This window comes from Pecten maximus, unplaced genomic scaffold, assembly GCF_902652985.1.
Source record: "Pecten maximus unplaced genomic scaffold, xPecMax1.1, whole genome shotgun sequence".
NCBI classification, from domain to species: Eukaryota; Metazoa; Mollusca; class Bivalvia; order Pectinida; family Pectinidae; genus Pecten; species Pecten maximus.
Genome location: NW_022979343.1, coordinates 95,827 through 157,358, shown reverse-complemented (window position 1 = coordinate 157,358; position 61,532 = coordinate 95,827). Strand labels below are relative to the sequence as shown.

General features: G+C 36.1%; 3 protein-coding genes across 3 annotated transcripts; 1 reads left to right on the top strand and 2 right to left on the bottom strand.

The window, feature by feature from the left end:
* Positions 1-6,066: 6,066 nt before the first annotated feature.
* Positions 6,067-8,439, top strand: LOC117318509 (cyclic AMP-dependent transcription factor ATF-4-like). Its single transcript, XM_033873488.1, has 3 exons — positions 6,067-6,475; positions 7,029-7,346; positions 7,494-8,439. Exons 2-3 carry the CDS (start codon positions 7,142-7,144, stop codon positions 8,327-8,329), a joined length of 1,041 nt encoding a protein of 346 aa, XP_033729379.1. The 5' UTR covers positions 6,067-6,475; positions 7,029-7,141; the 3' UTR covers positions 8,330-8,439.
* Positions 8,440-16,088: 7,649 nt separating this feature from the next.
* LOC117318508 lies at positions 16,089-19,401 on the bottom strand. Its single transcript, XM_033873486.1, has 2 exons — positions 19,268-19,401; positions 16,089-18,185 (listed from the first exon to the last, which is right to left on the bottom strand). The coding sequence occupies exon 2, from the start codon at positions 18,132-18,134 to the stop codon at positions 17,250-17,252; it is 885 nt and encodes a 294-aa protein (XP_033729377.1). The 5' UTR covers positions 18,135-18,185; positions 19,268-19,401; the 3' UTR covers positions 16,089-17,249.
* A 7,659-nt stretch (positions 19,402-27,060) lies between these two features.
* On the bottom strand, positions 27,061-32,722 carry LOC117318511. The gene is made up of 4 exons (XM_033873490.1): positions 32,678-32,722; positions 30,806-30,890; positions 29,238-29,325; positions 27,061-28,613 (listed from the first exon to the last, which is right to left on the bottom strand). The coding sequence occupies exon 4, from the start codon at positions 28,541-28,543 to the stop codon at positions 27,134-27,136; it is 1,410 nt and encodes a 469-aa protein (XP_033729381.1). The 5' UTR covers positions 28,544-28,613; positions 29,238-29,325; positions 30,806-30,890; positions 32,678-32,722; the 3' UTR covers positions 27,061-27,133.
* Between the last annotated feature and the right edge of the window lie 28,810 nt (positions 32,723-61,532).

Here is a 61,532-nt window from a genome sequence, read left to right as displayed (position 1 = left end):
TCCCAAGATGGACGCATGACCTCTGGCCTTTTGAAACAGTGTAAGATAACTTTATTATTCCAATGCCCCCACTAGGGATCGAACCAATGACCTCTGGCTTGCTAATTTCCAATTAAGTAAGAGAAAATTTCTCTCTAGCCAAGTGGAATTTTGTGGCTAGAATTTACTAGAGCTACATTTTAAGCTAATGAGAAATTAATTTCTCTAGGTGAACAGTATACAAAATGTATTGTGGCTAGTATTTACCAGGGTTACAACAGCAAAACAAATCATCTTTGATATTCTTTTGACGTTAACATTTATCAATCACTATTCACTTGTAGACCTTCTTATACATTTTAACCTACAACTCTTCACTGTTGAGAATAGATTAATGTAAAGTACATGTGAATGTTAATTGGAGGACAAATTTCTCCATCTATGTTGCATTTTAAAATGTTTCAAAATATACATTCTATTTTCTTCTGTACAGGACAGTATTTAGGGAAATTTGTTTCTCATAGTTGAGTGACTTCCTTCCCATTGGATATGTACTGTATGTCTGCATGTAAACTCCAAGACAATATGGTTTCTTTTTTTATTTTTACAGTATCCGAGCTGTTCTGAACCTGCACTGAACTATACCAACTCGGGACGGGACAACACAGCATTGTTGAGATACAAAATCCATCGATGACTAGTGACAACAGCTTGTGATGGTTATAGTTTCCCTTGTACAAAAATGAACATTAATTATGATTTCTGTGAAAGTGCTAATTAATACAATCATTTATAAATCATGAATAATTATTCCAGTATATCTATATGGTGGAATTGGTATTTGATAATTATTTTTAGTTAATAATTTTCTGGTTGTACATGTATGTCATGGAGAAAAAATTCTTCTTCAATGATTAGGGGCTCGCCTTCATACAGAAAATTGTACAATATATATCACCTAGTATATCACCTATTAAAAAGGTTTTTGTTCTACTGACCACATAGCTGACCATTGGTCAGTCTGACAGCAAGTAGAGCTTTAACCTCTTTGATTTTCATGCCGTTGTGTAACATGTACAGTATTATAAGAAAATTTACAAAATACTTGGTTGAGAATTTTTTTTAATTAAGGCTATAAGCCGATCCGTACCCAGAAATGTTTGGTTTCAGGTTGCAAACATGGTACCCATTGATGTTCTAAATTCTTACACTATGAATATCAGATATATATGTGTACTGAAAACCATAATTAACCATTTGACCAATGTAAATATAATGTACCTGTATATATGCATTGATAAGACTAAAGTGTTGGATGTATTGATAATCGAGTGATTTGTCAAATGCTTTCATAACATTAAATTTGACAGGTAACATTCCCACTGTAGGTATGTGCTTGAAAACTAATGACATTTTGGATTTCACCGACACAAGAATTTATAATGGGGGTTGTCATTGCTAATTAAATTAAACAGCCTGCGTGAAGTTTGCAAAGCAAGTAATGGAAGTTTATCACAATGGATTATTCATGTACATGTAGTATTATTATCAGTTATAGTAAACCATCGTTTCCATCACTTTGGCATGTATTTTTCAAAATAGATTAGAATATTGAAATTTATGCATTTATAAAAGTTTTGCATTTTGAGTTTTATTGGTGGGACAATAAAACACATGCTTGATCCAAGATGAAAATTGCTCTGTCGCCTACATGTATTAAGAGCTTATTTTTTAGCGACTGTGTCACTTTCGCCTGGGGCCGAGGATGAGTAAAACTGTGAAGCATTTAATATTTAATCTGATATATTACAGCACAAAAAGTTAAAAGGGCATTATTACACTTTTTGGAGTCAAGCTGTGTCAGATTTTTTTTTTTTTTTATCTTATATTTTACATGGACAAGGGGTATGAAATGTATGATCTTTGTAACGAAGTTCAGGTCTAAATTGTATTATTTAAGTACAAAACAAAACCCACTGCTGTGTTCATTATTTAAACAACATCTTTTAAATATTAGGTTCATTACCATGCATGCTTAGGTGAAAGTGCTACTTTGTATGTTTGTATATAAATGACCTTGCCAAATATTTAAGAAGGTCAAAGGGGTCAAAGATATTAAAATCTTTTGAATGACTTCTAAATAACCAAGAGGCCCAGAATCATGAATTTTAGACCGGTAGCTTGTTTAACTGAATCCACATCAACAACTAAATCAATTTCAAAAATGTATCATAAGATGGTAAGAAAATCCTCTCAGTCCCTGTAGACATTAGAATAGGTGAACAATACAGGCCCATTGGGCTATTGTTAACACGATTTAAAATCTTGGAAAAAGAAATATTCTTTACAGAACCCTAACAGAGGGGACCCTTTATTACTTGTGTGGCCTAACCAACAGGACATATTTTGTTCCTCTTAATTAAGTTAATTATATAACAATGGAACTTAACCTATGTTGTTTTTGATTATATTTCTTTTATTTAACCACAGAGTGGTGTTGTACTCTAAGTCAGCTGATGGTGGGTGTGATTTGACCTAATTTACAGATAATTTTAAGATAAATTGTGGCTATTTTGATTAAGTTATGGTGCTATCATGTATGTGTAGCTGAACACGACTATACCTATACAATGTATTGTTGTATAGGTAAGTTTGCCATATACTTTAAATTACAATACCATCATGACACCATACAATGTAATAATATTTGAAACATTATTGATGTGATTGTATTTTGTTTTTTTGTAAAACAATAAAAAAAATGATGAAAAATGATTATTTCTGTTGTTAGATCTTTGCTTTAACACAAGGAACATGGATTTAAGGTTTTAATTCGAAAGTTTATATCTATTATCACTTAGTCACTTTGTCCATGGCTGTCGTCATTATCAACGATGATTTTCAAATCATAAAACTTCAAAAGTGCTTCCTGGCTCAAATTTTCCTTATGGGGATTTTCATACCTAGATCAAAAATCAAGATCAATGTTACTTCAAATAGAAAATTGATCTCTACACAACATAATTAATTTTCTTGAATCATCCTAAGGTAATTTTACTGTGCCATGCAGTATTATTTAGTTCCCAGGGGATGAGATATCTGCAGTTTTTCATCCATCGACTTCCAGTCGAAAGAACAAAAAAAAATAAAAAATATTTGAATAATATAAAAATGTAAAATTGACGGAAAATATATGCATGTAAATGAAAAAGATACATCAAAAATATAAAATTGATGGAAAATACCTTCAGTAAACTGAAGTGTATAATAATTGCTCTATCCTGTGAACGGTTTCATATTCCTTGCCCTCAGCACAATATGACAATGTACTCGTTCACTAAACGATATGTTTATTTTAAAATCACTAGGTCATACACGCCCAGCTTGTCGGTGGTGATTTTCTACAACATGAAAAAGAAATGTGAAGATCAACAACAGATTCTATGGATATATTCTATATAAACATTTATGTATAATTACCCGGGTATACAAATAATGTCAAAGTGATGTGTGTAGGGTGCCATTTTCGGGCTTTACAACAAAGGTCAAAAGGTCAAATTTGTTAGACTAAAACAGCACATGAGCATATCTAGTCTTACATTAAAAAATATCCAGAAATACCTATATATATTGATATTTTTGATATAAGACTAGACATACCGTTGTGTGTTGTAGGCAACTCGGTGGGGGGTTACGTTTTAAGACGAAGGTCACAATGAAGTCAACGGTTAAATTTAATGCCATACTGACTGCAGTATATATATGTGTTATCTGAACTGTTGGGAATATTTTCTCCGGCCCGTTCCCCAAGCGTCGATATCAATGTGAAAATTATGTTGAGTAAAATCACAAACAAATTAATTGTTCAGTGTTCGCACGAAATATTTCATGTCTGTAGCGGGAATATTGCACAACTTAAATTATGTATCTCGTGAATCTATACTAGTTGGTAGATGTACGGACAGTATGGACAGTGCATTTAGTTAAAGTTTTTTAGTCAACTGAAATGAAGCAAGACAGATGTTTATAGTAAGTTACTGTTAAGATCGATATACATGTGCGTTTGCCATTTTCTCTGCATTTTAAGTTAATTGTTATATTCGATCACGTGTGCTAGAGTCGAGATCAAGTTTATATACCTGCATAAACGCATTAGCCCGAGTTTCCTCTGGCCCTGACACCATGTCTGGTACAAGACAGACATGGTGTTTGGGCAAGAGGAAACTCGGGCTAAAACGCATTAGAACTCAGATGACAGTAAGTTATAAAGACATCTAGGCCTGTATGTTGTTTTCATTCTTTTTTTTCTTTCATTCTTTTTTTTCTTCCTTTTATCCTATATTTGTGTTTAGAAATAATGAAATATCCTTCTAATGAAGTTTAATCGCGGGGTATCATATATAATCCTCCATACACACCTTTTTACTTTCAATCTTATTAACACGGGCAGCAGATGGGAATGCTGTGGGATTATTCTCGCTATAAGTTTCTTTTTGTGTGGCACAGCTGGTGTGATTTCTTATTGATAACATATACTACATAAATACCCACGTCACCGAGCATACAGCCCAGTATATCACCATATAAGGTTATATGGTTATATATATATATATATATATACACCGCCCACGTGTACCATACATTGTATCGCTATACACAATGCATTAATTGTCTAACTAATTTACCGTTTATTTGTTATTTAAATCATGTTGTGACAATGTCTGATGTATTTTCTCTCTTCATTATATTTTGTGAAGAGCATTAGAAACAAAATTAAGCTAATAGTTGCTATACCTGTCAAAGTTTGTTTCGTATATACCATCTAACTTCACGCGCAGTGAACGTATTACTGTCACCGTTCCGTACGTGTTCCAATTAAATTTAACCGTAAATTCAGATAGAGAATTTCTGTAAGGCTATTTGATTGTTCATAAATATCCGAGTAAACCAACATGAAGAACAATTCAACAAGTAAATTACATTGTATTAATCTTGGACCTAATTAACCGTATGTATCTAGGCAGATATATAGATACAGAGAAGAGTACATATACATCTCATTATATGTTATCATTTTATAAAACGAGTCAGGCACCTATGATTGAAAGTTGAACATGCATAAGCATCAGGAAACAACAAAATTCGGTAAAAATGACTCCCCCGGTGTTTGTATATAATGGTCACCGGGGTCAATCTTGCCGAGTCATTTTAACCGAATTTTAAATCTAGACCCCCCCCCCCCCCCCCCCCCCCTAAAAAAAGATGTCTATAGCAAATATTCGCCCTACCGAGCGTGGTCCATTCTATAATCGTCTTATAAATGATTACAACGTGTGTTATACAAGTCAATCATACTCTTAATCTTTAAACAGACCTTGTATATCAAAATCACAGGGCGAGAATGGACCAGGGACAAATACGCCCGCTCGTGATTATAAACGTCTATATAAGATTTATTTTTAGAGCTAGGCCTATATTGTCTATGCGTTCCATTCATGTTTATTGGCCTATGTAGGCCATAACAAGTCCGTTACTCTGGTTAACCATTTACTAACTCTTTATTTATGTTCATCGACTGTATGAACATTACATTTGTGATAGATCGGATGTCGTCCCAGCCCAGTTAGAAGCCACAAAGGTCACAAACTTTTGTAATGAAAATTTACATGTTTTATAAATAGACGGTCGCGACACGTGGTCGTAGTACTAGAATTTAACCCCTTCCAGTTTGAGCAGGATACTGTGACGTCAGAGAAGTACGGAAGCCTTGAGCGAGCTGATGCTAACTAACAACGACGCAAATCACTATGAAACAGAGACAGATTTTGCTCGAAGGAAAATTTAACTGATTTCGAGCATTTCATTATTCTTTTGACGTTACATAGTAAACTTCCACAGTATCTTTGTAGAATAAGTTAGCTAGAACAGAGACCTATATACTATATAGGTCTCTGGCTAGAATGCCGAAAATATGTGGCTGGTTCGTGCATGGCTTTCGTATGATAATGACGTGATACCTCTAATAATAAACGGGAGGTGTGTGTATTTTAACCAATCAGAATGCGTCCTGTCTGGCATATTGCCAGAAATTTTCTGATGCAATCCAGCACTTTTTTCATTATATCCTTCCGCAGATTAATGTAGTATCATCGTATAAAGAATATATCATTAATTTTACTAAAGTGGTAGTCAGTAACATTTATTTAATTTCAATACATTGTTTCAATCTGCGAATTTAAGTCAAAATATAGCAACTTTATTTAACAGTTTAATAATTACGCAAAACCGCGGAGTGATATCACCTTCAACCTTGTCGATATTCCACAAGCACCTTGCCGTAGATACCATTCTCAATGATACGTCTCAGAAAGTAACACGAAGTTTCCTTACCAGATATTTCTGGCGTGAAAGTTATCAAAATGGCTGCCTAGTATTAGAGTGCAACCCCACCGTGTCAAAGCACTTTGCTTTGCACCAAGTTTACAATCATCATGGCGTAAGTATTTCATATTTATTCGTGAGAAAAAGGAACATTTATTTCGTTGTTCAGTGAAAAATATGGCGCCATATTGGCATGTTTTTTCGATAGGCCCGCTGACCAGGAAATGGAAGTTTATCTGGCTTTTAAATTATTTCAATAAATGGATGTTTTCGGTAAATTTAAAGTGTATCTTATAATATATTTGTAACGTATTGAAAAAAGTATTTTATGTGTCACTAGACGTTGACGTAGGAAGTCAGTTAAAGGGGGGGGGGGGGGGGGGGGGGGGGGGGGGGGGCAAGGGGGCAAGATGTTTATACTTTCTACCTCAAGTTAGATTTTGAAAGGCGATATAATCATCATAATCCTTCGGTTAAGGGGAGGATAGTTGTGCTATATTCATAACTTATGTGTTATGGGGGGGGGGGGGGGTATTTCATATTTGATTAATTTAACGACTGAATCTTATAATTATTAACAGGTGAATTTTGTTATATTTAGAATATACAATATTTATATATTATTCCTTTCGCATTTTACAATAAATTATATTTTTTTGCTTTTCCAGGTCCCTCAACGTTTCTTCTCTGCTTGCCCTGGCAATAGCCACAGGATTCCTCGCACCTACAGAAAACATTAGATTATCATTCCCTTCATCAATTTCCTTAGAAGATTCTTCTGATGACCGATATGGAGTTGTTCGACATGGAATTGCTTCGCTCCGAATTTCTGACGAGCGACCTGGCTGGGTCGTTCCCTCAGAGTTTGGGCGATGATGATATATATGGGTTGGGAACTCTGTTCCCAGGTGACACCCAGAGCCCGGCCAAGGGTCTCCAGCCAACTTCTGGTGTGCTTGACGAGTTTCTAGCACCAAGCCCAGAAGGTATGTATTATTCAAATATACATAATCACTATTTCCTGTCCTGACAAATTCCTAAATACTTCTGAAATTGAAATTTGTTTTTTTTCGCGAGGAAATATTTGTTGAAAACAGCTGGTTTTGATTGTTGTTCATTTCATGTATTTTCAGATCCCCTTGGTGAACAATGGATGGAGAATTCTGCCTTCGATCTGGAGCAGGCTTTTGGTCTGACGGACCTTGGAGATGTGCTTACTACTGCACCGGCCGCAGAACCAGCCCCTGTGGAAAGCCCATCATCTCCAAAACCAAAAAACTCGGGCATCCTGCACGAGTTATTAGTTCAGCCAATGCCTCTTTTGGCTCCAGCAATCGAATCGGAACAAAAACCGACCATCGATATTGACTTGCTAGATTGTGTCACTGAAGTGAAAGACTGCGATGTTGCAGAAGGCATTTTGTCATTACTGGATCAAAACGAAAGAGTGCAAGTTGAACATGTGCAACCGGAAACATCTTCGATTGAATCTGTAGACTCAATAATTGAACAGTTCATTACATCACCGTTGTCGGTTGATGAGGTTGAAAACTTCTTGTCTGGTTCAGAACCAGCAAGTCCAGAACCAGAAAGTGTTGAACAAGGTGATGATCCAGACTATGTTCCCGGTCATAGTGATGACATAATAAGCCCTCCTAAGTCAAAGTCTAGTAGCAGCAAGGCAAAGAAAGCATCCACGTCGAGAATTAGGGCAGAACCATATGAAATTCCCACTGAAGGACTATCAAAAAAAGAACGAAAGAAGATTCAAAATAGAAATGCCGCTATTCGATATCGTGAGAAAAAGCGCGGTGAAAAAGTAAATGTAAAAACCGAGGAAGAGGTGTTATTCGAAACCAACAAAAACCTACATGACAAAGTTGACAGTATTTCTCGTGAAATCAAGTACATGAAGGATTTAATGACGGAAGTGTTCAAGGCAAAGGGACTCAAGATTTCATTTAAATAGTCGGAAGGGAATGGGGGTGGTTATTTATTATCATCAATATCATCATTTGTCTGACTGGCCAGTCAGATACACTAAATTTGTTGTGAATAAAAATTTGATGTTAATTGAAATGAATCTTTGTAATTTATTTAATGTATTGTTTTCAGCAAGAAGGTGCTCTGCAAACCTGTACCAACTGATATGGAAACCATCATTTATAAATCCTTTCTAATTCAGATAAGAAGGAATTAAACATGATCAATCTTGTGTGAACAAAATATTCGATCCAATTAGTCGGGTTCCTGTAAAAATAAGATATCTTCCAAATTGGAACTGGTTTTGGCAAACATTTTCGAACAAAAGAAAGTAACCACATCAAATTGCCTTTTGTCTACATGTCATTTTGACTTTTGAAAGCTGATTTATTGAGCAGCTATGGAATTTTTATAATGGTAGATTAACTTAACGGACCTGGATCAATGGTAAACATGTTTGGTCCAATAATTATCTTACTATTGTCGACTATATATATATAGAGGATACTTTTGGAGGATATGCATGTGATTAAATATATTGATTTAGAAATATATGAATAAACAAATGGACTCTGAACATTCTGCACTTCATACAGGCCTCGGACAACAATTTTGCTTCGGGGTCGTTTTACACATGAAGTACACGTGGAAAATTCAAGACCGTTACTAAATACTTTTTCATGCTGTTGCAGATATGTGGACAATTTTAACATAGACTTAAAGCGCAATATTAAATCTAGTGATAGAATTTAGTTTTTACATCATTTCCATGTTTATTTGTTTGCAGGACACGTAAGAGCTATGAGTAGTAATATTTGAGAATATTCCGGATTTTCCTACAATTTAGTAGGCTGGTAATATATAACATATAAATAGAAATATCTTTCTTAAATGCAGGTCATGGGGTACTTTCCAGCTCATTGTAAGTTCAGCTTGAATAGTTCTCACTTCTACAACGTGATATGAAAGCCAGATTTTTTGTCGACTTCTGATCATGAAATGTTATTGAACGGCACGGCGAGTATCGCCAGTGTGGGAAGGGAGGTAACTCTAATTGAATTGTGGAACCGTCTGTCTATCGTTTCTCCGTCAGCATATCTTTAAATTAGCAGTGGACGAATAGAATCAGATTATTCTCAATCTGACTGTCCTCCCTTACAAATTTGAAGTTTAATATCAATTTTATTTTATCTATTCAATTCATACATATACAATCATAATTTGAATGGGATTCGGAAACAAGTATAATACTTATATTAATCCGTTTCCTTTTATGACACATTAAGTAAACGACAGCAAGTGGGATAATACATACATGTAAGTGAGCAATGTAATACTTAAATAAATTGGGAAATTAGGAAAGAGGAGAGATGAAAAGACCAGAAGAAAAAGATTAGAGAGGAATTTTATGCCATAATATGACATGAGATATACAACCTGCTGTAACAGCTGTGAACTGGACAAAAAATATAAAAATAAAAACAATCATTCAAATCTTTTAGAAATAATCATAAATTCTTGAACGCTGGAAAAAAAAAGATTTTCATCATACGTGAGTTCATCATCACCGGAGAGTAGTATTTCAGTTGATAAAGGATAGTTTAGAGCACTAAAACAACATAAGTGAAACTGCGCGGAAAGTGGACAACGTAATAGAAAATGTTCGTTGGTCTCGTCTTCTTGATTCTTGTCTCCTGTTTGAACTCGATTGCATTGTTTGAACTGTTTGACAACTTTATTTTCAATATAATACAGATATTGTAAATATCAAATAATATGTTTACCTGATAGAATATGTTATTACTATGCCAGTAATAAAACAAATGACTAAGATATTGTAAATATTGCAACTATCCTTTTTAGCATGACATGTCTTTTTTTCTTCTTCTTTTTTCGGGGGGGGGGGGGGGGGGGGGGGTATTAGTGATTACTTCCGAAAATTATGCTGTTTCAGATAAAAAAAAAATACAGATGTTTGTCTTGTTTGAAAGGGACACCACAAATCTTTGTAATTTGTTCAGAATTGCTAAGTTTTCATTAATTGCTAGTGTGAGCTTTGATAACATTATTGGCATGGATTTTATAGAATTGCATGGATTATGATCTATCAGAGTTTCTTCCCTTCATTTGGCTCGGTCATATTGTATATTTATCCTCGTCGCAATTGAAACGTTTGTCCCCAGGAGACGTTAAAAGAGAGATAGGAATTTGCGCCTTAAACATTTGTCTTACTACCTCAAGTGTTATCCTCCAGGAGTTTAACACCATTATAATATGATATTCATATTCTTTAGACAAACCAAATTGTCTACGTAGGTATAGTAGGCCTAGTGCCGGTTTGTATTCGGGTACATTCTAACAAAACATCGTCCGACCAATTATATCCGGCTATTATTATTATTCGACCGGTTATTTTCATTAATTTCTCCATGTGTAAAGTTACTTCGTTGTACGAGTTGCTTCCCTTACGCTACCAGCTGTTCTGAACACTTTAAAACCCGTTGCATGCAGCCGTTTTTCGTGGCACAATGGTAAGAAGAACAACAAATAAAATACAAAGATACAACCGCACACATTCAAATGCAATTATCTATCATTTCTAAAATAATTACTATTTACAAAAGCGTGATTGACGTATACGTTTACAAGAGTTCGCGGGAATATTTGACACATAGATTTTGTTTTGTTTTGTTTTTGTTTAACGTCCTATTTACAGCCAGGGTCATTTAAGGACGTGTCAGGTTTTGGAGGTGGAGGAAAGCCGGAGTACCCGGAGAAAAACCACCGGCCAACGATCAGTACCTGGCAACTGCCCCACGTAGGTTTCGAACTCGCAACCCAGTGGTGGAGGGCTAGTGATAAAGTGTCGGGACACCTTAACTACTCGACCACCGCGGCCCGTTTACACATAAAAACACGAGCGATATACCCGGATGACATAATCTATAAGTTTCTAACAACATGGTATTTTTGTTTTATCATATTCAACAACCACCAGAGATGATTTCTAAAGTATGTAGTTTTCAACGTATTATAAAAACATCATTGACTAATGTTTTCTAGTATAAACACTGACATAGCATAACGTTTTGCATACATGTAGTTATAATAACAATTCATTGCTTGTAAATAAATTCAGTCAAACCTATATTTACGATAGCTACTCCATCTAAGATCAATGTGTTTATTACTTCAGGAACTTCATCGTTTGTGATGCAGAGTGACTCTTTATATTTTATGAGCGAATCCGATTTTGAGTACTGATATATATATACTTTGTTAACTAGTAGGTACATTGAAGTAATTGTCAAAACAAAGTGAAATTTAAGTAAATGATGGAAATAAACACAAACTTGTGAAGTGTGTCCTTATGTTAGATTTTTGGTATAACATAATCTGACGAGTACACAGCTGACTTCACTCAGCTGGGCGAGTGGACGGGATGTATTGATGTAAGTCTTTCTTACTTCTTATTATAGTTTTGGATGAATCCACGGTACGTTTCAGGAAAATTCTACCATCATTTGTCCAGAAAGAATCTATTTCACCTCTCATCTTTTATGATTCCCTGGCGAAAAGTGGTCAGATCCTCTGTAATATAATTTTTTTCTGGGCTCGTTTTTAGGGCCTTTTTGGAGCGGAATACGGAATTTTTTATCTTCCAATTCCGAAAACGGCAGATAATCTTATATTTTCCGTTGTAAGGCTTACCAATGATATGTGATCTGCATATGTCATCTTCGGAAATGTCGACAGATATTTGAGAACATATAGATACTATTTTCTGATCAGTGTTATGAATCTCACCGGAAGCTAACTTGACATTATGGAATCGCAGTGATTTACGTCTACCGTATTGCTGTTGTTCTTCGTCACAAATTTCCAGTTGTTCAACTTTTTTCTCGAGAAAGTTACATCTATTTGTGAGTTCACTGTTAGATTTTTTTAGATTTTGGAGGTGCACACTCTGATCGTTTATCCTATCTGTTAATTCATTTATGTTGTGGTGAAGTGGTTTAATCAATTCCCCCATCATTTCCGTAACCACTGCAGTCATCATCACTTTAAAATGTGGAACCATAGCTTCCACCCAAACTGGGGCAATTGCTGCCGCAAAAGCAGAGACGGTATTTTGTATCAAAGAATTGAAGTCAACAACCTTGCCTTTTCCTACATCTAATTTCAAAGATGGCGTCATCTCCGTATATTCCACATCACCCATAGAATTTCTTCTTCTGTGGGTCGGTTGGGACGGGACACTGGGACTAGGGGTACTAGCACAGGTTTTCCGTTTGTTGTCGACAACGGGAGTACCTGCAGGCTGGTTTTTGTCTTCCTCCATTTTTTTGCTCGTCCCGTACGATATCAGAACAAAGGAATGGCGCTACTCACAATTTTCTAAACAAGGGAATGTACCTCAAAAAACCACTCATTGGCTTTCTAAAAGTTCATCCGTAATAACTTGCAGCATTAGAAGCAATATATATGAAAGTTCATCGTAATCTAGCGCCGTACAAACATGATTTGCCAAAACTTTTTACCACTGAGGTACTAACAGTGTAACTGCCACGGTCGCCATCTTGTATTCTCGTATCTTGTATTATGGTTAAGATCATCGTTAAACAGACCAAAGAAAAAGTCGGAATGGTCTTGGCAATGGCCGACACAGAATGATAAGGTTAGAATGATATATTAGTTAAATTAGTCAAATAGATTTAGTCATCCTCAAAACAACTCTGTGGCTAACAAATATAGCGCATCGAAAGTTAGAGGATACTAATGAACATACGGGTCTTTTCCATAGCCGTGTAGATAACCAATGACAGAGGATACTAATGAACATACGGGTCTTTTCCATAGCTGTGTAGATAACCAATGACAGGGGATACAATGAACAGACGGGTCTTTTCCATAGCCGTGTAGATAACCAATGACAGAGGATACTAATAAACATACGGGTCTTTTCCATAGCTGTGTAGATAACCAATGACAGATGATACTAATGAACATACGGGTATTTTCCATAGCTGTGTAGCTGACCAATGACAGGGGATACAATTAACATATGGGTCTTTTCCATAGCCGTGTAGATAACCAATGACAGAGGATACTAATGAACATACGGGTCTTTTCTATAGCTGTGTAGATAACCAATGACAGATGATACTAATGAACAGACGGGTCTTTTCCATAGCTGTGTAGATAACCAATGGCAGGGGAGACAATGAACATACGGGTCTTTTCCATAGCTGTGTAGATAACCAATGACAGATGATACTAATGAACATACGGGTATTTTCCATAGCTGTGTAGATAACCAATGACAGAGGATACTAATGAACATACGGGTCTTTTCCATAGCTGTGTAGATAACCAATGACAGATGATACTAATGAACATACGGGTCTTTTCCATAGCTGTGTAGATAACCAATGACAGGGGATACAATGAACAGACGGGTCTTTTCCATAGCCATGTAGATAACCAATGACAGAGGATACTAATGAACATACGGGTCTTTTCCATAGCTGTGTAGATAACCAATGACAGACGATACTAATGAACATACGGGTATTTTCCATAGCTGTGTAGCTGACCAATGACAGAGGATACAATGAACATACGGGTCTTTTCCATAGCTGTGTAGATAACCAATGACAGATGATACTAATGAACATACGGGTCTTTTCCATAGTTGTGTAGCTGACCAATGACAGATGATACTAATGAACATACGGGTCTTTTCCATAGTTGTGTAAATAACCAATGACAGATGATACTAATGAACATACGGGTCTTTTCAATAGCTGTGTAGCTGAGCAATGCCGAATATTAGAAGACGGAGTATTTGAATATATACAAATGTTGTATACCATAAAATAACTGACAACGCTTTTAATGCTAGAGTTGCCTCGTCTGTCCCAACTTTTCCATTGTTGTGGCGTTGACAGTTGTGTTTTTAATGATTTGTTCTATTTGTGATTTTTTTAATGAAAGAAGTTATTATACACGTGTTTTGTTTATACATGTATTATACGACCACATATTAATGATCTGATTGGACGTACCATGCAGTATTTTTGGATTCCCAGATGGTGACAATCTTCTTTTTGTCCTTATAGCAATCGATTCGACCTTCAAATATTTCCCGTGTCTCTTTTATGTAATTGTATAGCCTAAAGTGGTTATTTCCGCTTAAATTCTTTTAATACATGAATTAAGTGGTGTTGTTAACGTTCTTGAAAGCAAATGCAATCGTCTGTACTTGTCCTATTTATATTGATAGAGATCACCAACACGTCTTCACAGGTCATGCATGCACTGACCTCCTAGATCTACATAAAGTCTTTGCAAGGCATGGTTGTACAAGTCACGTTTAGTCTGATAAATCTACACATCGTGTTTACAAGCCATGCTTTTACTGATAGATCTGTACAACGTCTGCATTAGTCATGTTTTTGCTGATACAAGTCATGTTTATGGTGATATATCTACACAAGGTCGGTACACGTCTGGGACTTAAAACGATGACAACTAAAGACGAAAAAACAAGCGCAAAGCTCAACGGCTCAATGTAAATTGGAAATAGGAAAAATAGAGGTTACACAATGAGTGGCTGTTGTATATGGTATTTTCTTTCACTCGAGTTAGTTATTTTTCAAAAGTTACAAAAAACGAGCTTTAGTGAGTGTTATTGTAACTTTTGAAAAATAACTAAGGAGAGTGAAAGAAATACCATATAAATCAAACACGAGTTTGTGTGACCTGTTTCTACCACATTAGAAAAGCTATTCTGAGAATGACATGACCTATTTTGTGTCAACGTGTGTTCTTTTCACAATATCAGGTGTAGTGTAAGGATATGACCTAATTTGAAATGCCGCTAATTAATATGCAAAACTGACAAATTCGGAAATGTACGGAATTATTACAATTTATTATAAATCATAACAAAAAGGAAGTCGGTTATCATTTTAGGCCATCGTGAAGCGGCCTTCGAGTGTAAGCCAATCTAATTGCATTGAACCACGTGATTTGAAAATAGTTCCGGTCAAAGGTTACCGTGTAAACCAAACAAAACGCATTCAACAGTTGTAATGATTATTCCATGGCTTGGGAGGTAAATAAGTTTTTCTTTCGATATACTTTCTTTCGAATTGTCATGTCAAAATATTTATCGGTGAAAATATTCAAAAGTTGAAATGATACAAATTTTGACTTTGACCTCTACGACCCTGTGAACTTGAAAGTTCATCATTTGACCTGTATGTTAACAAATAAAAGCCGAGCCGGTTCAATTTTCCCCGTTAGAAAAAAAATAAGATAAATTGAAATAACACAAAGCAACAATAAACAATGAAGCAATTTTATTAAAAAAAAAACGGTGAATGAAAATATTTACAAATGATCGGTATAAAACAGGATAGGTAAGGTCATGCATTACATATTTTACATTTCATTGACAGGCTAGTAGTTATTATGCCCTATAAAGTAATGTAACAGGAGAGGAGAAAATGTAGCGGCCAGACCGGGGTTCGAACCCGGGACCTCCGAACACTAGCTGGATGCTCTACCAATTGAGCTACCTGGTCACCGATGATCGACCCAGTCCAGTCCCGCTACACACCTCCCTCCTTTTTTCCAAGTCTTCGCCCTCGAAGACACACGAGACCCTAATACCACCACCGTGGGTATTTTAGTTGGGCGCCAATTTTGTAACAGGAGAGGAGAAAATGTAGCGGCCAGACCGGGGTTCGAACCCGGGACCTCCGAACACTAGCCGGATGCTCTACCAATTGAGCTACCTGGTCACCGATGATCGACGCAGTCCAGTCCCGCTACAGTAATAAGCAATTGCAGCAAGTCAAAAATTCAGATAAACTTTTGTATCTTAAACTTATTTTTATCCATCACTTTATTTATTTACATTTCATATTTTATTATATTTTCAGTCTAGAATAGTGATTGGATGATTTTCTGTTCAATTGAAAACGATATATCAAAATCTAACTACTCTACATTTGTTGCGAAGAGAGGGCATGTCATCGTGTGATTTTATTAATACCATTATGGCCACAAATTCAACGTATAAACCCATACCATTTTAGAGAGATGTCTTTTGTCAGAGAAACAAAAAAGAAAGAGTGTTGACTTTCGCATTTGAAGTACATTTGGGTTTCCGTGATGGTTTCCAATGATCACGTGAATGAATCAACCAATCAATGCATGCACAAGCCTGATTGGATTTCTTTTTCTAAAAAGCATTTTCCATATTCATCCTTTTTAATTGAGTTATATCTATGTTTAATTCAACTGTCTCTATCTATGTAATAATTATATATATCTGTATCCAAAATAAAGACATATGTATATAAACAACAGTTATATCTCTTATTCAAATAGTGACACCCCAAATTGAAATACAGATATCTGTATTTTGTCAATAAATTTAATAGAAATAGATTTTTTTCAAATACATATATCTGAATCAAATCGGTAAACACCGAAATGATTTTCCATAAAAAATAAGCCGAAGTATTGGAATTGCAAGCACGGGAAAAAGCATACACACTTGAGTATATTTCCCCCATATATTGCATATAAGCTACGACCTTATGAAATTTAAACTTATGATAGTTTTGTGCCGTTAATAGTTTTTTTAATTATCATAAGACAATTTTCTAAAAATTTACAAAACAACAATATCCTTTTTACACCTTGCACGGTATCTCGTTCAAACACATAATACCACTTTTGTTTCTGACTTGTGAATGACTTTGTTGTGAAGAAATGGAATATCAGTTCATGTAATCAGTATATTAAGAATATCATATGTTTATGAGTACAATATGAAAAATGGTGTAAAAAGTTAATTTGCATAGTAAACTCATTCAATGCTGAGTTTTTCATTTACTGTAATACTTGAAGAGTTTGATTTCACGAGTAGATGTTTTAACCTCTAAACCAGACCACAACACATCACCCTCCTGCATACCTACTGGTCCCTGAAAGTCTTTGTTTGTGTGAAGTGTTTTTATGTACTTCCCTGCTCCACTTATCAGTTCTATTGTTCTCCTGCCATTGTCAGCAATAACAATATTACCCTTACTGTCATATACAAGTGTCCAGGGACTAAAATCGCCTGGTGTGACCGACTTCTGTACCTGTATCCCCTCTCCCCGGTAGTGGAACAGTGGCTGGAGTGTAGGACTATATACGATGACGTGACGGCTGTCTGAGATACTCACTACAGCTATGTTTCCTGTAACATCACATTCTAAGATGGACCGCACATAACCCGCTTTTGACTTTTCCACAATGGTTGTACGCAACACCCGGCCGTCTGTTGAATACATTGCAATCTCGTACCCTTCCTGTTTACACTCTCTACCAATCGGTTTACCCTGTGTACCCACAAGTACCCGACCCTCCCTGGTCACACACAGACTGCGTGCCCAACCCTCTGTAGTGAATCTTGTGACTGGTGAAAATGATGAAGATAATTCACAGATAGTCCTCTCAGCCCTACAGCAGAACCACAGACGACCTGTTGTGGGGTCCAGACTGATGTCCTCGACTGGACTCTCGTGGTGAATCGTCTGTATGACCTCACCTTTCTTGTTGATTAGCTTCACTATGTAGGTGTCCCAGCAACACAGCCATGCATTTCCATCAGATGTAGGGCAGATTGATGTGAAGAAGTCTCGGTATGGTATCGAGGATTTGACCTTAGGACGGTCACGAAGTTTGTATCGTACTGCTCCACCAGTTGCCGATTCTTGTTTGGCCATATCTGTGTAAGGTATCAGTTGTTTGGCGGAGTTACAGATCCTCTTGAATATCTATGTAACAAAGAAATAAAATAACTGTTGAAAAAGTACATTACAATTGGTAAGTTGTATATAAGATTTATAAAAATGCGTTGTTCAAACAGAGCAGAACCACTTCTACATACATCAGAGCAAAATTATCTACATTGTAACTCCCTATCCTATCATATATGAAAAGAAGGGAGTGTTTGTTTCTCTCTCGGCTCTAAATAAGCCTGTGGACAGGTAACTTATATTTGAAATGAATATCAACGTGTTTCCATTCCATCAAGGTATCGTAAACAAGAATTATCTTTAAAAAAGATAAACGGCATAGTTTTAATGCTGGTGGTTATAATGTAAAACTGCTGTTGAAATAAATCAACGAACTAATTAATATATGCGTTTCAGCACGGATGACAAAATTATATCAGTTTGAATCATTTTTGGTGATAATAAGACTGCATTTAAATCAGGAATATGATTTTATTAATGTGTCATTTGAATAGATACATCAAATTATTCAGCTTGCATTCAATCTTAATTTTGTTTCGTTTTTAACTGCATATCTGCATTTTGCATTTACCGCTACATTGACAAATCACACATGTCATCTTGACCAGTAACACCACCTTTCGCGTCATATCCAACAAAAATTCCAACAGGCTGGCAGTCCTATATACTGACTAAAAGCTTACTGTAACTGATCTCTAAGGATAATGCTATATATGGCGGCGACTAGAATGACGTTTAACTGATACAGCTAATTTAGGTATACTACAATACACTAGTAGAGTCGCGGACAACGTAATCTGAAAAGAAACTCTGAGATGATGGTTCGATCCATTTTGGTGATTTTTGTCTTGAGAAACTGAGACCAAGGACCATCCTATGCAATTATGGTTATACCGATGCGCAAAGACATTATGCTATTAGTGATTTGAATATGAAGCCCTCCCAATGTGGTTCAGTGAGGTAGCCAATAACTACTACAGGGATATTTCCAAATTGCTCCATTCTGTTTTATCGAAATTTTAACATATTGATATGTGAACCCTAGGAACTTTTTTCTGTTTGAAAATCGTTATAAACTCAATCATAATACTTGTACTCACAGCAAGGTCCGAATTGGATGTCTTCCAAACAGGCTTGTGAATTTCTTTATCTTCTTGGCGTGCCGCTTAAGAACCGATGCGCCTATGCCTTCTGAACAACTTTTTACGCTGTGCGCGAATCATGTAGAGTCGACCGTTATAAAGAACTGCGACAAGGCCCCTTCGTCCGTTATGCATGACGTCTCTGTCCAATCAAATGAACGCGATGCAGTCACATGGTTACTTTAGTACAATGTTACTGTGAAGCAGTTTAGTGTTTATTTCCTGAGAAAATATTACACAACAAAATTGGGACATCTTTATGTAAACGAATGTCTGCGGTTTGAATTAGTAAATTGAAACCTTTAATTACTTTAAAGGGTACACAATTGAATCCCCTACTAAACATACTCATGTATATAACCTTATAACCTTTAAATACTTCCCTGTGTCTCTTTGATGTAGTTGTATGCTCTCAAGTGATTAATTCCGCTTAAATTATTTCAACTCCTGACTTAAGTGGTGTTGTTAACGTTATTGAAAGCTAACACCATTAATGCAGAGTGAATTTAACATGCAACCTCACATAACTTTGCCATTTTTTAAGAACAGGTATATTCCCACTACATTCTTCACCATACCATAAACAAATGCATAGACATCGCATTTCTGAAGTAAACAAATTTTTATGCTAGTTTATCGTTACACTATTGAGTATACATTATACAGATCTACACAACATTACAAGTCATGTTTATACTGCTAGATCTACACAACGTCTATTGAACGCCAGAGCTGTCTTAGGTGATCAATATGATTATATTCGGTGGTTATGTCTTTGTATGATTGACTTTAAACATATTTATTATACAAAATAGGCACAAAGGATTTGGCACAAGTTATGACAACTTATGAAGCCATCTCCTATCAACAAAACATTTTACACAAATTGATGACATAGACATTTACAAAGTCAAAGTTTAAATAAGTCAATTTTACATAATTATGCAAATAGTGATATAAAGATAGACTTGCATGTTTAAAATCTCTTGCTGCATTTGATGAAAGCCTACACATGGTCGAACACATAATTATTTACATCCAAAGCCAAGTCTTCGTTACCAAAATGTAACAAATTAAGATTATTTGGTATATTCAAAAAACTTAAAGCATTAAACATATCAGAACGGGCAGTGGAAAATATTGACACTCGAAAAGGAAATGGTATGCATTTTCACAAAAATGCCCACAGTATGTACATGGAAGAAATCAATTTAAGGGAGCTATAACGGTGTCTTAGCCTAGCATGTATATTGTTTAATTTTCTTTCCCCATAACTATAGAAGCAGGGCTGAGTTTTTAGAACATTTTGGGAGAGAGCTAATTTAAAAGATGATAGAGGTAGGGATTTGATAACATCATCTAAAGAGTTCCAGTTACTTAATGTAGAAGGTAAGAAATATTTATGTGTTGCAGAGAGTCGATTATTTGGAATCCTGAAGTTTTTCTTATTTCTTAAAATCATATTAATTGTTATCACCTACTTGGTAATAAATTCGATAGATAGCTTGAAGTCAAATTACTGTTCATTCTGTATAGCAACTGCAGTTTTCTTCTGACCCTTCTATCAGAAAGGAGTTCGAGTCCTGATTCAATATATACGGATTCATCTTTCGCATAAGAAGGTAAACCAGTTATAATTCTCGCTGCTTCCCGCTGAGCCCGCTCTAACTTTTCTGAATCTTTGTATGATGTAGATATACCATTATATGCGATGCTTTTTACTTTATATACGGTGGTTATGTCTTTATATTCGGTAAATACATCCTTATATTCGGTAGATACCTCATTATATGCGGTAGACATTCGGTAGATATGTCTTTATATGTGGTAGATATGTCTTTATATTCGGTAGATATGTCCTTATATTCGGTAGTAATGTCCTTATATTCGGTAGTTATGTCCTTATATTATGTAGATATGTCCTTATATGCAGTGCGTTTCCCTTTATATTCGGTAGTTAAATGAAACTTTATATTCAGTGCAAACTGTCTTATATGCGGTGCAAACTTCCTTAAATGCTGTGCAAACTTCTTTATACTACGTCCAAACGTCTGTATGATGATGACCAAACCCAGAACTTTTTGAGCGGATGAATCCTACAACGACACCCAACAGAGAGCGTCAAAGCAACCCAGACTCCGGTTTCCTCCGTCAGTAAGACCCCTCGTGCGCTTCCATCCGGGCCAGCATGCGTTATAAATATAACTTGTTGTAAAATAGATAACGTTTACATTTAAATTGAGTTTCCTATTAAGTATTACCACGTATCTCAAACGATTATTCTTTCCATTTGTAATACACACTTATCAAAAACACAGGAAACAGCTGAACACTTGACCCCTTGTTCTGAGAAATTGAGAGAACGACCAATTTGGTGATGATAGCACAAATATAGTAGGTTCTTGAGTTTATATAAGTAGCGTTTGTCTACGTACAACGTAGTACAGACAGTACACTTGATATTTACTTAAATGAAATGTATTCCATCTATATGTATATAAAACAAAAAAGATGAAGGACAATTACAAATCCTGCCTTCACCGGATCTTGAATGTAGGATCTATGGCGCCAATTGTATAGCCATACATATCCCTGGCTGATACCACTACATTAAGTTGCCATTCCTCTAAAATAGTGTATACCGCAGTGATAAACAGTCTGATACCCGGAAATGACCATAAATTATTACATGGTAAAACAGGCCAGATATATCATGAATATTCATTAGATGTGTTTGAACCAAAAGTTAAAACAGGAATTTTCAATCGTGATATACATAACTCAGAGACACTAAGGATGGAGGGTGTCTACTGTATTAGGAACAATCAACCAATGGACAAATTAGATGTTTGAAACATCCCCTGTGTATAGAAAGTTGAGCCAAGGATAAAATATCTGGCAGTTACTGATTGGCCAGTATGTTATGAAGTTACAAAATAGATATGTAGCCTGACACATGTAGGTAACTATCCATAAAAAATGTTGGTATAAATTTCGTAAGTCCGATTGATTTTTCCCCAAAAGTTCAGGTCATAATAATTAACAGTTAAACATTTCACACCTTTGAGAATTTCTACTGCGAAATTCATCCATTTTCAAAATGGCGACCCTGAAAAAAATTTGAGCTGAAGGCACCAACCTTTTTTGATTAAGTGTTATATGAGACCCTACACTTTTGTTATAAACCATAATTTTGCCATATTGAATTCAAGAAAATGTACTCCAAAACGTCAACCCTAAAGGCTATGGAAAACAATTGGTTGGTTGGTCCCTATAGGTGCTACAACAAGATTCTAACATACACACCATCATTAATAATAAGTTGTATTATCTTATATTGCCCCAGTACAAATGCTAACAAATTGTAATAGCCACTAGAAATTGAATAAAATTGTCGCAATACTAAATCAAATTATTATGAGAGTCTTAGCACACAGATCTGTTTGTGTTCTTGTTATTACAATCCATTTATAGACAATTTGATCTGAAAGTGGTTTTTGTTTTCTTATATTTGTTATATTTATATTTATATTTTGATAATTGGATATGAAGGAAAACCCCTCAATATTAATTTTGACAACTGTGTTATGTTTTCCAGCCTCGGGTTGGGGTTCAGAAAGATTGGGTTGGTAAACATATATCCCCTAGACCGATGTCATTTAAATATAAAATCTTTGATAGGATTGTACCTAGTACACAGGGAGAACGTTTTGATTTTTTTTACACATCGTGTTGTTTCCATATCGGGTTGTAAGTATGACAGGTAGCGTTGGTAGATTTTGGCATACGGAAGATACACTAGCTGACATTATAGCCGAAATTGATAACCCTATGATCACAGTTAAGCACAGGAAGTCCTCTTCTTGCCTCTACGCAGCAAATTCCCCTTTCCTTTTCCCATTCTGACGTTGTTGGTCACCAACCAAGGGAGGAAGGAAATATATTTTCCCCGACCCGGTTAGGTATATATGTATAGGCATGTGGTCGACGGTGAATGTCTTAATATTCCCTCTGTTAAGCGGAGCAGTCTTCATAAGGTGGCTCTTTCTAGGGGTACTTAGGCGCCATATTTGTCGACTCTGGGACCAGGCCTACGTTTGAAATTCCATTGGCTCTGTTTCTGTGCCATCAACTTGGCTTGGTATTGTGTTTTCATAAACTATTGCAGGTATAGGAAAAAGTCATAATTGTTTCGGTTGAAATCTTATCTTCAAAAAAAAGAGAAAAAAAAGTTTTGATAATGATGATGATGATGTGATGATGTGATGATGACCTGATAATGTATGTATATGCTTGATGATGATAGTGGTTTTGTATCCCTTTGTGAAATAATTATTAATTAGTGCACGTAACTGAATGCATAGCTTGGAAATGGTGATGTATAAGTGTGGATGGATGCTGCAGCTGCTGCTGCTGCTGCTGATGATGATATATGTGATGTGATTATAATGATTTCATGTGCGAGTGTAAATATATATTGAAAAAGAAAAAAAAAGAAAAAAAAAAGAAAGAAAGTTTTACATGAACGTTTTACCTCCTGAATCATATACAATATGTTTGAAACGAAAATAGAATTTAATTGAATTGTCTCCAGTAATAGCTACTGTATTTCACTTGTGTGGATAATATTGCGCAGCACAAGCGCTAAATATTAAATATATAAAATATATTAGCTATTACTGAAGACAAAGTAAGATATTCTGTTTATTACATTTGTTTCAACGAAAAACCTCCCCTGTATGCTGACTGTACAGTGACATACATTGATAGAAATATCCTCTTTGTCTCTATTTTCAGGGACACCGATTGTGCGTTTACGATGGCACTACCATTGTGACGTCATAATGTCCCAGTGTAGATTCATTACCAATCTTTTTAGCTACCTTCTTGTCACAGGGGACTAAAATGCATATAACGAAAAAAAAAGTCAGTATTATTTTATTACAAGCGAAGGTTACAAGAAAAAGAAATCGTTATTATGAAATTAAAAGGCCTTATAACGAGAAAGTATTTCTTCAGCTTCCGTATAATGGTAACCGCTTACGGCGAAATTAAAATCACGTCAAACCAAATTGCCTCTCTTGTGCAAGCCCAACATGAGGAATAAAATTGTAAGAATAGTTATAGTTTTAGGGACCTTTTGCTGACAGATTGAAGCATTGAAGTAGACTTACTTAAGTCCGTTCTCAAGAGGATGATAGAATGACAACAGCGAAGGTTCGACGTTCCTTGACGGATATCTTTTTATATACATTACATTATACTTCATATAAGTTTTGGTTAAAGTGGACAGATTAGGGGTAGATAGTGGAGCCCTGTAGGACACTGCTGAGAATTTACAAACTTTTGAAAGTCACCTTGAAGCATTTCGTTTACAGTTATAAACAGATGCATTAATTACATGCCTGTTTGAGTCATTGTTTGAAAATAGGCAACACTTGATTTTTGTTCAAACCTCACAGATGGTGTCAATATCAATGTCTTTGTTAAGATCATATCTTCACATCAACCGAGATGTATTTTATCAAAAGGTTATAATCCATACTCCTTCAATTCACACTGAATTTTCAGTAAAATAATTGAACGGATATACAACAACATTTTAGTATCAATTCAGTAACTTTTATTTAAAAAAAACAACAAACTTAATCAAATAGTATCAAATATAAATATATTTGTAGCCAGTTATATATATTTATATCTGGCATTTGTTATTGTGTTACATAGTAACAAGGGTCAGGGTTGAGTGATCAACAGGTAAATTCCCGCGCATCTTAATGCGTCACACTTTGGAATGCAAAGTATGTGAGGGATTTGTCCTGATTGGTCGTTTCAGTGAGCAGGTGAGTGTGTGCGCATGCCTAATAAGAACACCTGTCAGTACCCTGCACAAGTACACTTTCCATATCATTCCAGACACGGCACTCAGGCGTACAGCATGATCGTACAATTTATCCGTGCATTGTAAGTCCTATGATTGCTATCTGTTAATATAATGAAAATTTTGTACATATATTCGTTTTAAATATTAATGTCATGCTATGTCCATCGTCACCGTTCATGTTATTCATGTCGTGTTTGTACATTTGTAGGCCTTCTGATTAAGCCCTAAACTACATCTAAGTCGTCCAAATCAGGCTACATATGAGTTATTATAAAAGACACATGTTTATTAGATTTTTATTACATATCTAATTCAAGGTTCATGAGATATCCTGTGTGTTTTATGATATTTTTTCTATCTCTAACGACATATTCTATATGATATATAAAATGCTTTATATATGATATACAAAATGTCTTATGTGTTTATTACATATCTAATTTTAAATGTTTATGATATATCTTATATGATATGAGATAGCTCATATGATATATAAGATATCTCATAAAAGATATGATATGCCAAAATATGAATATATATATTATTAATTTCATAAGCTATCTCAATTGACTTTTTGATAGAATAACTTACATAAAGTATAGGATATATCATAAAAGATATAACATCTTTTATGATATTAAAGATATCTCATTTTATTGTCTTTATGTCTTTTATGAGAAATATTACAAAACGAATAAGATATCTTATGAAAAGTACATCATATATCTAATAAAACAAGAAATATCAGATATCTTATGGATTAAATAGGAATCTTATATACCATATACAATTTTTAATATAAGATATCTTTCCATACACGTGAATTAATACTCTTTCTGTGCAAATCAAATTAAAAGATTGGTTAATAACACTTATCATGATTTATGGTCTTGATGTTTTATCAAATGTGGAAGAATAACGGCAACACATTCAAATGTCAATCGCATGCCTTATGTATCTTGCACATGTACGAGGGCTGATTGATAGGGTGTGCTTCTGATCAGTTGCTAGAAGTCTCGGTACCCATCGGATCGAAAGCTTTCTTATTGCAAGATCCTCGGTCAGAATGGAATGTACTCTTTCCTATGAAATGCCAACTGAACTGGCTATAACAACTCTTTTGGCTCGTCTGTCGGTCATTACAATGTCATGGACTTTATTGGCCATTTCTTGGGTGCAACATTAAGAGGCCCTCTAGGACGGTGGTCATCCTCAAGGCCCTGTCGGCCGCGCTTAAATTCCGCCACCAACCTTTTCACTGTAGCATATGAAGGGGTATCTTTCCCTAGTGTTGCTACCATATCATTATGGATATCCTTAGACTTGAACCTTTTTCTATGTAAATATTGACTCACTGCACTTTCATCGATTTTGTCGATTTTGCAAAAACCGCTTGTCTTGTTTAAACTAGCCAAATGAGACCAGTCCTTGGGTACACGGCCCTATATAGTCAGAGTATAGTAGGACATAAAAAGAACATCCTTGAGTACCTTGAGAACATATAAATCGGCCCTCGCTGATAATACAAATGATATAAAAATACAAAGTCCGCTAATTTATACTAAGTTACTCACTCATTATAATACTTCAGAAGTTTGAGTCCCCACTTTCCTGTATCTGCTTTTAATTCTATGCGTGACCACAACACACCACCCTTCTGTATACCTACTACTCCCTGTCCTCTTTTGTTTGTGTGAAGTGTTTTTATGTACTTCCCTGCTCCACTTATCAGTTCTATTGTGTTCCTTGTCCAGTCAGCAATAACAATATTACCCTTACTGTCATATACAACTGTGTTGGGATCAAACTGGTCTGGTGTGACCGACTTCTGTACATGCATCATCTCCCCACGGGCCTGTATCCCCTCCCCCCGGTAGTGGATCAGGGGCTGAAGAGTTGCGTTGTACACAATTATATGTTTACCACTCACTACGGCTATGTTACCTGTAACACCACATTGTGTAATGGACTGTACTGACCCCTCCACAATGGCTGTATGTAACACCTGGCCGTCTTCTGTGTACATCACTACCTTGTACCCCTGTGTACCCCCTGTACCAACCACTACCCGAGTAAACCGACCCCCCGTTGTCAAACACAGACTGACTGGGTAATCCTTTGTAATGAACCTTGTGACGGGGGGTAGAAGATGTAGGTACATCACAAATACTCCTCTTATCCCTACAACAGAACCACAGACGACCTGTGGTGGGGTCCAGACCGATGTTATCGATGTTACTGTTGTGTTGTATTGTTTGTATGACCTGACCTTTGTTGTTGATGAGCATAACCGTGTTGGTGTTGAAGTCACACAGCCATGCACGTCCATCATATGTAGGACACATCGCTGTGATGCTATCCGGGTATGAGAACAGGGACATGACGGTTGGACGGTCACGAAATTTGTACTGGTCTGCTCCAGTAGACGCTTGACCATTCCCTTTTGACTGTTTTGGTCGGATAATTGGACTTTTTTCGGAGTGACAAGTTACTGATTCTGCCCTGGGGTGGCAAGGAGGAATGTTCATGTTCGCCACGGCATGCCTCAGGAGACTTTGTCTGTCCTTACCGGGAACAATCGCTGTCAGGTCTATGTTAGATGTTGGTGCGATGTCGGAATCCGTTTCAGCTGGACTTTGGTCAGAGTGACCGATGTTTGCTGATCTTTCCTGGAGATGGCTAATTGGAATGTTCATATTTCCCATGGCTTGTTTCAAGTGACTGTATCGTTCTTGACCCGGAGCAAACGCTGTGATGTCTATGTTAGGTGTCGGTGGGATGTCTGAATCCATTTCTCGGATTTCTGATACCGAGTCGTACACGAGTACAGCACTTCCTGTCTGGAGAGTCGGTTTGTACTCTAATGAGAGTTCCCTCAAAGTATCCAGCCTCTCCTCAAGGTTTGTGATGTGTGTCTGAATTAAGTCGGTGTCCGTGACCTCAATTTCGTCACAAAGAGATAAATAATCCTTTGTAATTTTATCTGAGAGTAACTTGCATTCCTTATTATTATCGATGATGTTTTCGCGAAGTGTTTGGTATAGAGGTTTACATGAAGATAATTTTGTTCGAGATGATACAATTTCCTGGTTCAGTTTCGGAATTTTTACGTTGTCTGTCTCATTGATAAAGTTCCTAATAATATTTTGGTTTCGTGGTTTGATTTTAGACATTTCAATAAAACTGTCTATATGTGACTTATGAGCTGTTATTGAGCATGTTACACAAATGAGAGCGTTGCAATCCTGGCACAGAACAACAACGTCATTGTTTTTGTGATCTTTACATTTTGCATCTCCTTTAACTCGGACGGGTAACTGTGACCGGGCAATAGATTTTCGTGAAGCCATTAGATAAATTTGAGGATATTAGATTAGTAAGGATGGGAAGGCGGCGGCTGTGGCATATCCTCTGGTGTGTCTGTATAACAAAGGAATGATATTAATCATATACATTGTATTAGATAAGTTAGAAAAGGAATCATAAAAGCCTCAAAAATTGTCTGTAGAGAGCAGGAATTTAACTCATATTATGATACCAAAGTAAGCATAACCTATATAAAAACAATTACAATTTGACTGCTTTAAGAGAGGGCATGCAATGGTAAGCGTTCGGACATCACCACATATGACAAGTCGTACATAACAATAGTAAGGTTGACGTACAAGAGAGTCATTGTGTCATACGTAAAGTGTTATATTTTGTACGTAAATGGTTCTAAAATTCAAAGATTAATGCTAAGCTTTAAACCTACCTTTTATATTGCTCTGATACCCTGCTGTACTAACTTGAGCATCAACACGGAATGTCCTATATGCAGTTGTGGTAGTTTTATTGCATTTTACCGTACATGATTTGAATCTGATGGTCTATCGTATTGTTTAGTCAGTGAGGTAGCCACCATCTACGACATTGATGCCCGTTTTTAAAATAACCTTGTCTAAAACAACAACAAAAAAACAAATAAACAAAAACAAAAACAAAACAAAACAAAACAAAAAAGCTAACAAAAAAAACCCCAACAAATTTTGAAGCTATACTCACACACTAGGTCTATTGAATTCTTTTCCAAGAAGAGTGCTCAGTTTCCGAGAATGATGTCATCAAACAGACAGGGGCTCGCATATACTACCTGGTCGATATGAAAGAAGAATAATAAACCAAATTTCTGCGTTAACATGACAACACATAGTCATTAGAACATGAATCAATCATTGTTATACTAAATGAAATCGTTAATCTACAAATAACATGGGTCTTTGACAGCTAGTTACAGCCCCGATATGTTTTCTGTGTTTGATATGGTAACCCGTCGGTCATCTAATTTTACCGGTCAGATTCAAAATTTAATGAGCAGCATATCTGGTCTGAGAATGTTCAAGAAATTGCGATAACAACCTTTAAGCGTCGCAAATCAAGGCGGCTACCTGTCAGCCATTTTGCATTCCCGAACTCAAAATTATTTGAACACAACAAGGAACTAAGGGAAACAATGAAATCTGAGCTTCAATATAAACTGATTTTGTTAGGGTGTCATATATCAACTTCTATCACCCATTCACGAATAGCAGACGACAATTCTATTGAGCAAGAAGAGTCGTTCCCTCCCTTAGTTCTCTGCTTTCCACCAGGGCTGCGCCCCGCTCACAAAGGGTCGGTACTTGGTAACCGCATTAATTTGTTTTTTTGTTAGTTTCATATCCGGTGACATAAAAGTATGTATTGCTTATTTAAAACTCGGAAAAACCTGATACACACGAAGGGATTAATTTAGATATACTCTTTGCTTCAGCGGAAGTACCCATTTCCTTGATGACATAACATGTGCAATGAAGGTGCGCACACGGTCGATTAGGAATTCCACTTACAATGGTAACTCGCTTCTGGTTCCTTCATTAGCGACGCACTGGGGCAATTGCGGTGAGCAATAGTCTATTTAGACCGACAGTTTTTTGTCGATTTGACTGGTTTTTGTAGGTGTTAACTGATATTAAGGTTTCGATCGTAAACAGCGAAAGTGGAAGGGTGTGAAAAAAAGACATGGAATATGACCTTTTAGGATTTGATACGACCGTAGTCAGTTTTGTTTTCATATTGACCAAAAGCCTGGTGTATGCCTTAAAGGCCAAAATGTAGATTACTTTAATTGTTCGTTTGATACATCAAATTTTAAAGAATGACGATGTACCAACACAAACAGCACATGTATGACGATAAGGGGGCGAACAAAAACAGATGTATGATGATAAGGGTCGAACAAAAACATATGTATGACGATAAGGGTCGAACAAAAACAGATGTATTACGATAAGGGTCGAACGAAACATATGCATGACGATAAGGATCGAACAAAACATATGTTTGACGATAACTTAAGCATGTGTTATTTAAACTCAATCACAATGTTTGGCAACTTTCCCATTTTCTATATTATCAAATCAAGCATTATATTGATAAAAACATTGTCAAATAACTGAAAATAAAGTCGACCGGGAATTGACGCAGCCTCCATCAAGCTATTTTAGTAGCTACAGGAACAGCGAGAAAATATCATCATTATTTAACTATATTATTGATATTATAATTGATTGATTTTAAAATTAAGTACTTACGGAAGTGGTCAGAGTCAGAGATGTCCCTTACCAACTGACTGTGCAATGTTCTAAGTATGACAGCGTCTTTTCAGCTGGTGGTCTCCTGGCAAAGTAAGTGAAAACTAGCAGGTACAAGGTGGCTTATATGTATGTACTTCAATGTGGATTCCTTGTAACTATCCAAAGAAAAAAACAAACGAGAATGTCCTATCTAGGGGGGTAAATTATTCCACAATGACAGTCTCTTTCCATACATGCATTGGGATTAGACGTTTTCTTCAAATAAAGCGTAAAATGTCTCTTCACGTGCATGCATTATTGATTTTCAATTCAATACGTGTGAACAAAGCGAAATGCTTTGTGAAACATTGTTTAGTTTAGTTTTCGTTTCTCCGCAACAAAGCTGACATGCTTGTTCATATCTTATTGATGTACACATGCCTCTAGCAGAATATATCTCATGGTTACTGATCAAATGAAACATACACTAGAACCGTGACATTGTAAGAGTCCGGCTGATAATGTAAGTGACGAATACTATTGGCAACCATTGAAGTTAAAATTGTTCTGTCTGTAGCTGTCCAAGATAAGAGATATTTGTTTTCTTATTATATAACGGTAGCCTAATTGACCTATATATCAATCATAATCAATTTGCAACTAGCCAATAGAAATGGAGGCTGGGTGATCGGCGGCTCAATGGTAACACACTTGCCTTTCAACAAGGACGTGAAAAGGTTGGGCTCACCTGCCTGGCCGTTTGGTTTTTTTTTTTTTTTTTTTTCTAGGAAATCCGGTTTCATATCGCATAAAGACGCATCGCGCGATTTAATCCGGGCCACAAGAGCAACGGAAACAAATAAATGAAATTAACACTTTAGAATGGACGCCTACTTACTGGGACCATTTTTTTTAAACGCGATGTAACTGACCAATACAATGATAGTATATTGAGATCAGAACGGCGATGTAACTGACCAATACAACACAACACAAAATTTATAGACTCCAACTCGTTACTAGCTAGACTAACTAACAAACAAAACTGGATTGCTGAATAGGAACTTTCATCGAAAATCTAAAGCGAGATACATTATTACAGTCACGTAATACAGAACATATACTAGATGATAACTTGTGCTTTGGTAAGTATAAAAATGATGTGTTCCAACCAGTTAAAAAACTAAAGGAATATGCAATACAAAAAATCATGCAGCCATATACTAAACCAAAAGCAGAAGAGAAATGGGAAAATTACTTACAACAAGAAATTTCTTGGGATCAAGTTTGGAAACAACTAAAGCAATTACCAATATCACTAAAAATGAAAGAATTTCAATGGAAGTGCTTGCACAGGATTATATATACAGAATATAAACTACAATTAATGAACCGTTCAGATGGAAAATGTCACCTATGCAACAATGAAATAGAAACACTAACCCACCTTTTTTATCACTGCACGTTCACTAAACAACTAATCCAACTCGTTAAGTGCAATATTATCGACAAAATTCACGATATCAGAATATTACTAAATGAAGAAAAGGTGATAACCGGTGAATTGAACGAAAAAGAAAGTGAGATTCACAGAATAACAAACTTAATAATTATCTGTGTCAAATTGACAATATGGAAAGTACGAAATATAATAAAATACCAACACAAACAAATGTCTGCTAATTCTGCTTTTCATATTCTAAACAACATAATCCAGAGCGAATTACAGACCCATGGTAGAAACCTGAAACCTATTTTTAGATTACTCGCGAACAATATTTAACATACGTTATAGGCCTCCAGGAAATATACAAGTCTAGATTTGATAAGTTAGAGCAAGTTTATATTACATAGTATCGGTACAATGACGATAATTAACTCAAAACTTACTTCATGTCCAATTTAATACACAGCCACATGTCGGTAATCGTAACCGGAAGTTACTTTACAAATATTGGGTACTACTAATTACTCCGGCGAGACTATCTACTCCGACAACACGATAAAAGAACCAAAACACACATACACACTCTCACCGATCAATCTAACGTAGCTAAACAAACAGTAATGCCATTAATGATAATAATATTAATAAAAGACTAACGTAATAATGCCATTTAAATATATATTTATTTATATACTGTGTGTATTTATATATTATTATGTATTAAGTAATACGTTATGTAATGTTGTGAATTCACAAGTGATCATAATTGGTGTGAAAATTAGAGCGGTGTCGAAAGTAAAGGGGATTGAAAGTTGTGATATATTTGGTGAATATGCTCAACACGTATGTTTATTGTATACTTGTGTAGGTACATTTGTATGATGTATGTATGTATGCATGTATTGTGTATGTATGTGTGATATGGGTCAATCAAGTGCGATTACAAGTTGTGAGTCAGTCATGGTAAGTGATTGAACTATCCAACTATCATGAAGTGTATGTATATATGTATGTACATGTATGGTATGTGTGTGTGGTATGTATGTGTGGTATGTATGTAATTATGTATTTGTGGTATGGGTCAATCAAGTGCGATTACAGGTTGTGGGTCAGTAATGGTAAGTGTGCATTTCCACGCTTACTCACAGCTGGTGATCATGATTGAAGTATCGAAATATCATACGGTGTATGTGTGTATGTATGTATGCATATATATGCGAAATCAATGTGCGAGATGCAATCAAGTGAGTGACGTAATAATTAAATATGCATATATGGTGAGTGAAATTATTTAGGAAGTAATGAATCCAGGACATTTACCCTGGCAGTGGGTACATATGTAATGTATTATGTAACGACGGTGTACATATATGTGTGTATTAATGTGTGTAATACATTGAATGAAAATAAGGAATGAAATGTTTAAATGAATGTAAGGTGATGAATGAGAGCCCTCTTGCATGAGGACACATTTGTCGGGATACTGAATCCAGGGCCTTAACCCTGGGAGCAGTCCAAATTGTTAAATGTTCTGGGGCATTAAAATTTCTTGTAAAAAAATAAATAAAAAGTAACTGACCCATAGAATGATTGGTTACTGAGATCAGAATGACGATGTAACTGACCAATAGAATGATAGGTTACTGAGATCAGAATGACGATGTAACTGACCAATAGAATGATAGGTTACTGTGATCAGAATGGCGATGTAACTGACCAATAGAATAAGTAGTTACTGAAATCAGAATGGCGGTGTATCTGACCAATAGAATGATATGTCACTGAGATCAGAATGGCGGTGTATCTGACCATAGAATGATAGGTTACTGGGATCAGAATGGCGATGTAACTGACCAATAGAATGAGGGGTTACTGAGATCAGAATGACCAAGTAACTGACCAATAAAATGATAGGTTACTGAGATTAGAATGGCGATGTAACTGATCAATAGAATGAGAGGTTAAGCCAATAATATAGGAGGTTACTTAGATCATAATGGTATTGCAACTGACAAATATAACAAAATGTTACCGAAGTCAGAGTAGGAACCCGACCCAAGAAAATAATAGAATGATATAATTCTTAAATGTCACTGGAGTTAAGAGCATGTAAAGGGTGGAATTGTGTTTCGTCCAAAAACATGGCCATGTACACTAACAAAAGTGCTCCACTAATTTCTTTTAATATCTAGCAGAACATAGAATGGTATTGTCCAACCTAACATGATGTGATAAAATGTGATAATTGATCACTTCCGCAGCAGACGACATCTTTAAAATGTCATCATTTTTGCCGAAATGTGCGTCTATGTTACCCTTAGTTATGGATAAAGAACGAACTCAACATATTGCTTTATCAGACTCTAGATACAATCGTTTTTTTCTAGAAGAAGGACACAAACGAGGGAGGAAAATTATTTTTAAAACTGTAGTGTGCAAGGGTGGTTCCACCAAGAACTTTGATTTGATTAAAAATAGTGATCAAGACAGTTGAATATTTAAAATGAGAAGAATCGAGCAGACGTTTTTGCAAGTAACTTGACGCATGATTGTGATAAAATCTTAACAAACTGAAAAAGATAAGTTTAAAAAAACCGCAATGTCAGCGATTAAACAGACAACAGCGGCGCATTTGAGTGAGATTTTAAATAAAGACTTCAAATGCAAATATCATGGTGTGGGGCTGAATAGGCATCAGTGGTATCACCAAAGTAAATATTGTACAATTGTACTTAGAAGCAAAACTATTGATTAACATATCATAGACATGAAACCCTTCAAAAAGAGCTTAAACCTGCATTATGTAAGACAGGACCAATGAAGGTAAATGTTTAAACAAGGAACACAGAGATGGTAACACAGGGGGAGGGGGTCATTTTCAGCAAAAAGCGATCATACCTCAACTCAGATTGGTTTAAAAATGATTATGTTCGAAAAAAAGGTATACGCAATAAATAGCTCAGACCTAATATAATCGAAAACAAATTGAGCAACTTTATAATTTCCTACTGATAACGTGATACACTATCAATGACGTGATCATGTGATGCCGCGTGCAAAAACATTTGTGATATTGTGATATCCGGTAGCGTTCTTACATTGCAACGTGCATTCATTTTTACTACCAATGTAGGCAAGGACTGCTTGCCAGAACAGTATTTTGTTGTATATAACAGTCAATGTGTATTTCCTTTATCAACCAAGGAAGGTCTGTTTGTTAGTGCAGTAGTAAGTTGTATATTATATCGACAGAGCATATCCACTTCAACTACCAATTAAGTTAAAGACTGGTTGTTAGCAGGATGGTTTGTTGTATATAACTACCGAAGTAGTCGAGGTAGTTAAGGACTGACTGTTAGGGGAGTGGTTTGTTGTATATAACTACCGAAGTAGTCGAGGTAGTTAAGGACTGACTGTTAGGGGAGTGGTTTGTTGTATATAACTACCGAAGTAGTCGAGGTAGTTAAGGACTGACTGTTAGGGGAGTGGTTTGTTGTATATAACTACCGAAGTAGTCGAGGTAGTTAAGGACTGACTGTTAGGGGAGTGGTTTGTTGTATATAACTACCGAAGTAGTCGAGGTAGTTAAGGACTGACTGTTAGGGGAGTGGTTTGTTTTATATAACTACCGAAGTAGTCGAGGTAGTTAAGGACTGACTGTTAGGGGAGTGGTTTGTTTTATATAACTACCGAAGTAGTCGAGGTAGTTAAGGACTCGTTGTTAGCCGGATGATATGTTGTATTTAACTACCGAAGTGATTGAGGTAGTTATAGGCTGGCTGTTAGATGTGTGGTTTGACTCTCTTAAATGTCGAAGTTTCGAAAGCCTGGCTGTTAGGGAAGCTTCTTGTTATATATATATATATATATATATAATATAGACAGTTCCAATTCCCATTCGACGTAGGTAGGTAAGGCATGGTTGTGATAGAAGTAGCTTCCTGTATATACTATTGGTTTTAGAAAGATCATTATATATGACTTACCAATATAGTATGCTTTTTCAGGTAGTAAATGAACAATGGCGAGTTGTGAAAATAATAAGTTCCTTGACCATTCAGTATAAATAAGTGTCAGGATGATACTGACTAAGTAGTCGACTAAGTGCGAAATAACACCATTAACCAAATAACTAAAAAAAACACTAACTGACAATTAAGTTCATTTCCATACTTGTCCAAAAACATTACAACAAATAGTGTTTATCTTCTTAAATATATAGGAATGAATTCAGATTTGACTCTAAGACTCATTCATGAATGTGTACCCCACAATTTGTTCATTCTGTCCTCATACAATCAATATGTTAATGTTACTTTTGTCAATTTCTTATAAGCGGCTTTCGTGTCCTGACAAAGCAACAAGAGTGTATATAAAATTTGAGTGTGAACTTTAGACATTATGTATTCCCTGGCGATACCCCACACAAAGGCCACTCTGCCTGCTCGAGATCGCATGCCACAGTTGTGCACATACAGCCATGTGTATTTGTATTTCAAATCAAACACCTTAAACAACATGAACGTGACACATTTTATCGACATTGTTTATGGGGGGTTTAACACCCGTCAAATATGTTCAATTGACGTAAGCAGGTAAAAGTAAACTCTTTACTCAGACTTAATTTATTCTCGATATTTATAAAAAAAATCTCATCAAATTCACTTATGTATGCGTTTAGAGCAAAAACGAAAAATGAAGGTGACAGTGTACATACAGTACTAGTCATTTGTCTGATGAAGGTGACAGTGTACATATCGTACTAGTCCTTTGTCTGATGAAGGTGACAGTGTACATACCGTACTAGTCCTTTGTCTGATGAAGGTGACAGTGTACATACCGTACTAGTCATTTGTCTGATGAAGGTGACAGTGTATATACCCTAATAGTCATTTGTCTGATGAAGGTGACAGTGTACATACCGTACTAGTCATTTGTCTGATGAAGGTGACAGTGTACATACCGTACTAGTCATTTGTCTGATGAAGGTGACAGTGTACATACCGTACTAGTCCTTTGTCTGATGAAGGTGACAGTGTACATACCGTACTAGTTATTTGTCTGATGAAGGTGACAGTGTACATACCGTACTAGTTATTTGTCTGATGAAGGTGACAGTGTACATACCGTACTAGTCCTTTGTCTGATGAAGGTGACAGTGTACATACAGTACTAGTCCTTTGTCTGATGAAGGTGACAGTGTACATACCGTACTAGTCATTTGTCTGATGAAGGTGACAGTGTACACACCGTACTAGTCATTTGTCTGATGAAGGTGACAGTGTACACACCGTACTAGTCATTTGTCTGATGAAGGTGACAGTGTATATACCCTAATAGTCATTTGTCTGATGAAGGTGACAGTGTACATACCGTACTAGTCATTTGTCTGATGAAGGTGACAGTGTACATACCGTACTAGTCATTTGTCTGATGAAGGTGACAGTGTACATACCGCACTAGTCATTTGTCTGATGAAGGCGACAGTGTACATACCGTACTAGTCATTTGTCTGATGAAGGTGACAGTGTACACACCGTACTAGTCCTTTGTCTGATGAAGGCGACAGTGTACATACCGTACTAGTCATTTGTCTGATGAAGGTTACAGTGTACATACCGTACTAGTCATTGGTCTGATGAAGGTGACAGTGTACATACCGTACTAGTCATTTGTCTGATGAAGGTGACAGTGTACATACCGTACTAGTCATTTGTCTGATGAAGGTGACAGTGTACATACCGTACTAGTCATTTGTCTGATGAAGGTGACAGCGTATGCCGGGAGCACTTGCAATACTACTGCGCTGTATAAGCTGGTGCGCAGGTAGCTGGAGCGCTGTGAGAGTGCCGGGAGCACTTGCGCTAGGCGTCCACGATTTGTCATTGCCGGCGCGAGCGATAGCCACGGCTTGTACCAGTGCCCGGCGAGAGCACATGCTTTGAAAGCACAGCTTATCCCAGGAGACACTTGGGACGGACCAGGTGCACGTTACAGTACCCTGTGTCTTCGGAATCAACCTCAGAGGCATCAGATATACTACAATAAGAATGAGATTATGTCAACGATTAAAATCAGATTATGAGATATATATATAGTCAATTCAAATATGAATATATAAATTAATAAGAAAATATGTATTTAAATATAAAGGTATGTGGTGTAGCGGTGAAGGCTGCTGGTATTTCTTGCTCGGTGATTGAGTGCTACAGATCGAGAGTCGGAGGCCCGCGTATGGCACGAATCACTGGAATATATTCATTCGTGACTTGTGTTACTATATTAAACATCTATTTATTGACACAATGTATCAAATTACTTGTCTGTACTGTCGTTATTACAACATGACCAATTATATGTTACACGTTACAAAATGTTTTAAACAGCTTCTGTGTATATCTCGGTACACCTCAATTGCCACAAGGAGAAAGGGGGTCTTGAGCATCAAAAGTGTGCCCTAGCTATAGGATTTGCTCGTGCAAATAGAATTACTAAGGAGACAATGGCTCGAATTACGAGAGCAGATAATTGTTAAAACATTCAGGAACTTGTATTGAAACATAACAAGGGAAAAACAACAACAAAAACTTGTCATCCTTCGTCAGAGCAATATGTGCAAAATCTCCACAGATAGATCTCTGACTGTCGGTGACATCCTGTTTACATCTTCGTGTATGTATTGCAAGGAATAGCATTGCTTCTTGCAAGACACTCATGTTAGTTTATCATATGACTGCTTTCTGCGTCAAAAACTTTCTCCCACTATAGTGAAAGCACAAAAGACATGTGATAATTGCATCAACGCTACCGCTGAGGAATTAAATTGTTACTATTGTGGCCACGGTGTTCCAAGTGTAACAAATTCTATAGACATGAGGACATGCATGTATACCCCCTTGTGAAGTTTGGTTTATTTTGTTTAACGTCCTATTAACAGCCAAGGTCATTAAGGACATGCCAGGTTTGGAGGTGGAGGAAAGCCGGAGTACTCGGAGAAAACCACTGACCTACGACTAGTACCTGGCAACTGCCCCACGTAGGTTTCGAACTCGCAACCCAGAGGTGGAGGGCTAGTGTTAAAGTGTCGGGACACATTAACCACTCGGCCACCGTTGTGAAGAGAAATATGGCGGTCGGTAAAGGTAATAAAACTTCCAAAGAATTAGGATGATGACTTTTTCACGAAAGACACAGGGGTTATACAGCGATTGCTGGCCATGTGAAATATAAAAGTGAGTGACAGGTTAATAAAACCAATTACAATTACCGCGAATGCCGCAGATAGCTGTGATCCGTGCATAGAGAAGGACACATCCTCTGGAATCTTTGGCTTTGACATTTATGACACTTTTATTGGACGACTATTTCGTCAGACTACTGACTGTCTTGAAAGATATATAACCGTCACATTTTTGTGATGGGCCGTAACACAGAATAAAAACACTTGAGCCCTCATATCGTCCAGGACGGTCAATGTGTGATCGGAATCCTAGGTATATTCACAAGTATCCTCTGTTGACGGTAATCTACTGTAAAAATCAAAGCTGGAATGTGTTTTTCTTTTTTCGATGAGTTAAAGGGTATTAAGGCATTATATTCTCGTCGGTCGTCACCAGACATACAATGTACTACACATAAGATGTTAAATTACTGAATGGTTTCTATGATACATTTTGTAAATGTCAAATAACACAACATTCTATACACAATCCAATGAACGTTTTATGAGAACATATACATACCGGTAAGGAGACTTACATTGTTTCAACGTATCAATGACGCAGGACATAGACACACAATGAAATTTCTTCATCAGATTAAACAAGACATGCTATCAACTGCTACTAGTATCTTGCGCTTTTGCCTTTACAGACGCATTGTTATTTACACCAACGTGAGCGTTGTTTTCCTAAAGAAAGCCCCGCGTAAGCTGTATTTATGTTAACGGCATACAGGTCTATGATTTTCTATATCCCTCCCGTGACCAACAAGCATACACGCCATCTAGCTATGGTCTTCCATGTGGTCAATCAGCGTACATTTATAGGTTTATTCTTTTGTGTAGCCTTCCCTGAGGTTTTTATGACGTACATACCATCCCGAAGTTATTCTACTTAATAGTAACTAATATTTTTCCTTGTTGTTTCCAAAGTAAAAACCATCTAATCTCTGTTAAACACTTAATTATCCCAGCCAACTACAGTGTACCATCGACCTAGTGCCACCCGAATCTACCGCCACCCTCGCATACCGCCACCTACACCCCTAGAACGGATTCCCCTTCTATATAATTCCCTCGTTAAGTTCGCCACCCTCGCATACCGCCATCCGCCACGTTCACAACAATACAAACGTCCCGAATCCCTATATATTACCCTCGACGATATCGCCATCGTGGTCCGTTTTTTCTGCGATCGAGGAACTCTTTACTGTTCTATTTATAGAATTAGGGTATTTCCTTTTTCACAGGTAACTTAGCTTTGAGTTTCTATCGCTATCGCCGCGTAATTTCCAATAAAATTCGACAGATTGTAACAGATGGCATGAGACAAAAGCAAATTAATGACCTTTTTTCAGAAATTACATATGTAAATGTGTATTTGTAAGCTACAAAATGTACGGTCAATACCATGGTGTCTTATATGTTAACTCATTGTGTATTTATCAAAACGTTGGTACAACATTATCTTTTACTGTTGTAATTTTCATGATTCGATACTAACGCCACCCTTGTTATACCGCCATAATTGACACGGACGAAATGTGGCGATATAACGAGGGTAGACTGTACGTGATTTTGTTGTGCGGCGAGATTTGTTATAATCATTTATAGAGCTATCTTTACCAACCAGAATGGGTTTCGCAATACCAGATGTACATCGTCTTTTCTGTTACTTTTTGGCAATTTTCCTTCCTTCTTATGCCAATCTGACTTTTAGTATTCACCAACTATTCTCAGATCGCTTTAGTTTTATCCACTATACCCAACATCGCAAGGCGTCATTTTTCGCCAGACACCGGAAGTGGCTAGATTTACCAGCGATTTCCCGGGAGCATGCAAAGTAGAAGACGTCATCCTTCTGCTCCAGAATCTCAACTGACTTTGCTCACTCATAACAATATTAATTTACTATGCATACATCTTGACTTATCACAAATTTTACGAAAACCATGGAGGGATAGTTCTAATTACCATTTATTTACATTTATGTTTTATTCCTTATCTGTTTTATTTGTTTGTTATCAATACTTAATGCATCACAATGTAACAGTTATCTATTAAATTGTTAATAGTAATATTACAATAATATTGTACTACTATACCGGGTGGACACATATTACTTAAAACAATGTTGATGTTGTTATTAGGGATTATTGCAGGAGTCAAGTGAGTATTTAGTCAAAAACAAGTCTGAATATTTCATAAATACAGCAAAATAACCAATTTATCTATATCCGCTTCGATTGGAAAAATCGGCAAATTTCAACGAGGTGAATATACAGGTCCGCTGTAATTGATCAAAAACGAAAAACTTATATTTTCACTGCAAAAACTTATATTTTCACTGCCCATCGCTGCAGTGAAAACATAAGTTTTATTAGTGTCATAAATCTCTATATTTCACTGGCAAAAATGCAATAAAAAAAGTTTTACATTACTTAGAAACACAACAAATTTTCGTTACTGTAATCGGTCATGATTGCTTATTCGACAGGTTACATAATATACATCACATACAACTCCTGGGAATGACGACCGTCTTGTTAAATGCGCAAGTGATGTCACGAGAGTGACTAGTGTCCTATGATGTACTTACATAATTGATTTGATTGTAATCGGACAATATCTTAATTTTGACCAATCAGAGGTCAGGAAATGGTAGCCATTTTGTTAAAAAGTTAATGAATTGATAGTTGAGTAGTGCATTGGTGGTTGCAGAGGAGGGCTACTTTTTGTAAGAATATTCTATAAGATACTTGTATAATATTTTGGTTCTTTTTAAATGGTACTAAATCTTTCACATTTGATGTAAGTAAGTTATATATCAACCTGACTAACAAGCATGTGTTATCAATTATAGATTTTAGAGTACAAGGTGGTCGCTCTCTCCAGTTTTTTTTTTTTATTTTATTGATTTTGGCTTGATGCCATCGGTTACATAAAACTTCTTAAAATAAAATTCTTTTCCTGTAACACAAATATTTTCCTGTAAATTGTGATGGCACTCCTTAAATTGTGAAAATAATAAATTGATTTAGAAATAAACAATGATCTTTTGTACTTACGGATTTTCTCAGAGTCAGCGATTTCCCCCCACAGAATTGTTGCGCAATGTTCCAGGTATCAGTTTCTTGTCAACTGGTGGCTTAGTAGGAGAAAAATGGCAGTTGCACGGTGCTATAGGTTGTTTAAATACGGGTTTTGTTTTTATTCCCAGAAACTATACACTCAAAACTAAGGTCGAAATGTCTAATCTGCCTTGGTAATATATTAGGCAATAACAGTATTCAAGTCTTCAAAACAAAGCGATAACACGATCGTTCCTATGTGCATAAGTTGTTGATATATTTGTATATGAATCAAGTGTTATCCTAAATCTTATTACAAACTTTTGAAATATCGAACGTCTTTTCTACCTAAGTGATCGATGAATCAATAACAGTAACAAATTCAGGATTTACCTTTTTACGACGTCTTATTTATGAGATTTCTGTGATAAAACACTTCACGCTGATTTGAGTATTAAGTTTACTTCCTTCAACAGAAAGACAAAACAATTTATGCAGTTGTGTGATCTAGGAACGTTCAAAATATAGGTTTATAAATACATGTATTACGAAATAGCTAGACGGCTGTCATTCCAAGGTAATTGTCGTTCCTATATACATGTACATGAGTTGCATGGTGTATATTATGTAACGTGTTGAATACGTCATCATGACCGATCACAGTAACGAAAATATGTTGTGTTTCTAAGTAATGTAAAACTGCTTTATACTGTCAATTTACTACACTACTACTGATTCAGCCATTTAGACAAGAACATGCATTACAAATGATTAATTATGGCATTTTTTCCCTTTTACTTTCAACATATATCTATAAAGAGAGGCTCCCAGCGTGTGACGATTGTTTATCATGTACATACACAGCTGTCTGCTTCTTGTTAGTATTTATAGATAAAAATCCTCTACTTCTACTATAGGATGCCAGATACCAGAGTCAGGCTCCCACGGTATATATAACTGGAACGAGTGAGTTTTATTTCCAAATTTAGCTTTAGCAAAAGTCTTTTCCAAGTTTGAAAATTAATTAAAGAGAGTTACATATACACGATAAACAAACGCCAGTCTTTGAGTAACATGTTAATCCAATAACTTATTAACCTACAAATTCTAATTTCAGCAACATAAACAGTGTTTATAGTTCATACAGGGTCGTGTTTTCATATGTACACACAGTACACAGTTGATCAAAGGGCCTGTTTCCAATAATATTAATTCTCCATAGGAGCCTGCCCCCGTATAATTTCTTATCTAGCTCAACTACAGTTTTTTTTTCTTTTCCGAAGAATAATTTTACACCTTTCCGACACCCAGATTTCATAATGTCAGTGAAAATGTATTTTTATAAAGTTGTCATTTTGAGCATCAAAGACATAAGGTCGTAAATAAAAGGTTATCTCGAAATTGTAATTCGCAACATAGTATAAATTTCTTTTGATAAATATTTCCAAAACATCGTGTTTATTCATAAAACATAAAACAAACATTTTCGCGGATGAAAATGCACTTGCAGAGACACAATTATGAAGAAAAATGCCATAAAATTTCAATTTTCTTCCGTTATATAGTTTTGGATGCAAATTACCATCACAAAATCGGATAGAGCTTTACTTGTTTCATATGTGTACCAAAAATCAGCTAATTCCATGTGGTGGAACGTTCTCATATCGCCGCCTGAATGTGGTTGTAAATTGAAAGAAAAGGGGAAATGAGTAACAACCTTGTCTGAAACCCTATCATATATAGCTTATTATATACAAAATTTTATATTGAATATCAGAGCGGATATTTTCATGACAGTTTTATGATATCTAACGACTAAATAAACAGGATCGATATAAAGACTTACACTGAGGACACCCTGATACATGAATAAAGAATGAAGTGTAGTGAGGGGCGATAACTCATTAGAGTTATCGTTCCTTACGGAACGTAATGATAGTATGAGCTAATTCGCGATTTTTGCCGGCTATTGTAGCGATTTGGGAGCGGAAAAAATGGCACATACAATTTTGATGGGCTGTTGAACCATTGTAAAACTCGGCTCGATCTAGGTCTGGATGTATCTGGTATCCCTGTGGAAATTCGTATTTATGAGATATTTTGGGTCAAACATGCCAAAATCGTCACTTTGACTAAGAGGTTCTGTTTAAATCGCCCTCAAAATTCAGAAAAAAATCCAGAGATATATACAATGCACATACAAAGAGATAAATGTTTCCTGAAGAAAACAGTCTGTTTAGTTTTTCGATATCTTTAGCAGAACGGTTACAAGATTGTTTTGAAAATGGCCTATTTTTTCGACCTTCTCAGTATTTTTCCATTCGACTGGGGTATTTTCCTGCCTGTTTTGATGACGCAAGACCGGGTGTTTCCTTTCCGTTTAGCACGGTAGAACAGATGGACCGGATCGGCATACATAGTTATCAGCATTACATTCATTACGAATCAACTGGTTTTATATTTGTTTTGCGCGAGTCATCTTGATGATGTGTTTTAAAGCCTGCATTAACATCAACAGGTCCGTTAAAATTGACGTATGAAGTTTATATTTAATAGAAATTATTAACACACTTGGTTTGGTCGGCTTGACCGCATATATAAAGGACAACTATAGATAACGCCATCCTGAACTCATCGGGTATTATCTCTGAAATGATTCTCCGAGGAGTTCCGGATGGAACAACACCGGGGACTTCACGCCGCTTACTCGTTTAACCCCAGGCTTCAGCTGCATTCTAAGTGAGTTGTATTACATTTTCCCGTCAGGACCAGGACTTTTTAATATTATGTCATATTAAAAGTGACATTGGAGATTATAGTTGTTCTACTATGACCATATTTGTTGCTTTCCAGGATCAGTATTCATCGTCAACCCAGACCAGCGTTCAATTCTTTTCGATAACAAATCTAAACTCGTAGCCTACCGAGTCGTAGGCTTCCAGTACTGGCAGTAGGCCTAGTGTAAATGTTACGTGTTCATTAACGTTTTAGAGACAGGCGACGTTTAAATATGTAATATTTAATTTTTATTGTTTGTTTGTTTAATGAAATTACTGTGTCGTTAGTTGATGCTTTGATGTCTTGATCAGCTGATATTTGTTTATGTTGAGGAGCAACGACGTTTCGAGAATCATATCTCATACATATTAGCTTACGATGACACGAACTTTCAAGGAACTACTGTACACGTACTTCAGTACACACTAGCAGTATATTCAGAGACATGTATATATTGAACAATTCTTTTTCAGTAATAGAAGTTTTTTTTCAAATTTCTAATGAAATATTTATATTCTAATGCTTTAAATTTTGAAATTAAAGTCTCTGACCTGCCCTTTATTGAGATGGTTCTTAGGACAGTGTCAAATTATATCATCTTTTGCATTAATAAATATATGAAATAAGTTTTCAAATATATTTAAACCCTTCACTTTTATGCACCAAAGAAAACAATATGCAAGAAAGCTGTTCTGACAAATATAAGCTAAAATATTGTCAATTATTATGTTGCATTAAGTAAAATTATGTTGCTTTGGGTGTCATGCATTTTTTTTTTTTATCTTTTAAAATTAAATTAATTTCTTAACTTATTACAAAAAAAAGTATAAGATGGAAAATTATTTGACAAAATCAAAGAGCTACCAGGTTTTAGCTATCACAATTTTACAAAATAGTTGACTTTGAAATTTCATGAATTAGTCAATTTTCAAATATCTATAAGTTGCTTTATTATCAATTCCATATCAACATATTTCAACTCTTTGCTTACATGTACATGTGCCAAAGAAAACCATGTGCGAGAAACCTGTTCTGACAAAATTTTACTAAAATTATGTCAATTGTTATATCACATTAATTTAATTAACAAATTTAGGGTGTGGGACCATGTTGTATTTTTGTTTTGTCTTTTGAATTTTTAATCTGTTTCAACTTATTACAAAAGGTATTATAGAAAACTACTTGTCAAAATTAAAGAATTACCAATATTTTGTTATCACTATTTTACAAAATAGTTTTTCTCCCAAATTTCATCTGCACACAGGTAGCAATTAGTAAAATCTTTTGAATCTAAACTTTAATTATATAAAGGTATTATAGAAAATTATTCGACAAATTCAAACAATGACCAGGATTTTAATTTATAACCATTCTACAAAATAGTCTTCTTCATAATGTCATCTCCACACAGGTAAAATACTGTAACACAGGGACTAGTGTACATGTAAATAGTTTATATGTTTCTTTTTTTAGGCCAACACCACCATATGCATATATTTACATTAGGAGGGGTGTTCTAAATTGTTGGCCAAAGACCGCACTTAATTTCCCTCTATATTCTACTGAAGAAACAAATTCAGAATTTTGAAACTTTACATAAAATCTTATTTTAATTTCATATTGTAGAACTAGTCTCTCAATATCAAATATTTTGATATTGGGATGACACCATTTTCTTTAATTATCACATCTTTTACAATAGCAACTGTGACAAATAAGAATTAAAAAGTTTTAAACAGTTACTGTAATTGCAAGCCTTAGACCGCAAGTAATTACCCTCTATGTTCTACTTAAAAAAAACTTCATTAAAATGTTTTTGAGACTTTGTATGAAATATGGTTTTCATTTCATTTAGTAGAACTATTCTCTCAATTTCAAGCCATTTAGATATTAAGAAACAAATTTTCCACAATTTTTACTGTAAGATAGTTTATTAATTATTTATTATTGAGGGGCCGAGTGGTTAAGATATGTCATGACACTTTATCACTAGCCCTCCACCTCTGGGTTGCTAGTTCGAAACCTACGTGGGGAAGTTAACTGGTACTGATCGTAGGCCGGTAGTGTTTCTCCTGGTACTCCGGCTTTCCTCCACCTCTAAACCTGGCACGTCCTCAAATGAACTTGGCTGTTAATAGGACGTTAAACCAAATACACAAAGTTTATTAGTATTATATATATAGAAGAAGTATAGAAAAGTTTGAACAGTTATCCTGCAGAAGAAAAGGGAAGCTGACAATCAGGCCGGTATGTGCTGTCGTGGTTGTGTCTTTGGGCAGAACCATTTTACCCTTATTGCTCTGGATGGCATGCAATGGGCCTCTTATATGTTGTTCAGTCAGGTAGTCACCAACTACTACAAGGAGACCCAGCCTCAGACTTAAAGATGCTACTTATTTTTCAGAAACCGGACAAGCTGGTCTACACTGCTACCTTACAAGAAGTTTAAATCATTTATTTGAAAAGAAAATATTATTTATTTTGCTTGGTAAGCTTCATTTTCATAAATTATTTCACCATTTCCTGGATGGCATGTGGACAGACAGGTCTCCTGCATGTTGTTCAGAGGTAGTCACTAACTACTACAAGGAGACCCTGCCTCAAACTGACTCAGCTGGCTATTCAAAGGGTGATAAACAAAGCTAACAAAGCAAATATATATAAGAGTAAGAGATAATTGCCACTTAATGTTCAGAAACTTGGCAAACTGGTGTACACTGCTACCTGATAAAAGGTTAAAAAAAGGTATTTAAAAATAAAAACATGTTTTATTATGCATGGTTAAGCTTCCTTTACATGAATTATTGTTCAAATTCACATAAGACAATTTAAAACTTGCTAATTACCTAATTTTCATCTGTGATAGAAAAAGGGAGATAACTTGCTCACCTGTTCTTGATATAAAATTACCTGGGTAATTATAATGTACAATTCATATTAATGCTTTTGTAGATATTTCCCTAAAGTTCTATTCATGATCGATCAATTATCGATATGATGATGATTGATCATGAACTTATTAGTGATTCCCAACACTACTGAAGAAGTTGCAAAATTTTCGAATAAAAAAAATAGATACCTGGTAATCTCCCAATTTGCTCGACACGGACCACTGACAAAGACACTGATACTGACTTTAAACTATGGGGAAAGTCTCGAAATATCAATTTAAAGAAATGGCTATGTCAAACAAACAAACAATTTTCCTTCTCTCATTTGTATCATTGTGTTCCACTGGGGAATTCATACAAAAATGGGATTTTCCTCGTGCAAGTGTGATTTATTAACAATTTTCTCCAAGATTAATATTGGGGCGAGCCAATTCCCATAAAATCTTGGATATTCCTATCTGAAAGAGTTAATCCTATCTTTTTCGAGGAAATTTGTCCAAATTTAGATATTGTCTGATTGCAATGAAATTTGGTACAGTATATAGGTACATCATTGGACACCGGTTACTCTTGTAACCTCACTTTAACTTTTTTTTAAACAGAATGACTGCTATTTCCCAGCCTCTGATTGGTCCAAAATAAGATATTGTCCAATTTTGATGAAATTTGATATGTAGGTACATCATGGGACACCGGTCCCTCTGGTCACCTCATTTTCACATTTTACCAAAATGGTCGCCATTTCCTGGCCTCTGATTGGTCCAAATTTAGATATTGTCTGATTTCAATGAAATAGGGGTATTATGGGACAGCAAATTCAACTTTATGGGTTTCATTTCCTTGGCAATAAGACAGTTTTACTTATTTTTGTTTAACGTCCTATTAAAAGCCAGGGTCATTTACAATATTTGTAAGGACGTGTTGGTTTTGGTGGTGGAGGAAAGCTGGAGTACCCGGAGGAAAACCACTGACCTACGGTCAGTACCAGGTAACTGCCCCACGTCGGTTTCGAACTCGCATCCCTGAGATGGACAGCTAGTGATAAAATGTTGGGACACCTTAACCACTCGGCCCCGCGGCCCAACCTTTAACACAGTCTTCTCATTGGTTGAAATTTAGATATTGAGCGATTTTTTTTATGAAAACTGCTGAAACAGTTATCGCCCCTCACTACGCTTCATTCTTTCTGTGACATCCTTCAGGTGTCACCCAACTAGTACTGTTCTATCTCAAGTTGTCCTCTTTTGAATTTTCTGATCGTGTGGACTTGTACATTTATCCGTATCTTCTTGTCTTTGTCTATACGTTTACGGAATCATTGACTCGACGCTAGCTATTCTTGTCTCACTTTCCTTGTTTTATTGTCCCATCTCCAAAGCGTTGTGGCCCTGTCAGGGTTGGGACCCTGACTTGTCTCACTTTCTTTGTGCCTGCCGATCACGCCACATCGAATAGATAGATTATCCATAAAGAATGAAGTGTAGTAAGGGACGATAACTCGTTATCGTTCCTTACGGAACGTAATGATAGTATGAGCTAATTCGCCATTTTTGCCGGCTATTGTAGCGATTTGGGAGCGGAAAAAATGGCACATACAATTTTGATGGTCTTTTGAACCGTTGTAAAACTCGGCTCGATCTAGGTCTGGATGTATTTGGTATCCCTGTGGAAATTCGTATTTATGAGATATTTTGGGTCAAACATGCCAAAATCGTCACTTTGACCGGTAGCTTCTGTTTAACAGGTCCTTAAAAATCAGCGTTTTAATCCAAAAATCTGAAACTCCAAACATAACAAGAAGAGATAGTTCTGAAGAAAAGCTTATCTTTAGTTTTTCTATATCTTTCATAGAACGGACACAATAGGGTTTTGAAAAAGGGTCGTATTTTATTGAGAGGTGGCGGATGTTACGTCACGAGTGTTACGTCACAAGAATGTGTGGAATGTAGTGTATTGAAGGACGGAACGTAATGTACATGCGGCTAATTCAGACGACTTTCTGGAGCTAACTGAAAAGCGACTCTATACATTTTGATAAAACTTTCCACACTTATAAGACTCGGTGTGATCTACATGTATGTCCAGGCATATCCCGTATATCTAGGAATAATCTAGTTATGGAGATATTTTGAGTACAAACACGCCAAAATCGACACTTTGACTGCTGGTTTCTGCACAACTCGGCCTAGAGAATTGACACATAAAGAGAACGTATTGAAACTCCACACATCGCAAGTACATATAATTCCAAAGAAAACAGTCTCTTTAGTTTTTCTATATCTATCACAGAACGGTCACAATAGGGTTTTAAACATAGGTACTATGTACCGCGAGGTCACACATTCCGGATAGTCTATTACATGTACGGACGTACGTCAGGAGTGACGTTACTAAGTCTGTTCTGTTTGTCTGATTGAACTTGTAGCGCTCGGTGAGCTGCTTGTAATTTTACTGTCACGGCCAGTATTTCTTACAATTTTGCAATATCAGAGAAAATACAAAAGACACAATTCTCTACATTTTTTTTTTTTTTTTTTTACATATTTATCACAAACATCTATATCCAAAATACATAATTAATCATGTTTCTACATATGTGGTACGTTATGTTCTTTTTCCTGTCATGTCCGTGATGCAACAGTTTCCGCTAAGGTCACATGGGTACGTATAATCGAAAGACTGTAACTCCGACATTTACACTGCACTGGGGAACCCGCGCCTGGGGAACCCGCGCCTGGGGAATTCCCGCCTTTTTACACCAGAATCTTACGTCATTCTATTTTCTCAGTAACAGTGTGTATTTGTGATTTTCTAAATCTCAACACACTACTCTTTGTCCTCGTATCATATATAAAGTACCCGTTTCATGTCTTGCATGTATTTATTCGGGAAAACAGATACAAACCACAGAAACGCATTCTACACAGGGACTTGGTTCACGTGAAACACCGGCTAATTGGCCGATCGGGTTGTACGAGTTGTTCAGCAAAATTTCAAGAAATCCGGAAATTGAAATTCCGGAACCACCTTAAGTGCAACGGGATATGTATTTAACATTGGCGTTGACCGGTAAACAATTTACACTGGCGTTGACCGGTAAACAATTTACACTGGCGTTGACCGGTACACATTTAATACTAGCGTTGACCGTTATACATTAAACACTAGCGTTGACCGGTATACATTAAACACTAACGTTGACCGGTACACATTTAATACTAGCGTTGACCGGTATACATTAAACACTAGCGTTGACCGGTATACATTAAACACTAACGTTGACCGGTACACATTTAATACTAGCGTTGACCGGTACACATTAAACACTAGCGTTGACCGGTATATATTAAACACTAGCGGTGACCGGTACACATTAAACACTAGCGTTGACCGGTATACATTAAACACTAACGTTGCCCGGTACACATTTAATACTAGCGTTGACCGGTACACATTAAATACTAGCGTTGACCGGTATACATTAAACACTAGCGTTGACCGGTACACATTTAATACTAGCGTTGACCGGTCCACATTAATACTAGCTTGACCGGTATACATTAAACACTAGCGTTGACCGGATACCATTAAACACTAGCGTTGACCAGTACCATTTAATCCTAGCGTTGACCGGTATACATTAAACACTAGCGTTGACCGGTACACATTTAATACTAGCGTTGACCGGTATACATTAACACTAGCGTTGAACCGGTACTACATTCTACCTACTAGCGTTGACCGGTATACATTAAACACTAGCGTTGACCAGTACACATTTAATACTAGCGTTGACCGGTATACATTAAACACTAGCGTTGACCGGTACACATTTAATACTAGCGTTGACCGGTCCACATTTAATACTAGCCTTGACCGGTATACATTAAACACTAGCGTTGACCGGTATACATTAAACACTAGCGTTGACCAGTACACATTTAATACTAGCGTTGACCGGTATACATTAAACACTAGCGTTGATCGGTACACATTTAATACTAGCGTTGACCGGTATACATTAAACACTAGCGTTGACCGGTACACATTTAATACTAGCGTTGACCGGTATACATTAAACACTAGCGTTGACCGGTACACATTTAATACTAGCGTTGACCGGTATACATTAAACATTAGCGTTGACCGGTGCACATTTAATACTAGCGTTGACCGGTATACATTAAACACTAGCGTTGACCGGTGGTGTTAAATGTATACCGGTCAACGTTAGTGTTATATGTATACCAGTCAACGGTAATGATAAATGTATACCGGTCAATGCTAGTATTAAATGTATACCGGTCAACGCTTGTGTTATATGTATACCGGTCAACGCTAGTGTTTAATGTATACCGGTCAACGGTATTGTTAAATGTATACCGGTCAACGCTAGTGTTAAATGTACACCGGTCAACGCTAGTGTTAATTGTATACCGGTCAACGCTAGCGTTAAATGTATACCGGTCAACGCTAGCGTTAAATGTATACCGGTTAACGCTAGTGTTTAATGTATACCGGTCAACGCTAGCGTTAAATGTATACCGGTTAACGCTAGTGTTTAATGTATACCGGTCAACGTAGTATTAAATGTATACCGGTCAACGGTAGTGTTAAATGTATACCGGTCAACGCTAGTGTTTAATGTATACCGGTCAACGCCAGTGTTAAACGCACACCGACCAGCGCCAGTAATATTAAATTCAGATTTATTTGAATCGATTTACATTTTTTTTTTAATTTATTTCAAATGTATTTATAATTTCTTAAATGCTTTCCAGTCCAGGCCAGTGTTAAATGCACACCAGTCAACGCCAGCGTTAAACACAGATTTATTTGAATTTATTTTAAAATTTTAAAATTTATCTTAAATTTATTTTTGAATTTATTCAAACTTGTAAAGAATGAAGTGTAGTAAGGGACGATAACTCGTTATCGTTCCTTACGGAACGTAATGATAGTATGAGCTAATTCGCCATTTTTGCCGGCTATTGTAGCGATTTGGGAGCGGAAAAAATGGCACATACAATTTTGATGGTCTTTTGAACCGTTGTAAAACTCGGCTCGATCTAGGTCTGGATGTATTTGGTATCCCTGTGGAAATTCGTATTTATGAGATATTTTGGGTCAAACATGCCAAAATCGTCACTTTGACCGGTAGCTTCTGTTTAACAGGTCCTTAAAAATCAGCGTTTTAATCCAAAAATCTGAAACTCCAAACATAACAAGAAGAGATAGTTCTGAAGAAAAGCTTATCTTTAGTTTTTCTATATCTTTCATAGAACGGACACAATAGGGTTTTGAAAAAGGGTCGTATTTTATTGAGAGGTGGCGGATGTTACGTCAACAGTCACCTAAATATCCAATCAGTAGGCCCGGATGCATTCACCTTCCTATTAAATCTTCTGCCCAAACGGGAAAAACCCACAATCTATTTTCGATTTGGTTGGGTGGTCCCTAGAAGCCCTGATTTTGACATCATAATGATATAGATGACATTTGTTTTGATCTTTTATCGTATATGTAATTATTTATCGATTAGAATACCGCGAGTACATCTGTTACTAAGATGAACTTAGGGTTGATTGTTTGGTTGTTTTATCAACACGTGTATATATTGCAATCAGGATCGTTTTGAGTCTGGGTCTCCTTATAGTAGTGGGTGACTACCTCACTGAACAACAACACACGAGAGACCATAACGTATGCTTGCATAGATGCCAATTGATGTCTCATAATCAATTAATGTGTCATATTCCAGAAAACTGAAGAATTGTGAAAATTATTACAGTGGTAACCCTCAAACCTTCAATTTCCTCGCGCCAGTATTAATTTGTAAACGTATTTTTGAGTTTTAAATGTCGCGGGAATAAATTAAGTGCAAGTCAGAAAATTAAGTGAAAGTGAGGAAATTAAGAGCAAGTGAAGGTATTTATGCTAAAGGAAAGGAAATAAAGGTTTTTGGGGTTACCAGTGTTATAAGATAACCAATAATCTATTTAGTAGCCAACTTAAAAAAAAATTGACACAAATGTTCTTCAATGTCATGGGGTTTGCAACTGATCTTTTATTTTCCGATCGGTCAGCCAAGATGGCCGCCACAGACTTATTTGCCTCTGACTGGTAAAAATTTAGATATTGTTTGATTTCGATTATCATTGGTATATGGTATATATTGGTATTAGGGGACTGCGAATTCCATTGCATGGGTATCATTGCCATATCAAGGTTTCTGATTTGTCGAAGTTTAGACAATGGATTTGGATGCAAAATGGTACATTTTTGTAAATAGGGGAATTCGAATTCAACCACATGGGATTCATTGCCATAGCAACCACATTGAGGAATTCAATCGGTCAACTTTTAGATGCAAATTCAACCTCACGGTTTTTCTTGCCATATAACCACGCTGATGCTTCTTATTTGTCGAAATATTGACATTGAACGATTTTGATGTAAACCAGGACTCGTGCATGGAACCTCTGAACTCAAGACGGACATTTCTGTATCACTCTCAGCATTTATTTTTTTCTGTCTTTCATGCTCATCCAGAGTTATCTTCCCTAACTACACTTCATTCTTTCTGTGACACTCCTTTAGGTGTCACCCCACTAGTATGAAATACTGTATTTTGTTCTAAGTAATCAATCAATTCTGCGCTTCTGTGCAACAGTTACCCACCTGCACATGGGTATCCGTATGTAGGACAATATATGCACAATAATACATTGATTTTCTTAAGTCATCCTTTCAGATGTATTTCTATCAATAATGCAACAGAACGCCAAACAAAGAAGCGATTGTTAAATTGATTGTGTGTAATTAAGACGTAGTTTCAATAACAATGACTGTAGATTTTAAACGGAGATAAAAAGATCTTTACGTAAACACAGAACTAAAGTATTACGGAAGATATATCTACAGTACTGTACATATCACAACTATCGTCACAGTGAGGACACTGCAAAAATTCGACTGACCCAGACAGCGTTGTTAGTTTTGATAAAGACATACCAGGTTGATCGGTGAGTACCTAAGTGTAAAGAATTGAGTGTGTTATGAGAATTTGTCTCTATTTATATTATAAGTGACACATTTCCCTTTCATCATTTTGAAATAAAGGCAAGAATTCGAAGAGCAAAGAAAAATATTATTTCACTTAGAGAGCGCATGCATATAGCACAGACCGCAAGATATGTTATGAGACATGGTTCAAGATCCCATGTACGCCGTCCATCCCTTCATCTGGTCTTGAACGTTTTAATCTTAATATTTTTTAAATGATACAAAAACAGTTCTTAGCCGTTCCACTGCTCTTTAATATGAGGTAAATTAAGGCCATAACTGCTTCAATTTATTATAGCATTAAATAATGCGTTTGATTGTCCTTAAAAATACGTATAAGGTATATTTTTAATTATTACTTGACTCTCTATATAAATGTAAATGAAGTATTTTCGACTGTTGACCACTCAATATGTTTAACTATTGACTGTCTAGGAATATCCAAACGATTAAGACGATTACTATTTTTTATGATTGTATAAATTCCCTCTAGCAACGCTTAGCTTCGGCTGCGAAGTCGGAATGTTTCGAAGAAATCTCCGATCAGGGTTTGTTGTGTCTAATTAAAAACAGACAGTGATTCGGGTACCAAATAAGAATTCTTACTGCGAGGCCAAAGGAAAGACAAATTTGGAGTTCGAAAATGCACGAAAGCCAGAATTAACATTTTACTAAAGAATTTTACGCGTTCCTCAGCCCAATAAAATAACCTATATATGAATCTTGTGCATTATTCAGGTAACAAAACAGTTGTTTCATACCTTATCAGTCAACAGTCAAAACTCTTCCCCGAGGTGTTCGGACAAGCCCAATCAATTGTTTCCTGAGGCCTCAGGCAATGTGTCTGTGTTTTACATACATAGAGTCATAGTTGTACGCAAGCACGCACGAACACACAGCCGAAGTGATTTACACTCCTTCGTTGGGAGATAGGTGTGGTGTACTGATTTAAAGATTTGTTTAGTTCTGACTTAGGATAAGGTACGGGTATTACACCAGAATGTACCTGTAATGGTGTCACACAAAGTTTTTTTTTTTCGATCATTTTAAGCATTCATATCCTTTAGTTCGAAAAGCCCAGAATCGTTGTATTTGACAAGAAGGTTGCTGTGAGATGGTTCTTGAAAATTTCTCCATCCATTCAAGGTCTGTACGCACGCACACCCGTACAAAGAGACTATTTCCCCTTTCATCCATTCATGCTATAAACCTGTCAATGTCAAACATATTCAAACTTTCATAATGGGATCTTTTCAAAACGTTTACAAACAACTCATGTTAAATCGGATTTAGACCAGGGAATTTAAACAAAATTACTATGGGGTACCAATTCAATTGTTACTGAATAAAAATTATCTTTGTGACAATTTTATCATGTTAAGAATTATAGATTTATTTACTTACATCTTCTTCGTAGGTGTAACAGTATCTAACACGGTCGTACGTTTCCGTCACCAGCATCTTAGTAACGTACCCACTTAGCCCACACGACTAATTATCCCCTCACGACGAAAGTCGGGGAGGGGATATAGCGTTCCGTTCGTACGTAAGTTCGTAAGTACGTACGTGCGTATGTTCACTTTTTGTCAGCGCTCTTGCGACTTCATTTTTGAACAGATTCTGACCAAACTTCATATATGGGTCCAGCATGGGAATATCTCAAACGAGTTCGTGTTTCAGGGTGCCAAGGTCAAGGTCAAGGTCAGCGTTACTATTTATAGAAAATCTTTGTCAGCGCTCTTGCGACTTCATTTTTGAACGGATCCTGACCAAACTTCATATATGGGTCCAGCATGGGAATACCACGAACGAGTTCGTGTTTTAGGGTGCCAAGGTCAAGGCCAATGTCACCGTTACTATTTATAGAAAATCTTTGTCAGCGCTGTAATGCGACTTCATTTTTGAATGGATCCTGACCAAACTTCATATATGGGCCAAGCATGGCAATACCTCAAACAAGTTCGTGTTTCAGGGCACCAAGGTTAAGGTCAAGGTCACCGTTACTATTTATAGAACATCTTTGTCAGCGTTGTTGCGACTTCATTTTTGAATGGATCCTGACCAAACTTCATATATTGGTCCAGCATGCGTAACCAGATACTGTTGAATGCATAACAATATATACCATATTTATCTGGCAATGAGCCCGTGCCTGATAATAAGCCCATCCATGTCTATTGCAGTTCAGTGCAAATGACAACTGATGTTATTTCAATGTCCTGCAATAACCCCAACCCCAATTTTGCGTCAGAGTTAATGTGTTAGCACGCGAGGGGATTTGTATCGTTTGCGATGCCTTGTTCGTCATTGCGAACAGTATTGTACATCATTTTAAACTGTTGCATATACATTGTACAATCAACAAACAGCAGAAAGTGCTCTTCATATGGTGATCATGCAATTTTCAAAATGAAACCCTTTAATTGAGTCAGTGTCAGCAATACATCCACTTCCATGGGGTTGTAGTGTTCTTCAATTGATGTCTCATCAACACCACCCCCATCTGACCCTGGCTGTTGCAAAGACATAAAACACCTTATGCTTAAAGAGTACATCATTTTCAGTGCTTCTGTATTGCTTGATGATGTTTTCAAACCAATGGTGTGGATCACTACTATGATAAGAAGTCTAAATTATGTTTGATAGGCTATGGCATGCAGGCACGGAGTGCTACAGGTTTATTAAAATGAATTACCATGACTTGCTTTTAAAGTCACATAAGGTTAAAATATTTTAGAATTTATTTGCAATATCCAAGAGGTCCAAAGACCTTTAAACAACTTTTCAATAATTAAAGACCCTGATATTGAGACAAAAACATGCCTACATGAGAAATTTGTTCAAATGGATGTAAATGACATTGACTGACTTAACAAGGTCATATGGATGAAACCTGCCAAAAACCCTAAAGCAAATTCATCTCAATACTAAAGAGCCCAGATACTTGATACTGGACCGGCAGCGTTCGTTATAACGAAATAAAAAGCCGTTTTAACAAGATAACTAACTCGTTATAAAGAGATTCATGCGCGTTATAAAGAGATACTACGTCGTTTTAACAAGATACAATTAATTATTTGGATGTCCTCAATCAGCCACCAAACATTCACATAAGAGCATTTCTCTCTTCTATCTTAGATAATTCGATAACGCAATGAAATAACAATGATTAACATTGCGACTCAATCAATACTGAGTCGTTGTTACGATATACTAATTCGTTATAACGAGAAACTGAGTCGTTATAAGGAGAAACAGAGTCGTTATTAAGAGGAAATGAGTCGTTATAACGAGAAAATAAATGTAGGTCATAAAAACGAGAAACTGAGTCGTTATAACGAGAAACTGAGTCGTTATTACAAGAAACTGAGTCGTTATAAGGAGAAACTGAGTCGTTATTAAGAGGAAATGAGTCGTAATAACGAGAAAATAGGTCATAAATACGAGAAACTGAGTCGTTATAACGAGAAACGGAGTCATTATTACGAGAAACTGAGTCGTAATAACGAGAAAATAAGTCATAAAAACGAGAAACTGAGTCGTTATAACGAGACTGAGTCGTTATAATGATAAACTGAGTCGTTATAACGAGAAACTGAGTCGTTTTAACGAGAAAATGAGTCGTTATAATGATAAACCGGGTCGTTATAACGAATTAAAACATATCTATGATATCATCCATTGTTTGTATAGACCATTATATCTAATAATGGACTGTTATCAGTCCATTATTAGGACAAACTGTCGAATATTTCTAGTAATAATGGACAGGTTTTTGGAAGGTGGAAATATAATGCAAACAACAAAAATGTACACTTCATCTTTATTAATCCATTGATACTGTAATCCAACAGAACTTCGATACAGTATCAGAAATTGTATATAAGCCGACATAATATAGATATGGTATCAGAAACTGTATATAATCCAGCAAAACTTCGATATAGTATCACATGTACAAGCTGTATAAAATCCAACAGAAATTCGATAAAGTACCACAAACTGCTTATTCCACCAGAATTTCGATATAGTGTCACATGAGCCATTTTCAATATTTCACATTGATTCGATATTAATATCAGTGCTCCCTCTATTTTCACTTTCCTTTCTGGGAATTTTAACACTGTTAGCGTTGTTTCCACTAAGAATGTCACTCATGTCAGACTGCTGTTGGTCACTGGTGCGTTTGTTACACGTACAGCATTTGAACGATGGCAATTTTTCTCGAAAATCAACTGTTCGTTTATTCCGGCACTATAGAGGCGTGTTGCTGCGGTTGCGCGGAGAGAGTGGTTGGTAAAGAAACCCTGATATCCGTTTTACTGTTTGTTGGAGTATGTGAACTCCAGCTGGTCATCTTGGTACCATACATTTCCATTTGTGTATTTTTACTCGCGCTTCAGTAAAACGCATCAGTTTTACAGTTGTTAGGTCTACAAACAATAGGTAAATGCGTTTTAAAATTCTATTGCACTGTACACATGTATACACAGTAGTTTCACTTTGATTTTAATTTTATATAAAAAAAACATCACAGTTTGGTACAGGAGGGGTGGTAAGATTTAATCGTATAAAGATAATATTTACAGCTAAATGCTTGTTTGTTTCTAGATTGTAAGTTGAATTGGGTTGAGGAAGGGAGATCGGGATAGATTTACACTCACCTGGCTTAGGTATACATATGTATTTTGTATCCATTGTCTCAATAACCATTGAGCACTGAACAAGGTTTTCATCATCAGCAGACGAAATGTCAGACAGGTTTTTTCAATTCAAAATTTGGACGGTTATTTTCCTGCATGTGTAATACATCATTAGAATAGTATCGGTATCAGAACCTTTACTTGATCGCTCCATGACAGTCGACTGTGTAATAAAAATTATATCAGAATCAGACATCTTGTCTCTTCAGTGTTCACCTCAGAAATGGCCCTATGAGAATTATAGTCTGAATTCGGATGTAGAAAATTGCTCATGCAATTACTTTATTTATAGCTTTTTACATTTCTTACCTTTCCTGTCCAAAAATGTTTATGGTTGATTAAACACACATTGCTCATAGCATTACTTGTAGCAGTCCAATATTATTCAAGGTTTAATGAACATATTCCCCATGCCCTGCATCCATGCATTCATAAACTGTTTATCAGGAAAGCAAAGAATAATTCCATTCTTAAATAAAGCATTGTAAGCTTTCAAATTATATCAATGGTACCTACAATAAGTGCAACAGAGGGATGTGTTTTAAGTAGGAGAAGGCCCTCAAGCTGTCTATCCTTCGGCTTCGTCCAGTCCATTATTTCAAAGAATAGACAGCTTTCGGACATTCTCCTTTACATAAATTTATCATTTGGATATCTTCAATCAAACACGGTATATATGACTTCATTCATGTCAAAATATATTTTCGGAAAGGCACTGGAAATTTCCTTACTTTGGTGAAATAAAAATGTTTTACTAGTAGATGATTATCGACTAAACAATGATTCTCTTTCTTATATAACCTTAGCTTGGGCACATTTCGTGTAATTTTGCAGACTGACAGTCTGAGAAGGGAGTTTACCATATCACCGAAATCAAATCAAATCAAATCAACATACACATGCATATGTTATTTATTGAATAATGAAACAATCATAAAGTTGTTACTAATGGCAACGGTGTATATTTAGCCAAGTGGGCTTCAGTTCCTGACCGCACAATAAAGGACGTTAATTACTGTTCACATGTAGCGGGGTGTAATATGTCTTAAAATGATGACAATGCCGCTGGGTTCGTTTGATTTCAAAGGTTTTATTATTACTCAAAAACCCACGTTAACACGTATAGTGCATCAACGTGAGGCTTAGCACTGCTCACTTCCATGACCGTCATATACCGCACAACAGATGTAAACAATACAGGAATACGACTCTATATGGTGACAGATGAATTCGAAGACCTACATTTTGTAGCTCCGGCTTCAATGACGTCGAAATTCAAATGTCCCGAAACACAAAGAAACAAAGACTAAAACTACAGATAAGAACTTTCAACCAATCAAACAACTTTGTTACAGTCACATGTCACGTTCGTCAGTGAAATATACTCACAGGTACAAAGACGTACACATACCAATATACAAACACGCGCACGGGATCGCCGGTAACGAATATATATATACGCACGGACGCAGGTAAAAGGTCGCGAGGGCCTTATACCTCAATAATAAATACCTTACATATTTATTATATTTTATTAATAATTATCACACATATACATGTATACATTTCAC

Coding starts and splice junctions, on each gene's coding strand:
- LOC117318511 (XM_033873490.1), bottom strand. CDS start 28,543: ATGGCTTCACGAAAATCTATTGCCCGGTCACAGTTACCCGTCCGAGTT.
- LOC117318509 (XM_033873488.1), top strand. CDS start 7,142: ATGACCGATATGGAGTTGTTCGACATGGAATTGCTTCGCTCCGAATTT. Junction 7,347..7,493: donor TCTAGCACCAAGCCCAGAAG/GTATGTATTATT, acceptor ATGTATTTTCAG/ATCCCCTTGGTGAACAATGG.
- LOC117318508 (XM_033873486.1), bottom strand. CDS start 18,134: ATGGCCAAACAAGAATCGGCAACTGGTGGAGCAGTACGATACAAACTT.